This window comes from Gossypium arboreum, chromosome 11, assembly GCF_025698485.1.
Source record: "Gossypium arboreum isolate Shixiya-1 chromosome 11, ASM2569848v2, whole genome shotgun sequence".
NCBI lineage: Eukaryota > Viridiplantae > Streptophyta > Magnoliopsida > Malvales > Malvaceae > Gossypium > Gossypium arboreum.
This window is the reverse complement of record NC_069080.1, coordinates 137761537-137831754: the sequence shown is the minus strand read 5'-3', so window position 1 is coordinate 137831754 and position 70218 is coordinate 137761537. Positions and strand designations below refer to the sequence as shown.

General features: G+C 31.2%; 10 protein-coding genes and 1 long non-coding RNA gene across 12 annotated transcripts; 9 read left to right on the top strand and 2 right to left on the bottom strand.

The window, feature by feature from the left end:
• Positions 1-1670: 1670 nt before the first annotated feature.
• On the top strand, positions 1671-3403 carry LOC108472245 (UDP-glycosyltransferase 73C3-like). The gene has a single exon (XM_017773753.2). The coding sequence runs from the start codon at positions 1744-1746 to the stop codon at positions 3214-3216; it is 1473 nt and encodes a 490-aa protein (XP_017629242.2). The 5' UTR covers positions 1671-1743; the 3' UTR covers positions 3217-3403.
• Positions 3404-7613: 4210 nt separating this feature from the next.
• On the top strand, positions 7614-12321 carry LOC108470606 (carotene epsilon-monooxygenase, chloroplastic). The gene is made up of 9 exons (XM_017771965.2): positions 7614-8295; positions 9643-9939; positions 10024-10221; positions 10320-10421; positions 10785-10925; positions 11036-11143; positions 11550-11632; positions 11739-11901; positions 11990-12321. Exons 1-9 carry the CDS (start codon positions 7801-7803, stop codon positions 12047-12049), a joined length of 1647 nt encoding a protein of 548 aa, XP_017627454.1. The 5' UTR covers positions 7614-7800; the 3' UTR covers positions 12050-12321.
• Positions 12322-12697: 376 nt separating this feature from the next.
• LOC108472444 (vacuolar protein-sorting-associated protein 37 homolog 1) lies at positions 12698-16079 on the bottom strand. Its single transcript, XM_017773968.2, has 7 exons — positions 15823-16079; positions 14534-14758; positions 14341-14428; positions 13605-13644; positions 13474-13520; positions 13254-13374; positions 12698-13101 (listed from the first exon to the last, which is right to left on the bottom strand). The coding sequence occupies exons 1-7, from the start codon at positions 15834-15836 to the stop codon at positions 12938-12940; spliced, it is 699 nt and encodes a 232-aa protein (XP_017629457.1). The 5' UTR covers positions 15837-16079; the 3' UTR covers positions 12698-12937.
• A 10796-nt stretch (positions 16080-26875) lies between these two features.
• LOC108472832 (WUSCHEL-related homeobox 13-like) lies at positions 26876-28969 on the top strand. Its single transcript, XM_017774390.2, has 3 exons — positions 26876-27283; positions 28319-28714; positions 28796-28969. Exons 1-3 carry the CDS (start codon positions 27097-27099, stop codon positions 28882-28884), a joined length of 672 nt encoding a protein of 223 aa, XP_017629879.1. The 5' UTR covers positions 26876-27096; the 3' UTR covers positions 28885-28969.
• A 3609-nt stretch (positions 28970-32578) lies between these two features.
• On the top strand, positions 32579-34676 carry LOC108472604 (transcription factor MYB1R1). Its single transcript, XM_017774149.2, has 4 exons — positions 32579-32691; positions 32796-33120; positions 33219-33427; positions 33933-34676. The coding sequence occupies exons 2-4, from the start codon at positions 32820-32822 to the stop codon at positions 34341-34343; spliced, it is 921 nt and encodes a 306-aa protein (XP_017629638.1). The 5' UTR covers positions 32579-32691; positions 32796-32819; the 3' UTR covers positions 34344-34676.
• Positions 34677-37941: 3265 nt separating this feature from the next.
• LOC108473277 (probable calcium-binding protein CML13) lies at positions 37942-38535 on the bottom strand. The gene has a single exon (XM_017774789.2). The coding sequence runs from the start codon at positions 38412-38414 to the stop codon at positions 37977-37979; it is 438 nt and encodes a 145-aa protein (XP_017630278.1). The 5' UTR covers positions 38415-38535; the 3' UTR covers positions 37942-37976.
• Positions 38536-40581: 2046 nt separating this feature from the next.
• LOC108472838 (polyadenylate-binding protein 7-like) lies at positions 40582-46840 on the top strand. Its single transcript, XM_017774395.2, has 10 exons — positions 40582-41005; positions 41873-41991; positions 42330-42523; positions 42605-42864; positions 42945-43051; positions 43120-43309; positions 43640-43935; positions 44011-44157; positions 44233-44424; positions 45882-46840. Exons 1-10 carry the CDS (start codon positions 40804-40806, stop codon positions 46077-46079), a joined length of 1905 nt encoding a protein of 634 aa, XP_017629884.1. The 5' UTR covers positions 40582-40803; the 3' UTR covers positions 46080-46840.
• Positions 46841-47255: 415 nt separating this feature from the next.
• Positions 47256-49530, top strand: LOC108470801 (60S ribosomal protein L24-like). The gene is made up of 5 exons (XM_017772274.2): positions 47256-47383; positions 48417-48492; positions 48581-48682; positions 48865-49013; positions 49109-49530. Exons 1-5 carry the CDS (start codon positions 47373-47375, stop codon positions 49263-49265), a joined length of 495 nt encoding a protein of 164 aa, XP_017627763.1. The 5' UTR covers positions 47256-47372; the 3' UTR covers positions 49266-49530.
• An 861-nt stretch (positions 49531-50391) lies between these two features.
• On the top strand, positions 50392-54549 carry LOC108470751 (uncharacterized). Of its 2 annotated transcripts, none has more exons than XM_017772198.2 (7): positions 50392-51507; positions 52288-52423; positions 52517-52570; positions 52655-52746; positions 53388-53620; positions 53809-53979; positions 54122-54549. In XM_017772198.2, the coding sequence occupies exons 1-7, from the start codon at positions 50849-50851 to the stop codon at positions 54217-54219; spliced, it is 1443 nt and encodes a 480-aa protein (XP_017627687.1). In that variant the 5' UTR covers positions 50392-50848; the 3' UTR covers positions 54220-54549. The 2 variants fall into 2 exon arrangements, with proteins under 2 accessions (XP_017627687.1, XP_017627686.1); XM_017772197.2 differs by having other exon boundaries at positions 52285-52423.
• Positions 54550-54955: 406 nt separating this feature from the next.
• On the top strand, positions 54956-56490 carry LOC128283693 (uncharacterized). The gene is made up of 4 exons (XR_008274099.1): positions 54956-54986; positions 55084-55136; positions 55376-55428; positions 55556-56490. It is a non-coding gene; the product is annotated as an uncharacterized LOC128283693 (long non-coding RNA).
• A 4821-nt stretch (positions 56491-61311) lies between these two features.
• LOC108473122 (iridoid oxidase-like) lies at positions 61312-63534 on the top strand. The gene is made up of 2 exons (XM_017774679.2): positions 61312-62304; positions 62737-63534. The coding sequence occupies exons 1-2, from the start codon at positions 61390-61392 to the stop codon at positions 63361-63363; spliced, it is 1542 nt and encodes a 513-aa protein (XP_017630168.1). The 5' UTR covers positions 61312-61389; the 3' UTR covers positions 63364-63534.
• Positions 63535-70218: the final 6684 nt, after the last annotated feature.

Genomic DNA, 70218 nt, shown 5'->3' with positions numbered 1-70218 from the left:
TTTGTTAAATCATGACCAAATTAATAGAATGCGAAAATTATGAGGGCTAAATTTGTTATTGTACTAGTCAAATTTATGTAAAATTGAAAAAAAAATATTAACATTGTGATTGATTGTCCTGAGCTGCTCACTTTCGAAATTAACAGTGATTAAATTGCTCCGATTTTTTTGAGAGGGACCAATTTGCTCAATATCAAAATTGAGAGGGATTGGAAAGTTGTTTCTACAATTAATTTAGTTTGTCAAATAAAGTTCAGCACCATATACAGGCATTGCCGGCCACAAAATGTCCTTCCACGCAAGTCAAAAGACAATTTTCATGGGTAATTTTTATAATTTATCCGATCAGGGCATAAATTTATATATATATATATATATATATATTTTGATACAAGTAGGTGATGGGGTTAATATTAAAAAAAAAAGAGCTTAAAATTGACTAAATATTTTGTATTTTTTAAAATTAAAAAGAAGTGATGAATTAATTAATCAAACTGTAGTAATTATAAAGTATTTGCATTTTTTCTCCTCTAATAAAAAATTGAGTAAATTAGCCCCTATACTTTAGATCATTTTTATTAAAAATTTCATCTGTTTCTATAATTAAAAACCAGTCCATGTATGTTAACCATGTGACAATCCACATGTAACTATATGGTTGTTTCGTCAGTCGCACTAGTTTTTATCAATATAAATAGATAAAAAATTTTAACAGAAAAGATAAATTTACTTTTTGATCTAATATACAGAGACTAATTTATTTTTTTTTTAGTAAAGAGAGCAAAACACAATTTAACTCTTACCTTGTTTAGCTCGGCATTTTATGGTATGTCGTGAATGTATTCTTTTCTTTTTTACCATAAATGGTGTTTTAGATTTTGGTCAAATTTACTATCAGTCCATGTACTATGAGTATGTTATAGATTTAATCCATGTGTTTTAATTTAATTATTTTAATCCCTATAATTTAAAATTTTTGAAATTTTAGTGTTGACTTTAAATCACAAAGATGCCAACAAAACCGACCTACCACATTTGCAAAAGATTAAATTCTGATATTAGTACCTATATTTTGCGAAAATTATGGATTTAGTCTATATATTTTAATTTGGTCATTTTTTATTTTTGTAAATTTTATATTTTAAAATTTAGTCCTCACCAAACGATAATTGTTGAATTCATCAAGTTCTACTAATTTCAAATTTTGATTCACCAAAAATATTATCAAGTTCTACTAATTTCAAAATTTGATGCACCAAAGATTATATATAGGTTAGAGTACTTGGGAGGTCCCTCTATTATAGGGACTAGATCAACTTATTTCATATACTATTAAAAAATTAAATAAGTCTAAATTATAATAGTTAATATTTATTTGTATAACAAGTGTCTTGAAAATTATTTTCCAAACAAAATATTTCATTCATAGATCTATAAAAAATTAAAAAAATTAACTTTATTAAACAATAAATGATATTTTTTAAAAGTATATATTAACTAATTTCTAATTTGGCCGTATTTAATTTTTTAAATAATACATGGATTAAATTGATCCACGAGACTAATTTAATCAAGTGTCTATAAAAGAGGGATCTATAAGGAAAATTCACCATTATATATACATGATTTTTATACTCTTCAACCAAAAAAATACAACTAAATATAATTATTCATTTCAATATAAATATTTAAGTTTTTTCAACATATTTTCAAAGCCTTTCATTTACAATCCCAATTTCCACCATGGGAGAAGAGCTTCATTTCCTTTTAATACCATTAATGTCCCCCGGCCACCTTTTACCGATGGTCGATATGGCTCGTCTCTTAGCAACTCACGGCGTCACCGTTTCAATCATCACCACACCTCTCAACGCCCTCCGTTTCACTTCCGTCGTCGATCGCGCCGTTGCGTCCGGGCTCCGCATCCAAGTGCATCACCTCCCTTTCCCAGCGAAAGAGTTCGGCTTACCGGAAAATTGCGAGAACATGGACCAACTCCCTTCTCGAGACTTGATCATGAACTTCTTAATGGCAGCTAACGAGTTACAACAAAGATTCGAAGAGCTTTTTAACAAGTTGAAACCCAAACCAAGTTGTATGGTCTCTGGCAAGAACTTGCCGTGGACGGTGAAAACGGCGAACAAATTCAATGTTCCCCGAATTGTTTTTGACGGCATGGGTTGTTTTTCGTTCGTATGTACACATAAAATAGAGCTTTCAAAGGTTCATGAAATGGTATCCGAGTTTGAATCTTTTAAAATTCCTGGTTTACTCCATGAAATTGAGCTTAAAAAAGCTCAATTGCCGGAAAATTTGAATCCAGTTTCAAATGATTTGATTAATATTCGAGATATTCGAAAAGCAGAGCTTGTTTGTGATGGGATCGTCGTTAATACATTCGAAGAACTGGAAAAAGAGTATGTTAAAGAGTTTAAAACCGTTAAAGGCAGTGATAAAGTATGGTGTATCGGCCCGCTCTCCGCCATCAACAAGCTGAGCTCCGATAAAGCCGAGAGAGGACAAAAACAGTGTCATTTCGAAACCTTGCAGCCATGGCTTGACTCGAAAGAACCTGGCTCAGTGATTTACGCTTGTCTCGGTAGTATATCAGGGTTAACAAAATGGCAACTTATAGAGCTTGGCTTAGGTTTAGAATCATCTGGAAAACCATTTATTTGGGTTATCAGAGAAAACCCAAAATCAAATGAAATAGAAAAATGGATTTTGGATGAAAAATTTGAAGATCGTGTTAAAGATCGAGGGATTATAATCCATGGTTGGTCACCACAGTTATGGGTTTTATCTCATCCTGCCATTGGAGCTTTTTTAACTCATTGTGGATGGAACTCAACGATGGAAGCTGTTTCCGCCGGTGTGCCAGTGATAACGTGTCCTCTGTTTGCCGAACAGTTTATTAATGAGAAACACGTCGTCGACGTGCTTGGGATCGGCGTTAGTGCCGGCGTAGAATCGGCGGTGACGTGGGGATTGGAAGATAAATTCGGGTTGTTGATGAAACGGGAACGGGTTAAAAACGCCATTGATGAAGTCATGGAGAAAAGTGAAGCTGGTGAAGAACGAAGAAGAAAGGCTAAACAAATTGGGGAAACTGCAAATAAGGCCATTGAAAAAGGTGGATCTTCGCATCAGGAGATGGAGATGTTGATTCAGTTTGTTCTTCAACGAACTAAAGAGGTAGCTCAAACTAGTTCTTAATGGGTAAATTTCTGATATTAGTCTCTGTATTATGTGCGAATTTTGGATTTAATCCATGTACTATAATTTGGTCGATTTCAGTAGGTTAAAATGTGCCTCAGGTTCCTATACTCCTTCTAAATTTGAAATTTAGTTCCTGTATTTTTTTTTTCAGGAATTCAATCCCTCTACTTTCTAAATTTTGAAATTCAAGTCCAATTGTTAATATTGTTATTTTTTTTGTTAAATTTGTTGGTGTGGCAATTTGAAATGAAAAAAAGCACACTTGGTAGTAATGTAACTAAAAAATATGTTGTAATAAATCTAAATTTAACAAAAATAAAGGGACTAAATTCCTAAAAATAAAAGTACAGGGACTAAATTTCAAATTTACAATAAATATAGAGACTTTATTTATTTTAAAGTACAAGGGTATACTTTTGAATTTTGAAATTTCAATAATGACCAAATTTGTAATAGTTAAATCAGATAAATCAAATTTTCCTATAAGTTTCGTACTATATTTAAGTTATAGATTTAGTCCCTCTTTTGCGATTTGATAATTTTTAATTCATATAATTTTTGAATTTTTGGAATTTCAATTTGAACTTAAACAATAATTGCTAAATTTATTAACTAAAATGACATGAATCTTCGTGCTGGAAATGTCGATTTAGTTTGTTCTTCAACGAACTTAAGAGGTAGCCAAAAATAGTTAAATTCTACTATTAGTTCTTATATTATGTGTAAAATGTGGATTTAGCCCACATACCATAATTTAGTCAATTTTAGTTTTTATATTTTTTAAAATTTAAAATTTCAATCCTAACTCAAACCATAGCAATTAATTCCGTTAAGTTGAATTTTACTATTAGTTTCACATTGTGTTTAAGTTATAGATTTAGTCCCTATTATCTAACTCAATTGTTTTTTAGTCCTTATACTTTTGGATTTTAAAATTTCAATCCAAACTCAAACAATGGTTTTTAAGTCCATTAACTAAAATCACTTGAATTTTTCTGCAAGTATTATGTGAAAATAGTAAGTTGACACGATATTACACAGGATAATACAATTGTCACATAAGATTTTGGAAGTAGGACTACTGTTTGATTTAAGACTGAAATTTCAAATTTTAAAAATACGACTAAAAATATAAATTAAAGTATAATAATTAAAATAGAATTTTACCTTCTTAATTCAGTAGAAAAATATAAAATAAAAATAAAAATTCAAGTTGAAGTTGAAGTTGTTTATAAATGCTATAGAAAAGTTAAATTTTGCTATTAGTCCATTTATTATCCGTAAGTTGTAAATTTAGTCATTGTATTTTAAAACGATTTTTAATTTCTTTATTTTTAAATTTTAAAATTTTAATCTTATCTAGAAGGTAACTATTAATACTTTTAAATTAAACTCCGTTATTTTAAAATTTTATATGACAAATATATTATCAAATTTTTAATCACATGTCACTTGTAAATTTACAAATTTGCTTACAAAGGAGACGGTTTCATGGATTGAACCGAAATCCATTTTTAAAAAACTTTCAAGTCTAAACCCAAAAAAATATAAACCTAAAATACCTCAACTCGAAATAATTAAAAAAAAACCCAAATTTATCTAATTCTGACTTACCCAATCTAAAATATCCTTAACAATTTACGATTCTAATTAAAACTACTTGGGTCAAGTTAGGGTTTAGGAAAGCTTTATTTCATTTTTTTAGGATTGGGCTTGAACCCACTAGGTTTTTTTTTTTTTTTTAGGTTTTGATTGGTATATTTTCGTAAGCCTATTTCCTTATTTGCTTCCTTACGTGTTTTACCGGGCTTGGACTAAATTTTAATAAAAATCCTGTCAAAAAAAAAAATTAAGAAGGGTAAATTACACCTAAGGCTACTAAATTATTAATAAGTTTACGTTTTGACTACTCAACTTCAAAAAGTTACAAAATAGTTATCAAACTACTCGTAAGTTTTCATTTAAGTCATTGGGTTGTTAAAATCATTGTTTTATGGCCTTCTTTGTTCGCACCGCCTGCAACAATAAAAGGTTACCTTTCATCTTATCTTTTATAGTTCAGTTTTCTTTTCATGAAAAAACTTTAAATATTACGAATTTATTAACTAAGTTTCAAACAACTTTCTTCTTTAATCTCCAACACTGACAATCAAATTAACTTGTATCTAAGATAGGTTATTTTACTCATCAATGGATATTGATCCACCTTACTAATCACTGAATTGTCACTTAAAGCTCACTAGCTGAACTTTAAAAAAAAACTTAACAACCTAGTAACTTAAAATGAAAAGTTTTGAATAATTCAATGAACATTTTGTAATTTTTTGAAGTCAAATAATTAAAATATAAACTTATTGATAAAAACTTTTGTAACACCCCTAATTCGAGCTCTTACTTAAACCCGAGCAAGGAATGCTACAATTAAGGGTAAACACATTACTCTAGAGCCCATTTTGTTTTTCAAATTTTACTCATCTTTTATGCCTTTTAATGGTCATTTAATTGTATCAATTCTAGGCTTTCTCTAAAGTCTTATTGCATTTAGGGTTCGTTTGAGACTCTTTCGGATAAAAAATAACAAGGTAGAGGAAAACAAGACGAATGTTACGACATCATGGGACCAATATCACGACACTAAATTCTCCGATACTCATGTTGTGACATCTTGAGGCCAGTGTCGCAACCCTGAATCCTCTTATGGTAAACAAGTCAAAACTTCTATATATTAGTATTAAGATCAATACCACATAATCCAGTACATGTACCAATCAATTTAAACTCATACAATACTTCAATTTATCAACAAATGCTTCTTAATTTATCAGATAATAATTATTCACTTAATATCCCAACAATTTCATTTAAATTTCTTTTACGTATTAGCAATTCCATCACTTATATCAACTTATTAGCATTACAACTCTTTTATTATTATTTTTCCTCTTTTCCATTTCACATCCTATATGTACATGTATGTATATATACATATATATATATATATATATATATATATATATATAGAATCTTTGGCTTTTAGTATAATAGCCTATATGTAATATTAATTATTCTTTCACTTATTACACATATACTCTTAACAATGTTATCTACTTAAGTAGTTGTCATTAAATTATTTATATCTTGGCCTACATAATTTGAAATTAAAATCAGCTTGTTGTTTGCAAAACTAGACTTAATGAAATTTTTACCATAAAAATTTCTGAATTTTCACATAAGTCGATTAGTATAGTTTGTTTCTTCATTTCTTCCATTGTTCTGCTGCTAGGCAACACCATTTCTTCTATACAAAACTAGATTCAATAGGTTTTAATTTCATATTTGGTTTAACTTATAACTCAGTTTTTACGATTTTTGGTTAATTTGTAAAGTTGAGCTACTGTTGCTGTCTAGAAACTGTTTTAGTGGAAATATTTACTTTTCCAAGATTCTTTGCATTAACTTTCAATTGGATGTATATAATCATTATAATTTTATTATTATTCAATTTAGTCCTATGCATTCATATGTTATTAACATATTCATTTATTTATCTTAACATTTCTCATGATACAAATCATATCTCTTTTTCTCGTAAAAACTTAATGTCTCCATATATCATTCATTCTAAAAATACTTTCCATCTTTACTATTTTGATTAAATTTACACATCATACATTCCAATCACAACATTTCTAACTCAATTATTTGAAATACATCTAAAGTTAACACGAAAACTTATCTCTTTTATCAATAATTTCCTCCCCTTTGCTTCTCTTCCCTTTTCTTAACTTTATGACTTTCTTTCTCTTTTCTTTTAATTTTCTTCACTTCCATCTACTAGTTTCTTGCTTTTAACTTGATGGACATACTCTCTAGAGCCTCTACTTCATTTCTCCTCTTTAGTGCCTATGAAAATTTCCAAGAAATTTAGTAGAAATAGGGAGATTACATGATAAGGGACCAAATTGTAACAAAATAAAAATCTCCTCTTCTTATATAATATAGTAACGTGAGAAGCATGGAAAGATGAGAGAAATTTCTAGATTTTTCCATGAAAATATCTCATTAATTTAATAAATTAAAATATTAAAATATTTTATAATAAAATAACATTAAAATAATAGTAAAATATTTCTTGATTCATCGATCTTATACCTTATTTCACTAAGAATCTATCACATACTATTTACGACTAAGGGGTTTTTGGGATGTTACAACTTTCGAACAATTAAATGACTTAAATGAAAATTTTTGAATAATTCAATAATCATTTTGTAACTTTTTGAAATTGAGTAACCAAAACTTAAACATACTAATAGTTTAGTGACTTTGGGTGCAATTCTCCCTTACAAATAGAAATTTGAGTTTCCTTTTTAAAATTCTTAGCTGTTATATCGGATATGTTTTTTTTTTTTTTAACCACAAACCAGACATCTTCATTATTGAACCAAAAAAAAAAAAAAAACAGACACCTTCATTTCTGTTAGTTAGCAGCCATGGCGAAGGACACTGAAACCAGACACAACTGAACTTCGACAACAATTCATCCTAAGAAAAAAAACACATTTTAAAAAAAACCCTATCATGCAATCTTATCTTGCTCCTAGCTCTTTCACTTTCCCTTCATTTCCTTCACAAAAACCCATTAATAAAACTATCCCGTTTCAATCTTTCACAATCAAATCCTCCATTGATAAGACTCCCACCACTAAACCCAAACCAACAACCCCATCAAAAACAACATCTTGGGTTAGTCCCAATTGGCTCACTTCATTGACTAAGTCCTTAACATTGAGCTCCAAAGATGATTCGGGTATACCCATAGCTAGTGCTCAATTAGAGGATGTCTCTGAACTTCTTGGTGGTGCTTTGTTCTTGCCTTTGTTTAAGTGGATGAATGAGTATGGGCCTATATATCGGTTAGCTGCTGGTCCTAGGAACTTTGTGGTGGTTAGTAACCCCGCCATTGCTAAGCATGTGTTGAGAAACTATGGTAAATATGCTAAAGGACTTGTCTCTGAGGTCTCTGAGTTTCTTTTCGGGTCGGGTTTCGCCATTGCTGAAGGTTCTCTTTGGACGGTAATCATTGGTTTCCTTTTATCGTATTGCATAGAATTGGCTATTTGATAAGTATAATACTCGGATTTGGGTGGAAGCGTCGGATATTGATATGTGCCCACCAGGTGTATGTTAAAATTTTTCTATGTTTGGACTTTGTGTATTATTGATAACGGATAAGAGCATTTACATGGTTCTTTTGCTTGATATATATATAGTGCTCGATAACAATGTTACTCGGGTTTGTGTGTAAGTGTTGATATTTTTTTGTGCCTGTTTTCCCAATTTTTTCTATTTATATTTGGAGAGAACATTTACATGGTTTTTTTTAGCTTGATTTATAATATCTAGTGCTTGATATCGCTATGTTCCTTGGACTTGGATTATTAAGTGTTAGGAAACCCGTGTTTGAATATGCTTCGGAGTTCGGACAATGGTACTTCATGAAAAATAAAGAGTCGGAGCAAGCTATGATATTAATTATTGGCTGAGTAGTGATTTTATAAGGAAAAGGAGAGAAATCCCTTCTAGGTTGATTGCTTGGCCTAGTTGTTATGAATCTAGTGCTTGATATCTCTATGTTTCTTGGACTCGGGTTATAAGTGTTAAGATACTCATGTTTGAATATGCTTCGGACAATAGTGCTTCGTGAAGAAGAATAAAGAGTTGGAGCTAGCTATGACATTAATTATAGGATTTCTAGGTTGATTGCTTGGCCTAGTTGTTTCGAATCTGGTGTTTGATATCTATATTGCTTGTATTTGGGTCTAAGTGTTAGACACTCGTGTTCTAATATGTAAAGGACAAGTGTATTTCATAAAAACCGAAGAATTGGAGCTATCTATGATGTTAACTATAGGGTGAGTTGTGATTACTAAGGAAAAGGAATGAAATCCATTCTAGGTTGATTGCTTGGCCTAGTTGCCATGAATCTTGTGCTTGATATCTATATTGCTCGGATTTGGGTCTAAGTTTTAGATACCTGTGTTTGAATTTGTATAGGACAAATGTATTTCATGAAAATCAAAGAGTCGGAGCAATCTTTGATATTAACAATAGGTTGAGTAGTGATTACTAAGGAAAAGGAGTGAAATCCCTTCTAGGTTGATTGCTTTGCCTAGTTGCTATGAATCTATTGCTTGATATCTATGTTGCTCGGACTTGGGTCTAAGCGTTAGATACCCGTGTTCAAATATGTTTCGGACAAATGTATTTCATTAAAAATGAAGACTCGATGACCTGGTTAACATTTACAAACAATCGATCTATGACTCTGAATGTTAGAAACTGGCTGTGGTATTGTACTTTAGTTGAATCTTATGTCTTCCATTTCAAGTTTCAAGCATGAAAAAATTGATTTTTGGATAGGTGAGACGGAGGGCTGTAGTTCCATCTCTTCACAAGAAGTATTTGTCTGTTATGGTTGATCGGGTATTTTGCAAATGTGCCGAGAGATTGGTAGAGAAGCTGCAACCTTTTGCATTAGATGGCACCGCCGTGAACATGGAAGAAAAGTTTTCTCAACTGACTCTTGATGTTATCGGTCTCTCGGTATTTAATTATAACTTCGATTCGTTGACAACCGATAGCCCTGTCATTGATGCAGTTTATACTGCTTTGAAAGAAGCAGAGTTACGGTCCACGGACATTTTACCCTATTGGAAGGCAAGTTCTTCCTCATGTTCCCTTATTTGGCTTTTCTTGCATTGATCTTTCGATGATGAATCAGTCGTTGATTTTCGTTTGTAGATTAGTGCTTTGTGCAAGATAGTTCCGAGACAAATAAAGGCCGAAAAAGCAGTTACAGTCATTCGGAAAGCCGTTGAAGAACTTATTGTAAAGTGCAAAGAGATTGTTGAAAAAGAAGGTGAAAGGATCAACGAGGAGGAATATGTAAATGATGCTGATCCAAGTATCCTTCGATTCTTGCTTGCAAGCAGGGAAGAGGTGCGCAACTGGTCTTTACTTCTTCGTGTATGATTTCTTTGTTTGAAGTGTGAACACTTTGCTTCTTGTTCTTATTATGATGGCTCAATCTGTTACAGGTTTCAAGCTTGCAGTTACGAGATGACCTTTTATCAATGTTAGTTGCAGGTCATGAGACTACTGGTTCGGTATTGACATGGACGTTGTATCTTCTAAGCAAGGTATTTTCTTTTCTATCTGCATTATATGTTGTTCAATATGCTACCAAATTGTCAGGTTGCATGTCAAAACTCTGCCGGTTGCAGTGTGAAAGTAATTCTGGTTTTTCCCGGATTTAGGTCACACTGGTCAATCTAGGCACTGTCTCATGCATTACATTACTGAGGATTTGTTTTCATTTCGGGTCATTCAATCTAACATTGACGGAAAATTACTTTTAACACAAGGCACTCAAGGTCCATCAATATTCTTTCCTTCCCAATTTTTATTTTTTCGATTTTAACATTCTGGATTTGCTAGATAAACAAGTTTAGAAAACCGACAATGTGAGTGACTTCGCTTTATTCCTCCATTTTCTAATGCAGGATCCCTCGGCATTGCTAAAAGCACAACAAGAAGTCGACAGAGTCTTAGAGGGACGGAACCCTACCTATGAAGACATAAAGGATCTCAAGTTCCTAACTCGATGCATAACTGAGTCATTGCGTCTATATCCACATCCTCCTGTAAGTTGCAACCTTTCTAGTAGACAACGAAGACAAACCTAGTAACTTCTCGCATATTTTCTGGATTAATTGACCTGTGTTTTATACTTTCTGGCTTCCTGTACTCGTAGGTCTTGATAAGGAGAGCTCAAGTTGATGATGTTCTTCCCGGAGACTATAAAGTTAAGGCTGGTCAAGACATAATGATTTCAGTATATAATATACATCATTCCTCACAGGTGCTTGCTTATTTTCATCATACTCGTAATTTTTTTTCTTTGAATTTTTTCCTGGTTATTACTCCTGTGTTGTTCCGTTTCTTCATTTTTCTTAAAATGCCTGTGTTTGATACCTTTGTCCGATGTATATAACCTAAAAGACCCCGCCAAATATATGGGAATACTTGGAAAATTTTTGAAAATATCCAAATCCTCTGTGAAATACCTCATTTTCTGTTGTTCGCAGCCTACGTATCAAATTGTACATGCACTATCTCTATGCTGAATTTGCTGACTGCATAACCGATCAACGTTTGGTTTCCTTCAAATAGAATATTCTAAGTTTGAAAATAGGGAGTTTTACGATTCCTACCATTTGTTTTCTTGGACAGCAATAAGCGATATTCCGTCTTTTTCTTCTTTCCAGGTCTGGGAAAGAGCTGAAGAGTTTGTGCCCGAGAGGTTCGACTTGGAAAGCTCAGTCCCTAACGAATCAAATACAGATTACAGGTACGAAAAACAACCGTGTTTTACTAGTTTTCTCCCCGTCCCTGATATCCTTCCCACATTTGCATTACATACTCTTCATCATATTAATACGGTAGAACATCTTCAGGTTCATTCCGTTCAGCGGGGGTCCTCGTAAATGTGTTGGTGATCAATTTGCTTTACTAGAGGCCATTGTTGCACTTGCAATTTTCCTTCAACGCTTGAATTTTGAGCTGGTTCCGGATCAAAACATTAGTATGACCACTGGAGCTACGATACATACAACAAACGTAATTTCTCTTCGAAACGTTACCTCTTTTCGTTAACCATAAGATCTCTCATCAGGCACAGGTTGTTGACAATGTGCTTTTATTGCAGGGTTTGTACATGAAGCTCAGCCAACGCATGCCCGATATTGGTTCGTCAACTTCCAAGTAAATCGAAAATTATTTACCGTATCAAATCGTTTCATGTTTATAGTCATAACTCATAATGCACCGTATTTGAACGCTGAACCATAACGAGTTTTTGCCATTTACGGTCTCATGAATTACATAGGCAATAGGCGGAAGAGTAGGCCATGTTCTTGTTTTCTTTTCGCAGTTGATACACTTTGATGTATTACTAATTCAAATTTGTGTAACGGGTCTAGACTTTAGTATTTTGGCTGTTAAGGGAATGGACTCTGACATTTGCAGCTGGATATAGAACAGGTTAAATTTTACTATTAGTTCATGTACTTAGCAAAAGTTGTGAATTTAATCATCATACTTTCATTTGATCATTTTAGTTTTTTTTTTACTTTTTAAAATTTAAAATTTCAATCCTAACCAAATAATAATTATTAAATTTTGTTAAGTAAAGTTCTTCTATTTTCAAAATATGATGTAGGAAAAATAAATCCAATTAATGAATTACCAACTATCATTTATGTTAAGATTGAAATTTTAAAATTTGAAAAAATTAAGGACTTAAATGATCTAATTAGAAAAATGAATTAAATTTATAATTGTACGCATAGTACATAACCAGTAATTAAATTTAACCAAATAAATTTAACTGCTAATGTTTAGATCAAGACTAAAATTTCAAAATAGGACTAAAATTGATCTAATAAAAATATAGAAATTAAATTCACAACTTTCGTTAATTACAGAGACTGAAATTGCAGAATTAACCTACTAAACACAATCAAACTACAAAACTTGTATTTATTGGAAAAAGTTTGAAAGGTTCAAAATATATGATTTCATAAGCCAAGCAAGAACAAGCAACAATCTGTCGATATCAAGTTTATACAGATACAATCAAATATCGATCTCCGTTTCATCCGATAGGAGATGTTTTAGCAGCAAGATGAATGAGAGCTCGCCGGTGGTAACTAGTCCGAAGCTTCTTGTACTTTTGTACAAAGGTACCCAGATCTATTTCCCTGTCAAGAAGTTGCCTGTTCACAATTTCTGATTCTTCTTCCGTCACATTCATTGCATCTACAAAGAAGAACCGTCTTTTATTTCTTATGTATTGAAGCCTTACCGAGCTTGTTATAGCAAATATGCTATGTAACCATACCCATGTCAAACATATACCCCAATCAAACACTCATATCTGAGTCCAAGTAGGTGATATTATTAATACGTACCTTGAAGCCTATGCATAAATGATGCAGGGGAGTAGAACTTCAAAGTTTCTTCTTTCTGTCTATCAAGTTCATTTAGTTTTTCCTGAGCGGCAGCCAATTCGGTTGTGCGGATAATCCTGCACTGATCACACGAAAGAGAGAGAGAAAAAGGGTTTTAGTATCTATATTACATGCATTAAATCGGTGATGTAAAACCGAAAATATGTTCAGAGAACCTCACCTGGTTTCTTAGCTCCATTATTTGTGGTTCTTTATCCAAATTGTTCCCTGTTTGTCAAGAACATGTTAATGGGAATTTCTATGTATGAAAATTTATGGCATTATCATAATATTCATGGAATAAGAACTCACTAGCAAGCTGCAAAGTCTCGTTTCGGAGTTCATCTCGTATCTGGAAAAACATTAAATCTCAAATGAGTAAGAAACTGATGAAATACAAAGTAACAACAAACACGGTTGTATCGTCGCATGCATGTGCAGTTCAAATAAAGGGTATCGACAAATAGCTAAAATGCAACTGGGTTATGATGCCGACAAGGAATAGCAACAATCTGTGCGGTTTATGTTGAAATAGAACACCAAGGTGAACTGAATAACAGAATTTGGTATACTAACCACTATAGGTTTACTCCTAATTAAGTTTGAACATAAGACAATCTCCAAGACCAATACAACCATGAGATCATCTTTGCCTCGGTATTTCAAGTTGAGTTACTGAATAATCCCTTATAGAAGGGAACGTAGTCCACTAAATTCTGAAACATTAGAACTTTATGAAACCTTATTTCCTTATGGTAATATACCTACGGGCTACTGACAACTACTTATCTTCATAACCAGCATTTCGACATTCGAAATGGCAACAGCAGCACAAAAAAAACTAGCAATATGAATCGACAATCTGTAATAGAAACAGACTATCAATCTTGCCAAAAAACCACTGGTTAACTGATACCCCTTTTTATGTTATGGTCTAAAAGCCGAGCCAATCTTTGAGACTAGAAAAGTGGACTAAAAACCGAGAACATGACGCATGGTGCAAAAGGACAAAACAACATGCAAATACAAAAGTGATATTGTTACTTACATTGTTTTGAATTTTAACTTGATCAACTGATAGTAAGAACTGATTGTACGCATCCTTATCAGACAAAAGCTTCCGTAACTCATCAACACTGAGAAAAATACGAAAGTAATTAGGATTTCGACAAACATTATTTAAGAGTAACCAAGATTACTCTGCCAATACCGAGACAGAATGCACAACCCAAACCCCTTACCTTTTGTCTTTTAAAAGAGCAATGACTCCAGCAGCTTCAGTAGGTGAAACCGGTGACGGAGAATGCGACCATTCTGCAGGCCTTTGCGAGTTGAAGCTGTTAGAAGCACTGCTACTCGGTGTTGCGGGTCGGGAAGAATTAGTGGAGCCAACTACAGAAGGTGGATACCACGAACAGGAAGAACCCTCTTGTGGATGTGGCTGAGCTTGTTGCTCGTGTGAATTCCTGCAACATGATCGAGCTTTCAGTGAAACCAGTATACATATATATAAGCACACACGAGCAAATACATCACAAAAAGATCATAATTGTGTGAGTTTCAACTGTATCATACGACTACAACCTTGACAGTCAACACAACTTCGTATAACCACACGACTTTTCAGAAAATTCTCGAGATTTTGAAGTGTTGTCCCCAATTGAAAAACCAACATAAGGTAATAGCACAAAAAAGAATACTTTGAAACATGTCCACATTTGTGAATTGTACATTAAAATGTTAAGCAATTAGGAGAAGCTCATCCTTATATCAAACTCCAAGAAGACAAATATGTTATAAGGCTCCGTTTACGAACTATTTTCTATGAAACAAACATATTTTGAAGTTCCATGAAGACCCTGTACCAGAAGTCAGATTGCATTTTGCCCCCTCTACAAAAGATGGGCAAATTAGTCCACCATACTTTAGATTAAAGAGTAAATTGATAATTTTTATTAAAAATTTCATTCATTTGTATTGTTAAAAACTGATATGAGTGAATTTAATAATATGACTGAATAGAATAAACCAACAACGACATGTGTATTGACCTACATGAACCAATTTTTACCAGTGAAATTTTTAACAGTATCTAGTTAGTTCTTTAATTTAATGAAAATAACTAATTTATCTATTCTTTTTTTAGTAGAAGAACAAAATGTAATCTGACTCCTAGTGATTGATCTCTATGCTTCTAATTTACCTTTTTCGTTAAAAAAGCACCAATGCAACAAAAATTCCCCAAATTATTCCAACTAAAAACATTTTTTTATACTATAAATGAAAATAACCCAACTGTTAAAATTTTAATCCCTGATCATGGAAGAGACCAATAAACAAAAGGTAAATGATGATTCTAAATATACAATTTACATTAAAAATGCAAGGAAATGAGATTAACTAACATGATAAACCCTAAAAATAAAACAAACTCAGATATAATTTCACGGAAATTATAATTTAAGTCAAAATCACAGCCAATTGAAAATTAAATAAGAAAAGAAATTAAAGAATTAAATAAGAACAGCACCAGAACTTGAACATAGCTCGAGAAGGGAGGCTCCTTTGCCGTCGGATAATCAAAAAATGAACCCAATCGATAGAATAAAAAAAAGAAGGAAACAAATGCTTTTGATTGAGTTGAATCTTCCACGAAGAAGAAGAAAAGGTACACTACTACACTCTTTTGTTTTTATATAGTTTTAGGATTTTTTTTCTTTTTTTTTGGGTTAAAATGTAAAAGGGCCAAAACTCTTAGGCCTGTTTTCCAAATTTTGGAACCCCGTGTAGTTAGGGACGGATTGTATTTCAACCTCTCTATAAAAAAAAACTAAAAATTAATCCTTCTTTTAAATAATGATGTGGAAAATACTAAAAATTAATTTTTATGGGTAAATTATAAAAATGGTCATTCAATTATGCTTTTCATTCTATTTTAGTCTGTAACACTCCTAACCGGTATCCGTTACCGGAATAAGGTTATGAGGTATTACTTGACTGAACAAAACTTCTATAAGATCAAAGATACTTACCAGACATAAATTATCAACAATACAAACATGTCTCATTGATTTTCCATAAGAGTTCTTATAAATTTTCAAAATGACTCACTATCAAAACATAACCGAATATCTAATAACAATTTAACTACTATCAAGTTATAACTAAAACACTTCACCACATTAGTTCAATTATAAGGCTTCTCTAAACAAAATGAGCAAGCCATCTTCGCATGGCTATAATGTATACAAAGTCGAAATATCATTCTACTAATAGTCTATCCTATACATGCCTTAAACCATGATGATATACAATCTTCTCAACTCACATAATGACTCGATAGTGTGATGATATCTCCGGCACTTCCAACTCGAGCTAAAGTATAAACCTATAAAAAAAAAGGGAAAAGAGAACACGGAGTAAGCTTCAATGCTTAGTAAGTTTTAAGCAATACAAACAATTAATTTACTTATAGATCGATTATTTCAAATTCTCAAGAAATCATTCCTAGATAATTGCCATTTTGGCCAAGTATCCATGAACATAATGCATATTTAGCAAATTCACCTCACTTGAATCTGAACTCAATTAAAACCAAATATTGAAATCACAAATAAGATCATAAGAACTCGAAAAGCATCTCATTACAAGTTTTAACCATGTTTGCAACAAAATCACAAATTCACTACAAGCTGTTTTCCTGAGCAACAATCACTAAATTATTTATAACTAGAGCTAAGAAACTCCAAATCAAGTGCCGTTAATTTTTACTGAAAATAGACTCATATATCTTCCATTCATCAAATTTTCAGAATTTTTGGTTTAACCAATCAATATCAGATTTTTATTGAAGTTTCCCCTGTTTCACTGTTTGACTATTCTGACCACTCTTCACTACGAATCAATTTTCTCATTATACAGAATTCGAAATATGTTATCGTTTATTTCATTTGAAACTAGACTCATTAAGGAGTCTAAGAATATAAATTGTATCTTATAACCATTTTTGTACCATTTATAATGATTTTCTGAAAACAGAACAAGGGACCTCAAAGTCATTTTGACTCTGTTCCACGCCACTTCAAATATCTCATTATTGGCAATTCTTTTGCTTACATGGGTTCTTTTATAAGAAACTAAACTCATTGAGATTTCATGAAATAATTTATTCAGCCTCTAACTCAACTCCCACAATTTATGGTGATTTTCCGAAATCATGTTACTGCTGCTGTCCTAAGCAGATTTTTTACCCATTCTTTGCATACATATTATTTAACATGTATATCACCAAATCAATCTCATATAACCTTCCACCATAACCGAATACACACATACACATATGAGATTTTCACATATACTTCTCATTTCGCATTCACGATTCAATTCCGATCAATCTAACATATAAAAGTATATAATACATACCAAGTATATAATACATACCTGACCAACTTAATGCATTGAACATATTCAATGGTAGTTTACTACGAACATTCGAAACAATAACCTTACTCCAATCATTGGCATTAAGTTTGCTAGGTTTAAAACCCAAATCCAATCACCACCAAAAAGCATGCTGGACTTTAAGCCCGGATATAATACCAAAGATAAAGCTCGGGACTTTAGCTCGGATATAATACCAGCATAAATGCCTTCGGGACTTAGCCCGGATATAACACCAGCACAAATGCCTTCGGAACTTAGCCCGGATATAACACCAGCACAAATGCCTTCGGGACTTAGCTCGGACATAATACCAGCATAAAGCCTGCGGACCTCATGTCTGGATATATTTCTAGTGTCATACATACTTTGTCATATTATAACACATCTCAGCCATCTTATCACTTAATAGTCATATATTACATTCGAATATAAACTCAATATGCACATCATCATTCACATTTTAGCTCAAGAGTTATATCTCATATCACTCATTCTTTTCACCATTTAATCTTAAACTCAAAATGACCATCAGACTATAAGTCATATACATGCATTATCTATTATTCAACTTTATTCAAGTGCAAACCAAAGATCGCAATTCACCTAATATACTCTTATAAATACATTGTCAATTATATACTAGAGGAGACTACTTAAAACTTACCTCGGATATTTTGAACAGTTGTGGATAATCTACTCGACTGCTTTCTCCTTTCCCCTATCTGATTTAGACTTCCCTTGCTATGAGCTTAATTAAAATAAATAGATTTATTTAAATTACTTACTCAACTTTACTTCTTAGTAGTCACATTTGACAATCATATAAAACTCCAATACATATTATATTTTATAAAATATGTCATGAATCGATTTCATACTTATTTAATCAATATCTAATCCGCATACATAAACAAAGATTCATATAACTTATCATGCTCTCATATGCATGAATTTAATTATACATCCGATTGTCATTATAAGTACATGGTACATACATAAGACATATATATATATATATATATATCATACCTATATATGATTATCATCACTTAATCATTTATTCATAATTATGCACAATCGCATATACACATGCACACATATATATATATATATATATATATATATATATAATGCATACTTTAATATTATACACTTTTATTTTCAAATTACAGTATAGTTCCAAAACATATAGCTAACTCCGAATGTCATCTTATCAACATTTACCACAATACCAATTTCCATTTAGCTTTAATGCTGCACACACAAATACCTACACACTCATATGCATACAATCCATTTAAGATCATTATATGACCCATTTAACCCTAACTACTCAAGCTTAAACTTTCATATACAAATTCCATCTCATGATCAAATGTAGCAAATTACACATAGGTTATATCATTGCCAACAATGACCGAATATGCGTATCAAATAATTAGGTTACTTAACACCTAACTCACATAGCCAAAGTATATATAACCTTAATGTCCAAATATGAATACCACCCAAAATTCTTATGACTTAACCCTTAACCCCATTTTGCCGAATATTCATTAAATATTTAGTTCACATACTCATGCATAAACGATTGAAAATTTCCTTTAACCAAACATACATTCGGCAATAGCCACAACGACTTAACAAGTCTTAGAAACATTCTTTATCATTTTAACTTCATCTATTTACTCCCAAAGACCGAATGCACATATATATAAATGAAGAATAATGTCGAATGCCATTAACTAATAAAGCCACACATACACACACAACTTATATACAAATTTTATCCTTACATAGCCTATAGCTCATTCGGCCATTCATCTCTCAACCTATCAAAACTTCAAATCGAATTCGTTTGGCCGAATACACATATACTTATATAATGCACATATAACATTTTTCTTCATGATACATTCGGCTTTGGAAAAATTTCATTATAGAACCCGAATAGCCACTTCACAATCTTATGTATCATCTACTTAATGCTTCACAATTAGCATGCTAATGACATCAAAGCAATCCACCATAATTTTTTTTTTTAAAACACCTTAGCTGAATCTTAACTCATTCAAAACCTACCTTCAAACCATAAAATAGGTAGAATTTAAACTAATCATCCAAATGATGCTTAAGTTTCCGAGAATAACATTGAACTTACCTTAATTTAGCCAACCACCATAGCCGAATTTTCCCAAAGATTTTCTTCTTCTTCTTCTTCTAGTTATGGCAATGGAGGAGCAAACATGGACTAACTTTGGTTTCTCCTCCCACTAATCAATATTTTATTTTTCTTTATTCATTATCTCCTTTGTAATATAAAATATTAACATATAATAAATATAATATGTTTTAATCAATAACATGGCCGGCCACTATCTAAAAGAATTGGCTAATTTGACATGCAAGTCCAACCTTTTTTGACAACATGTACTATTAGATCACTTTTACATTTGCCTAACACATTTCACAATTTTCTCACTTAAGTCCCAACTAATAAATTGCACATACAAATGACAAAAGTAAAGTATGAAACTTTCACACATGCATATTCACATATAATAAACATAGAATATGACGGTTAATTATTTTTATGATTCGGTTTTGTGGTCCCAAAACCACTTTCCGACTAGGGTCAAATTAGGGCTGTCACATAGTCACTCAACTATTATTATTATTTATTTAGTCACTAAACTTTCCGAAATTAAATATTTTAAGGGTGAATTACACCAACAGTCACTCAAATTTGGGTAGCTGACAAAACAGTCACTCAAGTTTCAATTCAGTCACTCAATTTTCGAAAAATAACAAAACAGTCACCACTAACCATTTTTTGTTATAGATGTAATGAAGCCACCGTTTTCCGTTACAGACTTAATGGACCTGCCATTTTCCATCCCCTATCACTGCTCTCCCATCCTTCTCCCTCTTCCTCGCCATCCATTTGACCTCCGTTGCCAAAAAGTTCTCTTCCCAAATAGATGCTTCGATAGCAAGAACAGGAAGAGCAGTCTCACCATAAAAGAACAAGATGAGGAGCAGGAGCTTGAAAGGACGGCGAAGATTGAAGAATCAAACATTGCTGTTGGAATTGGATTAGAGGACATTGGTGGGAGTTCGTCTGAGATTTTGGTTGATGGTAAGTTATTCCCGGATCTTCCGGGCGTTCAACCAGATTTATGGAAAGGTCCCAAGTGGGATGTTCTCGGCTTCCTTGTTTAGTATTTGTTGGCTTTTGGCATCGTTTTCACGATATATCTCAAAGTTCTTTATCTTTGCCTCTTTTTTTTTTCCATTGTTTAGTTTTGTTGTGTTGATACCTAAAATGATTGATGTTTGAATTCATATAAACCTATGAAGGATTAGGATTATGGGTTTAAATCAAAGTTACAAAATTTAACAATATGATAACTTCTGCATACTAGTAAAGGGAAAAAAATCTACCCTGAATCCAAATAGTGGTTAGAACTTGGACTTGGGTTTGGAGATTTTAGTTGCAAAGTTCAAATGAAAATTTATGAGCCGGGGATGTGCCGTAGGAAAAGAATGAAATTCCGCCTGTGTAAGAGTCCAAAGCTCCATTGTGGGGTTACAATGAAAAGGACTAAGAAAGAATGTTCATACTTGAGAGATTTTTTGTAGATTACATTTCCTCCAAAGAGGGATAAGGGAATGAACACTAAATATGCACCCATGAAATTTGGAGAATTATGGGAGACTAATCTAACGTTTTATTCGAATTTGGTGGCTGCAACAAGGTAGCCTCGATTATTTTTTGAGATTTTCTTTTCTTGGGTTTGTGATGGGAATTAGGGAAGTTGAACAATATGCAACACCCAGACTTGCTAGGCTTGATTTTGTGCTTACCAAATGTGAAGATGTGGTTCCCCAATTTGGTGCAACATGGTGAGGAATAGGGGGGAGGGAGAGAGTGTAATACCCCTACCCGTATTCATTGTCGGAATAGGGTACGAGGCATTACCGGAGTTTACGAATTAATTTTTTTTTTTATATTCAATATAGCCCTTTTATAAATATCTAACCTTCCTGTAATATTAAATCGAGACCAATCCACATCAACCAAATCAATTCAACATATTTTTATGATAGATTCATGCATTTATATAAAATAACGTCATCACATATCTATAACTGTGTTTGTTAACCATACTAATGGCTAACTTTACATTCATTTCACGTTAACATTTACTTTGTTAGCTTATACATGCCATTGATTTCCAAAATAAAGTTTCTTTATATACCGAAATCCACGAGGTTGATAAGTGATGTGTCTCCAGACCAAATCCGACCTCCGAGCTCTTAACACTACAAAACAAGGAAAAGGAAGCGGGGTAAGCACTTTGTGCTTAGTAAGCTCATGTAACAAGAATTATACTTACCTAATATTTTCAATACAATATAATAAACATTCATATATCCATTCAATGCATTATTACCCTAACATGCACAAACTCAACATTCAAGTTAGTACAATAATTTCCATGTATCAATAATATATATATACCATGATTGATGTACTCATCAATACCATGATTTTCATTCCTTATTATTTTTCATATTTATCCCGTTGAATTTATCGAATTTCAATGGATTTTCAGAGGTACACTTTTAGTGTACAATTCCGGTCCGTCAATTCATATTCATGTGCGCATTTCCATTTCAGAGAGCACACTCCATGAACCTCAACCTTGCAATGGGATTACCAATCGAGCTAAATCCCACGCAATATAAACTCATAGAGTATTGTCGGGATTACCACCAGAGCTAAATCCCGCAACGACAATTACTCTAATGAGCTTGGATCTGAATTACCACCAGCTAAATTCAGACCCTAATTCGGATTACCCGTCCGGCTAAATCCATTTTACACATATTCTTCGGAGGGCTATATCAGATAGGATCACCCGTCCGGCTAGATCCTTTTACCGTAAATTCCTTTTCGAAATCCATCGAATTTTCCTTTCATTCAAACGGGATTTCTTCCCATTTTATCAAATATATCAATGTTTCATAAATTTTCATACAATGAACGTTCAAATCATATTCATATCAAAAACATACAATCTCAAGTAATTTAAGAATATAATTCAAGTTACACGAACTTACCTTGATACTTGATTGTAAACAGTAAAAATCTATTAATCCCGAACTTTTCCTTTCCTCGATCTAGCTTCGTATTTGAATCTTCTGGATCTAAATAAATAAATTTAATTATCAATTTAATACATTTCATGTTCATATGCAACATTCTCTATAATTCAACTATTATTTATAGTTCATTCAAAGCTGTCTACTTGAGTCATAGTCACTAAATTATTTATAACTTGAGATACGGAACTCGAAATTAAGATCCGTTAATTTTCCCTGAAACTAGACTCATATATATTTTTACCATAAAATTTTCAGAATTTTTGGTTTATCCAATCAGTACAGTTTATTCTTCAAAGTCACCCCTGTTCTGTTGTCTAACAGTTCTGACCCTTCTTCACTAAAAATAAATTATCTCTTTATACAGAATTCAAATGATGTTCTTGTTTGTTTCTATTAAAATAGACTCATTCAGAATTCTAGACATATAAATTTAAGTCCCTAATTATTTTTATTCAATTTTTATAATTTCTCAAAGTCAGAACAGGGAACCTGAATTCATTCTGATCTTGTCTCACAAAATTCATTATATCTCAAAATTTACAAATCCATTGCTTACAATATTTCTTCTATGAGAAACTAGACTCAATAAGCTTTAATTACATATTTTTTCATCTTCTAATTCGATTCCTACAATTTTGGTGATTTTTCAAAGTTAGTCTACTGCTGCTGTCCAAACTGTTTTAGTGCAAGCTGTTTATTACCATTTTTCCCCTAAGCTTTTAATAAATGATAATTTCATCCCTACTCAATTAGCCTCTCAATTGAGCTGATTTTTCTCAATTAACATTTTATTCTATCACCTTAAACTAGTTTACAACCTTTAGGAATCAGAATTTCAGCAATAGACTTTAATTCCAAACATTTTCACAATTAGGTCCCAAAAATCAATTTCCATTGAAATTGCCTAATAAAATCATCTAATAAACAAATTAAAGCTTTAATTTCATTCTATTTCATCATAAACTTACAGAACTCAACCATGGTGACTTTAAATTTCATCCATGAAATCAAAACTAATGAATTTAATAGTAGGATCTAGTTGTAAAAGTCCTAGAAACACAAAATTACAAGAAAAGGCAAGGATTAACTCACTTGGTGCAAAATTATGAAATACCAGCTTAGAGAACCCTCCTATGGCGTTTTTAGCTGCTGGAATTGAAGAGAAATGAAGAGAAATCTAGATATTTCCTATTTAGTCCTAGTTTTATTTAGTTAATTTTGCAATATTCCAATTTTACCCTTAATTTATCAATTTTTCTGCTGATTGCATACCCTTGCCGGCCAGCCCAAATAACTTTTGGGTCTAATTACCTTTTAAATCCTTTCTCATTAGACTAATAAGCTATTTAATCACTCTAGCAACTTTTACACCTATTACAATTCAGTCCTTTTCATTTAATTGACTACCCAAACATTAAAATTTCCTAACGAAATTTTAATACCACATTAATAACATTTCATAAATATTTATAAAATTATTTTTTGACTCGGTTTTACGAGATAGAGGTCCCGATACCTTATTTTACCCAATTTCTTCAATAATTTCTTTTTCGAACTAATCACTAAATCGATAAAATTTTCCTATCAATATTTTCATACGATTTTCCTATCATATAAATTTTCAAGCAAAAATATTAAAATAAATTTTTCTTTAAATCAGATCTATGGTTACGAAACCATTGTTCCGATAACCTTGAATTTAGGCCATTACAGAGAGAATCAGAGTAAGGGGGATGGTGGGAAAGAGGGAGAGGGATGGGAGGGCAGTGATAGGGGGATGAAAAATGGCAGCTCCATTAAGTTTGTAACAGAAAATGGTAGCTCCATTACGTCTGTAATGGAAAAGTGTTAGTGGTGACTGTTTTGTTATTTTTCGAAAGTTGAGTGACTGAATTGAAACCTGAGTGACTATTTTATCAACTATCCCAAAGTTGAGTAACTATTGGTATAGCTTGCGCATATTTTAATCCCTTTGAGCTGACATGGGCTTTTTTTATTAGTATAGTAACAAAATTACCCTTTAATGTTTGTATTCCGTTAATTTGATCATAAATATAATTTTTAACAAATCCAACCTTCAATGTTTACAAAATATATCATTTTAGTTCTAATTCTAAAAAATTAATAACGTTAGCCCTTAAAATTTTAAAAATCTAATCAATTTATTCCTAACTCTAAAAATTTTAAAATATTTTTAAAAGATAATTATCTTTTTTGTTAAAAGATAATCATTTTTAGTCCTTTATTAACTCCAAAGTTTTCTTTTAATTTAATTTTTTATAGAATTTATAACTTTTATGATAAATTTAGTAACTTTTTTGTTCAATTTGATAAACTAATACAAAGTAGCATCTAAATATTAATTTGGTAAAAATAAAATTAAATAATTACAATATCTAAGTATAAATAGTATCTAAATATTAGTTAAGTAAAAAAACTTAAATAATTACAATATCTAATACAAATTAAGCAATTGACTTATTTTCGCTTTTCTTTAAATTTTGGTGATTAAGATTATTCCAAATTTAAAACTGCATCAAATTGAAAAAGTCAAAAGCACTCCTCGCTTTTTCTTGTTGAAAGATGTTTGAGACTTCATAAGGGAAGGAATCAAAAGTTTGAAGGCTTGATTTCCACATAAGACTCAACTTGACCAAATAATCTGCAATTTTATTTTCTTTAGATATGTTTTATTTAAATACTTGACCCATCAACGTTTATTTAAAATCTGAATTTGATTATTCTTCACGTTAAATTTGAATTTTACTATTAGAATTCTACTTAATTAAATTATTCATTGAATATTTCAATATATTTTTTGAATAATAATAGTTGACTGAATTTATTGAGAATAAATCATTGTAAATAGAATAAAAGTAAAATAACATTCAACAATAAAAGAAAAATTATCGAGAAATATTCATATTTAATAAATACAAAATATTTTTTAAAATAAGAAACTAGTTTTAATGCTTGTATTTAATATTCAATATATTTTTAATTTAAAGATAATAATTCATAATATTACATTTTTGAAAAATTTATTTAACTTTATATAGTTATTCAGAATTATTTTTTCATAAAATAATTAGTTTTCAAATTATTTAATAAAATGACGGTAAAGAGTTAATAAATTACAAATGACATAACTAACGTGTAACCTTTTTTTTGTTTTCAAATTTTATTAAGTAAAATTAATATAATAACGTAATTTTTTTGGGAAATTTGCAAAAGCAAAATAGATTTAAATAAAATATCGAGGGTTAGAATTAAACCTGTTTATGGTTCGGGTCACTCATTTAGGTCTAAAGGTTCGTCTAAAATTTAGGAAGGTTTGAAAAAAATATTATGTTCAAAAAATAGGCTTGGGTAAAAATTTATGCCTGTTTAAAATATGAATTGGGCACGAACAATTCTACTTACCCGTTTTAAGTTTATAATACTTTATATTATCTAATTTATAATATATTAAAAATAAACTTATACTAAACATATAATATTACTCTAATGTAAACATTAAAATAATGTTAAGATAACTATATAAAAATTTTAATAAATAAATAATATATAACTATTAAATATTAAATTAAAATAATATAAATTTTTTTTAAATAATATGGATGGACAAAAAATGAGATTGGATAGTCTTTTACAAATATGAGTGAATTTACATAAAATTTTAGACCCATATTTCGAATTAGACTAGATTTATGCTTAAATCTCGCCCGAACCCAGCCCAACCCGACCACCCGACCATGAATACCTCTGGTATCACATTTTCATTCAAAATATTTTAATATTATGCTTAAATCTCGCCCGAACCCAGCTCAACCCGACTACCCGACTATGAATACCTCTGGTATCACATTTTCATTCAAAATATTTCAACTATGATAACTTTGGTAATTTCATTTTACTTTGGAAACTAAATATAAGTGATTTTTTACATTTACCAAAAATAAAAAGAGTCCAAAATTTTCTAACATAATTGATGGAAATACCCTCAAAAGTCAATGATGAAGAATCTTCTACTCTGCTAATTAACGCAGCTTTTTGCTCCCTTAATTCCTCAAAATTTCTATTCAAGATAGCATTTTGCTCTTTGTTATAGCTTTTCCTCCCATAAATTGACAAACAGATAATCCAAAGTTCAAAAGTCTCTAACAGGAATACAGAGATAAAAAAAAAAATGGAGTGGGAGAATCAACATGGAGAAGAAGAGTACTTGCAGTACCAAATTCAGAATGGGGTTTGCGGGAAAGTGATGAGTGATGAACAGGTAGAGGAACTGAAGAAACAGATCGTTGCCTATTCCACTATTTCTGAACAGCTTGCTGAGTTGCACAAATCCATGTCTGCCCACCACGATTTTACTGGTTCTCTTCTCTTTTGCTTCTTTTGTTTCTTTCGACATGTTCCCCAGTTGAGTTCACCATTCGAATTCTTATTTGATCCGAATCGGCAATTTAGGTTTTATAGAAGCAAAAGTGAAAAAAAAAAAAGCTTTCATTGAAGGCTGCAGTCTTCTCTTTGAGAAGATGAAGACTTTAAAGAAAGGCCACGTTTTTTTAGATGTTGGATTTTTAATTTATTCATTTATTTATTTTAATATAATTTGTTTTTTTAAGAAGCAAATGTTGCTGGAAATTTTCATTAATTTCTAAAACCATTGTGTTCAAAAAATAAATATCAAGCAGTTTCTAGAATAAAATTTTCTATAGTATTTTACAAACATTTTAAAAATATTGTTATGTTGGGTTTTTAAATTATTTTATATGTAGAAGGTATATTTATATTCTATTAATTAATTTAAAATATATATTATATTTAGAACTGGTCATGGGATTGTTTATCCAATTTGAAAACTTGTTTGAAAAGTGTAAGAATTTAGTTAAAAATATAAACTTAAAAATTAAGATGTATAAAAAAATGTCCGTTTTTAAATAGATTGGGTCTTAAGTGGTTTTATTTTTGTTTTGGCTTGGCTTAAATAAGTTGTTTTGTTATCATTTTGTTATTATATTGTTGTTATTATTTTGATATTATATAACTTTTGTTTTATTATTAATTTTGTTATTATTTTAGACACTTTTGCTTGATAAAATGCAACTATTTTAGTATTATTTCAATTAATTTAATATGAGTGGGTTGGGATGGATTTGAGTTTAGCATTTTTAATTTAGGCTGAGCTTAGTTAGAATTCTAGATTCATTTTTTGAGTCGAATCTGAAATTAAAATCTTGCATCTCACTGACCCATGATAAGATAATGCTTACCAAATAAATAACAGATTTTGCTTCCGATTTTGTTACTCGTACTGCATCTCGTCTAAGTACCATAGAGTTAAAAGCTTAGAGAAAATCGTTGGCTGGCTGCCTTAGTCCTATCATCAATTGCTGTTTTGGTTTCAGGCATAAGGTTTGGAAATCTATACAGTGATCCAATATCAGCTTCTGTCGGGCACAAGATCACTGCTAGACAGCGATGGACTCCAACGCCATTACAACTTCAAATTCTTGAGAATATATATGAGCAAGGAACCGGGACACCAAGCAAGCAGAAAATCAAAGAGATAGCATCTGAACTAGCTCAACATGGTCGAATTTCTGAAACAAATGTATATAATTGGTTTCAGAATCGTCGTGCTCGTTCAAAAAGAAAATTTCAGGTCTCTACAGGTTCAGTCAATGCTGAATTTGAACCAGATGTGAGCACAAAAGATAAAAAGACCAAACCAGTAGGTCTGGACTTCATTGACAACTTCTCACACGGGGTTGAAAGCTTCTATTTCCAAGGTTCTGAATCAGGTACTAAAATGTAGCATTAGGTCTTGCGTCAAAATCACAACTTTCCTTTTTTTTTTTTTTTAAAAAAAGTTCTTTTTGCAGGGATTGATCAGTTGATTGGTAAAGAGGAATCTTCACGAGGCTATGATCCTTACAATAATTTAGTTGAACAATTTGGGTTATTAGGATGATGTCTTGCGTTTTTGTTTTAGGGCCGAACACGTTGGATTTATTTCTGTATTTTTTATTTAATGAAAAATAACTTAGTTAAGGAAATTTTTTTTATAAAATAGTTTACTATTTTAAAAGCATAAATCATTTCCTAAAAAAATATGTTTATAAATAATTTTATTTTTATATAAAATTAACAAATCAAATTTAATATTAATATATTTATAATATATATTTATTTTAAAAATATTTAAAATTTATAAAATATTATATTTTTGAATATTATTCAACATATTATATGTAATTATCTATATCTAATTATATAATAAAGAATTAATATAATTTTTATTTTAATAATCTATTTAATATTTTAATTTTATTTTAATAATAATTTTAAATAATATTCTTTATTGAAAATTATTCAATATTAATTTTTAATAATAAATATTTATTACAATTATAACTATATTAATAATAAATGTTTTTAATATAAAGATTAAAATATGCCATAAGTCTATATATTCTTTACCAATTTAGAATTTAATATCTATATTTTTCTTTTCAAGTATTTAGTCCCTCTACTTTTTAGATTTAAAATTAAGTTCAATTATTAACATTGTTGTTTTTTTCTAATTTTATTGATGTCACATTTTAAATAAAAATACTCGATATTCATGTAACTAAAAAATGTCGTTATAAAGAACATGAATTTAACAAAATATTTTTAATAATGCTAACAATTGAACCTAATTTTGATATCTAAAAAGTAGCACTAACCCAAAATTATAGGACATGGACTAAATTTCAAATTTATGAAGAGTACAATGACTTATGACATATTTTAACCTAGTATAAAAATATGATATTTTAATTAGATAAATATGAGTATTTTTTAAATAATGCTTTACAACTCTAATGTGTCAATATGTAGTCTGGTATATGTAATATATGTAATTTAAATTAAGTTTTAATTAAGAAATATTTATTATTATGTTTATATATGACATTAATTATTATAAAATATTTTTTGTTATAATAAAATTTTCGATTGTTTAAAGGAAATTGCACTCTAATATTTAATAACAAATATATTTATGCAATGTTTGTTTTATGAAGAACAATGTAAAATATAAATTTATAGATATAAAATAAACTCAATTAAACAATAAAAGATAAGAAAATCTCATATGTATATTTGTTTCATTAAAAACAACTTTTATAAAATATTTTGAGGAAATCTACCAAATAATAGAAAATATTTTACATGATTTATCCAAACACTAGAAAATATTAACTTTTCGAAATCATTTTGTCAGAAGTCATTTTCAATGAAACAAACAGATTAGGATTTTGAAATTGTAGTCTTAATGTAAACGATAGTCATTAAATATACTAACTGTTTTTTTTTTTGTGTGTGTGTGTGTGTGAGTAATACGTAAAAATGATAAGGTGACAAGTATTACACATGCAATAATATATTTGATGTATCAAAATTTGAAAATAATAGAACAACTTAATGAATTTAATAATTGCCATTTGGTCAGGACTGAAAATAATTAAATTAAAATACAAATATTAAACCCACAATATATTCAAAGTACAGGGTCTAATAGCATAATTTGACCTTTTTTTTCATCTATGATTGTTTTTTTTTTTATTTATTTTACAAAATCCATTATTTATTTATATGGCCATAATAGAAAGTGGGTGATTAATGGGGTCCATGTTTATCATCTACACCCACCACTAAGGGTGATAATAAATAAGAAAAGAAGGGTGACAAAGAGGAGCAGCGAATATGCTAAGTTGATGGTAGAGAAATGCTCAGTCCCTCCACCATCGCTTTTCTTTAATCATTTACATTCTCGCCTCATTTTTATGGGTAAATTATATTATTAGTCACTAAATTATAAGTAAATATTTTATTTTAGTCACTTAATTAAAAACATTACAATTTAGTTATTAAACTATTCAAAAAATTTTATTAAAGTCACTGAACTATTCAAAAGCTTTTACTTAAGTCACTAAACTGTTAAGTTTTTTTTTTATTTAAGTTCCACCAATACTCTCCAAGCGATGATTCGACTATCGGTATGATAGATTAATACCCATCGACAAGTAGATTTTAGATCCAAGTTTAAATTTTTGTTCGTAAATTCATAACGTCCAAAGCAATTTCATAAAAAAATTGAATTGTGGAAGAGAAGTGGAAAGAAAGCTTTCGATTGGTGTAGGCAATGCAAACAGAGAAAGTCATATATCGTTTTTAATTTCCCATTGACTTAAATTAAAACTTTTGAATTGTTCAATGATCAATTTGTAACATTTTTAAGTTAAGTGATCAAAATGAAAATTTTCTTATAATTTAGTGACTAATGGTATAATTTAGCCACTTTTTATTTATTCATTTGTCGTTTCCTAAAATGTTATTATATTATATCTCTTCTCCACATCATTTAAATTATTGTTTGGAATTGTACCTAAACCCTAATGGCCCCATGATTTATATCTCGTCCAGGTTGAAACTTAGAATATACCCATGTTTAAATTATTGTTTTTATTCTCAAATAGTTTTACCTAATTAAAATAATAATAATTTATTCAATTCTCACATCAACACAAAATTAATTTAATTTTTCAAGGAAGACGGCGACAATATTTTCTTTGTCTCTTTTATAGTCTTTTAACACGAATCCTTGTGGGGCTCATAATTGTTCTTCCCAATATTATGATTGTTAGGACTACAATTTGAGTTTGTATTGAGAGTCCAAAAAAAAATATAAACTATGCATATAGTCACTCAACTATAAAATATTTTCATTTTAGGCACCTACGTTACATAACAATGTCAATTGGGCGGGGTGAGTGCGGGGGTTTCATCCCTATCCCCACCTTGCAATCCACTGCAGGTACGAAATTCAAAACCATCCTTGTCCCACTACCCACGTTGGTCCTCAAACCCACCTAATCTCCGCTATACTCGCCCAGCAACCCACTTCATACGATATATCTATAAGAATCAGTTAAATAAATATAAATTAATTTTTTTTAAGAAATAGACTATCACCACATATGTGACATTATTCCAACTGTCAGCATTTAAAAAAAAAAGTCATCGCGACCCTTTAATTGGTTAAAAAAAAAATATAACTTCAACGCTAGTTTAAAAATCTCAGAAAATAAAGTCCTTACATAATATGCAAATACAAATAATGTCTCAAATACATCATAAATGTCTTCAAATGCAACGCAAGTGCAAAAATAGCAGTGAATGTGAGTTGAATACTATTATCAAAATTAATTTTTTATTTTTTAAATATGCTTATTATATTGCGGGTCTAATTTTGTCTTCATCCCTACCCTACTACTTGTGAAACCTATACCTATCCTCGTCTAATTGAGTGCGAAGTGAGGCGAGACCCCATGAAACCCACACTACTGACACCCTTAACGTTACATAGTTTGTTCATTTTTTAAAATATCATGTTAGATTTCTATTTGAGATTTTAATGTAATGACTAAAATAAACTAATCATGTAATCTGAATATTTAAATTGCAAACTTTTATCAATAGAATGATTATATGTGCACTTTACCCAAAGGAAAGCCCTTAAATATTTTACTCTTTTCTAAACTAGTTGTTTAAGTGAAAACAAAATAAAACATCCACCATGTGATGGATGTACCAACTCAAGTATTATTAAAACACATGGCCTTATTTAAATCATTAAAGGGGTTGGGCACATTGGAGGGTCCTGATTAATGATCTAGAAAATCAAGATTTTATGGTAGATATTGAACTTCAGTAAGACATGATGTAGCTTTCAGTGAGTCCTTGTAAAGCACTGGTTAATTTGTACTATATATGAACCATAGCATTCCTTTAGTTATCTTTTCTTATATTCCAATATTTTTCCTCTTCTTCATTTAGGATTCAACGATTCTCTTCCCTTTCATGACCACGAGTATGTCTCGTAGCTGCTCTCACTGTGGAAACAACGGCCACAACTCTCGCACGTGCGGTGAAGTTGTTGCCGGTGATGCAAGCAATGGCAGCGGTGGAAGTGGAGAAGGAGGAGAGAAGGGTATCATGTTATTCGGTGTTCGAGTCATGGAAGGGTCGTTCAGGAAAAGTGTTAGCATGAATAATCTTTCTCAGTTCGATCAACCTCATGTTTCTAATGCCGATGCTGGCTATGCTTCTGATGACGTTCTTCATGGATCTGGAATAGGAAGAAGCCGTGAACGCAAGAGAGGTATAATAATTCAAATATTCATGATCGAATTATATATTAATGAATAGATTAATGTTGATTTTTTAGTTTTTATTTTGAAAATTTGATTTTGTTTATAGGTGTACCATGGACGGAAGAGGAACATAAATTATTTTTATTGGGGTTGAAAAAAGTAGGGAAAGGGGATTGGAGAGGAATTTCAAGAAATTTTGTGAAGACACGTACACCTACTCAAGTGGCTAGTCATGCTCAAAAGTATTTTCTTAGGAGAAATAACTTGAATAGGAGGCGTCGTAGATCTAGTCTTTTTGATATAACAACTGATTCGGTAAGCATCTATAAATATTATTTAAATTTGGTTTTCATTATTAATCCTAAACTTCTCCACGAGTCGGGTCAGACCCTAACAAAATTCTAGACTCATTTGATAGGTCCAGGCTTGAACAAAAAATAGGCCTAAACTTTTGCCAAAATTCAATTCGGATTATAAATGTTAAACTCGAGCACTGCTTAACCCGTATTTGAGCCCAAAAACCTTATGACTTAGCTCGTATTCAGACCCTAACAAAAATAGTGGAAAAACAACAGTAAAATAGCAAGTTTTTTTTTTTACCAATTCGGGCCGAACTCGAATAAAAAAACCCTACTCAAGGCTCGACTCATTTTTTAAACTGGTCTTATTTTTTGCTCAAGCTTATTTTTCGAGTTTATATTTTTATCTAAACCCTCCTATTTTTTGGGCGGATTTTCAACCCGACCCATGGATAGGTATCATATTCAATCCTACGGTTCATAAATTTTAATATATTTGATTTTCGTGATGAATCCTGCAGTTCATAAATTCGACCATATTGGAAGAAGATGAAGTCGTCCATCAAGAAAACGTTTCGTCACCACAGATGAATGGGTTTTCTATGCCGACAACGTTTCCAGCAACTCTAAGTTTGACTGATTTATCAGTAACAGAAAATAACTACTCGACGGAGAATCGCATATCAAGGCCGCCGAGCCCCAAAGCAAACACCTCTTCTTATCTTATCCGTCCAATACCGGTTCTTCCCGTTCCTCCATCATCGAAAATGGCTGATCTTAATTTAAACCAGAAAGCCGAAGAAGACCGTTTACCTCTATCGCTAAAACTCTCGACACCATCCGCCGATGAGCAATCAACAGCAGCGGCACACTCGTCTACTCTCGTCGTCATGTCAAATGGGGATAACAATAGCATCATCAGCGTTGCTTGAAAATTAGATGAAGTAAATAATTAGGTGAAAAAATTATTGGACTATTTGGTAATTAGGTGAAATTCCTTGTTTTGTACAGCATAATTATTACTGAGATTGCATTAGATTGAAAAAAATTATTAGACTGTTGGGTAATTAGGTGAAATTCCTTGTTTAGTACATCATAATTAGTGCAGCAGGAGTCTAAATTAAAGAAAAGTGGGTTGTCGTCTCTTTAATTTTGTGTGTTGTATGTAAATTTCATCATGGGTTCGGGTTGGGTTGGTTTAAAATTTTAGGTCTATTTTTTAGGTTCATGTTCAGTTCGAAAAATAGGCTTAAAATTTTACTTAAGCTTGACTTGGCCCACCCTTATTAATTATTTTATATTATTATTTTATCTAAAATTAAATGCACTACAAACATCAAAATAAATATTTCCCAACAATTTGAGAATACATTACAAAGAATATTTATATTTAAAAATATTAAAATAATTGTAATTTAACAAACAAATATCTCTAAAATAGTAACAAAATTAATAATAAAATAATAACATGTGGTATTTTTAAAAACATTTATAACATTTATTATTTTAGTTTTACTTTTAAAAACTCAATTTTTTTTTTTTGTATTTAAGGATTGTTTTGAAGGTATTAATTTCGATTATCAAGAGTTGAAATTCTAAACAATTGTTCTTTTGCTAACGTTTGACAATTTTTTTAAATATTGACTTTAGAGTAATTCATAAGTTGATTTAGAATTAAATATGTTTATAAGTAAAATCGAATCGAATCAAAATAGATTCAAGGATAATATTAAACAATTTTATTTATCTAATTTGAAATATGAGTATTATTTTTGTTCAAGTTAGACTCGTATGAATTTATATCATCCAATGTCGGATTTAGTCTTCTCAAATTATTTTTCCTTATTTTCTAGTCTTCTTTTAATATATATTTGTTTTATGGTTGTTGTTTGAAATAAATGAAAATTTTAAAAGATATAAAACTAAAAACAACATTTAAGAAAAACTTTTAAAAAATAAAAGTATTATTATTAATAAATAGTATAAATTTAGGGTGGGTTTTGTAAACTAGAAATTTAAGTGTTGGAAAATTAAATGCTGAATTTTTATTGATAAATTTTATAAGTGTTGAACTTATTTTAAAAATTGTTTGATTTTTGGAAAATATTTGTTTTAATTTTAATCTTATTAATATAATATTTTATATTGTTTTGGATAGTTTTGAAAAAAATTGCATATGCTAATATTTCATTTAAAAAAGATATTTTATTTTTTAATAAAATAAAACCAATTTAGGTCATGTTTGGCAATTGGCTAATTCTTGATTGTTGATTGCAGTGATTGGTTTGACCAATTGATTTGCCCAACTGATTCTATTAACTATTTATTTAAAAGTGCTTGATAAAACTTAGTTGATAGTTAAAACTGTTATGTGTAAACTTACAAATAAGGGCATGGCATATTTTATTGTTAAGTATTTATTTGTTTATAATACTTTAATTGGGTGAAATTATTGAAATAAATCACTATTACCAAGGAATTAAAAATCTATTACAAAAATTTATTAGTGAATTTTTTAAAATTTAAATAAACAGATTTCTTAAATTCCTTATTTGCAAATTTCTTAAGTTGCATAAGTAATCATTTTACACGAGTAAATTGAAAATAAATTAAGAGTACATATATTAATTAGTGAATATTTTTAGAATGGAGACTAATGATATCTTGGTACCCCTATTAGATTTGGGAGCATATAGCAAAGTGAGTAATTTTTTAACAACGATGATCAGATATGTCATTCCAATATCTCATTCTCAATCAGCTTTGAAAAAAGTTATTCATTCTTACGAATTTTGTTTTGGAGGTTTTAGCGCAATAAGTTATTGCAAACCTTCATTCACCAAATACTACAATTAGAAAATTTAACTACTTAATCCTCTATTTGTGCCCAAATCAATTAAAAAATGCCTAAAACTCATTTACCAAGGATCATCTTAATATTTTGTATATTAAATAATAAGTAGCTACCATTTACTTATCTTATTAACAGTTTTTATTTAAAATTTTACATTAAATTAATTTATCTTATCTACTTAATATTTTCATTTATTAATAGTTAAATTTTTTGTTTATAATGTGAACTTTGTGTTTATAATTTAAAAATTACTTTTTTTCTTTTAACTCTTATAACTCATTTATGTTATTATAATAATTATTTTAGAATTTTATTTTATTTTTAATAAATTTATTTTTCAAACTTTTATTATTTTTCATTTATTAAGATTTTAAAATTAATTAAAATATAAAATATATTATATTATTATATATTTAAAAATTATTTAAGAAATTATATACTTAATACTCGTTAAAATGCTTAATTAACAAGAGATATCTTTAAAATTATTATTTTAGTTTTATTTTTTAATTTCAATTTTTTATATTTAAGGATTGTTTTAAAAGGAATAATTTTGCTAGGTTTTGATTTATTATATTTAAGGATTTTTTTAAGTATTGCTTTAAGAAACACATTTAAAAATATTATCTAAACTATTGTTTACACGACGTTTGTTTAGTTTTTTGTTGACACATATAATTTTTTTGGACATTTATTTTATGGTAATCCATATATTTTAAAATTGTTTACACGACACATGTTTAGTTATTTTGTTGAGATGTGTCGTTTTTCGAAATATTAATTTTATAATAATTTATAAGTTAAATATTGTTCATAAGTGGCTTTTGGATCAAACTAAATTCAAGTAAAACAATTTTTACTCATAAATTTAAAAAGAACATAATACGAGTCTAAAGAGAAGCGTTAAAATGACAAAATTTGTGAATAATAAAGGGATTAAATTGTCATTACACCAATAAAAAAATCACATCAGAACTTTTGTTAAGTCAAATTTTGAACAATTGTTAATATTCAGTGATCAAAAAATTTGATTTTGAATAGTTTAGTGACTAAAATAAATAAAAAAAATTAAAAGTTCAGTGACCAAAATAGAACACAAACAATACTTTAGTTACAATTTTTGTACTTTACCCTAAAAAGAATATGAAATTCATGAATTGGTTCAAATAAGAAAAATAAACAAACATAAAATTACTCATAGTTATTTACAATATGTTCCCTATGGTAATTGGGTTCATGAATTATAGCCAGCAAACAGTTCGAACAACAAGGTACGTTGCCAAGGTTTTATGATTATCTTATCGCACACAAATTGTTTACTATTCAATGTCCTTATGAAAGATTAATTATATCATAGTGTTTCCATTTTGAATTTGATAAATGCATTGATTGTAAAGTATGTGTTCATGTATGCCCTATAAATCTACCTAATGTTCATTGAAAAATTGATATTGATATTAAAAAAATAAACAACTGTTTAATTACAATGTTGATTTCAAATTACAAAAACTAAAATCACTACAAAGCGAATTTCTTTTCCCTTTTCAGAATCGAATCATAATATTTTGATCTAAATTTTCTATTTGAAAAGGATTTTGTTAAAATTGCCGAAACATTTAAACACTAATGTTGAAATTATAAAAGAAGAAGAAAAAAGCATTTGTTGACAAAGGAAGAACAAAACATAAGAAATATTGAATGATCTTTTGTGTCACTTAGCAACCATCTTGGCAATGAAATCATCGTATTTGAGCTTCCCATCGGAGCCAACATCGACTCCCTTGATCCAATCATCGAACTCTGTGGGCTCCAGCTTCTCCCCGACGCTGGTCAAAATGTGTTTAAGATCCGACACCAAGACAAAGCCGGTCGCCTCCTTATCCAACACCTTGAACGCATCGCGCAACTGCTGTTCGAACGGCTCCGTTTTTAAGTGCTTCTCCATTAGCCCCAAAAAGCGTGAGAAATCGAAGGGTGCAGTTAACTTCTCTTGAGCCACGATTTCTTTGAGTTTAGCTTGAGTGGGGTTACCGCCCAGAGATCTCATTAAGACCCCGAGCTCCGTTGGAGCTATCTTGCCATCGCTGTCAGTGTCAAAGAGAGTGAAAGCCTCTTTCATAGCGTTTTTCTGATCTTCGGTGAGACCCATTTAGTCCAATAAGAAAGACAACGAAATTTTGTTTCAGAATTTTGGTTAGAATGTTAGAGAATTGAATTGTTGGGCATAGCACATTAACTGCCTTTTAACTTGTAAAATGGTGAAAATGATAAAGTGGATGAAGAAGAAAGGATAGTGAAAGAGGCCGAGGGAAACTCTTTACATTTTGACTATTTCCTTCCTATTTTTCTGATCGCCATCACCCTCCTTCACTCCTTAATTTTACATTTTAACTACTCACCCTATTTTTTCTTTATATATATTTTTCAGTATTTTGTAATGTATTTCCTATGAAAATTAAAAATATAATATTATAATTTTAAATATTAAAATAATTTTAATTATTTATGTATGTTTATATCTTTTATAGAAAAACTACGTAAAATTATTAAACATCAAATAAAAACAATTTAAGAAACACATCTTAATATTATTTACTTTAATATATATTTTGAAGAAAATACGTATTATCTAATTAAAATAAATAAATTTGTGAAATTTTAAAAGTAAAACTCTAAAAAAAACATGTAATGTAACTGAATTTACATCGCTTATAGTTCAACATCCCATGCAAAAAAGAAAAAGAAAATAAAATACTCTACCCTTTATTATCATCTTTGAATTTAAAATTCTAATTTTTTTCTCTTCATTAATCACTCACCAAATAAAAGGTAAAAAAATCAAATTCAGAATTGGAACCCCATTTATCTTTTTATTTTATTTTAATTTCAAACTTTTTATATTTAAGGATTGTTTTAAAAGGAATAATTTCTATTTGCTTTAAGAAACACATTTAAATATATTTTGTAAACTATTGTTTACATGACATGTGTTTAGTTTTTTGTTGACACATGAAATTTTTGACCATTGATTTTATGTTAATTCATATATTTTAAAAATTATTTACATGACACATGTTTAATTTTTTTTTACATTTGATATTTTTAGATATTAATTTTATAATAATTCATAAGTAAAATTTGACTAATTCAAAGTTTTTGATTCGACTTGACTCAATTTAACTTGATTTAATCGAATGCTCACCCCTAATGACGTACATTGTGTATAATTTTATTTTCAAATATTATAATAAAATTTTCAAATATTAATTAAAGCATTTTTAACCTATATACATTACTATGTTTCATGATTAAAGCTCTATTCAAGTGATAACTTCATTTTAAAATGGGTACAATTTTTAATTAATAATTATAATTTAAATTTAAATTTAAATTATCTTTAAATACGTAATTATCATAAATTTATGTTAACTTATATTTATTTTAAATATATAATTATCACAAAATTTTATTTCATTTTAACTCTTTTAATTAATAATTTTAAATTAAATATTATAATTATTTTTAAATATTAATTTAATGATATTATAAAAAATAAAAATATTTCCGTTGAATTTTTATATATATTATAAATTATAGAGATTATATTTCAAATAGTTGATCCAAAAATTGATTTAAAATATGTGTCTAACATTTAAAGAAGCAAAGTAAAAAATATTTTATTATATATTTTAATTTTAATTTTAAATATATTGATTAAAATAAAATAATTATTATAATATAAAAATTAAATAAAAATTATTAAATTATTACAAAATTTTAAATCCGATGAGAAATAATTTTAGTGAGTGGATATAAATAAGCTATAGATGACATGTGTATGCAAATGAAAGCCTAATGAGCAATTGTTTCCCTAAAATAACAGTGAGATTTTACCTTTTATAGGTTTAAACTTTAATTTTTTTCATTTTGAAGCATTCTTTTAGGGTAACTCACTTTTTCATTTTTACATTTATTTATACCTTTGAACTTTTATTTTCACAAATGTAAATCCTTTTCCAAAATAAAATATAGTATTTACTCACCTGTTACTATTAATTTTTTAAAAATAAAATAAAATACAATATTTTATCATTTCTGATAAATTTCTATAATAATAATTATTTAATATTTCAAAATTTTCAATTTTGATAGATAATTTCTAAATGCACTCATAATTATCAAGTATATTATTTATTTTAAATATATTTAAAGGAAAATCTATATTATCTAATTAAAAAATAAATTTGTGAAATTGTAAAAATAAAAAAATTACAGAAAAAGCGCATAATGTAACGGATCTTACCTTCCTTACAGTTGAAACTCCCATGCAAAAAAAGGAAAAAAAAAAATGTAGTCTTTATTATCTCTTTGAATACAAAATCCAAAATTTTTTTCTTCATTAATCATTCACTAAATAAAAAAGGAAAGAAGAATTAAATCCAAAACTGAAACCCCATTTCTCAAAAGTTTCCATTGAAAAATTGATTTGATTTTTGAGTGAAATCGTTTTTGCGATATTGGTATATAGTGGAAGATCAATGGCGGTTCCATCGGCGGTGACGTTACCGGCGTCGACGGTTTCATTATATGTCGGAGATTTGCATCCCGATATCACCGATGGCACTCTCTTCGACGCTTTTAATGAGTTTAAGGGAATATCGTCTGTTCGTGTTTGTAGAGATTCGTCGACGGGAAGGTCTCTTTGTTATGGCTACGTTAATTTCAGTTCTCTTCAGGATGGTATGATTTGTTGTTAATTTTAAACTATCTAATGTTTTCATTTGGATTTTGATTTATATATGACATTTTTCACTAATTTTATCTTCTAAGAATTTTCTGTTCTGATTGATTTTAAATTTCTGTTTAGATATATATTTTAATTCAATTAGTATTAAAAATTATGTTATTTGATATGTATATTGTTGAATGAAGTTTTCAAAGAAAATTTTGAAGTAATATTTATCAAGAGTCAATTAATTCTTCAATGAATTTTTATTATTTGGGAATGAGCCTGAGTTTTGCTTAATAATTTTATAAAAAGTTAAGTGCTTGAAAAGATTATCTAAAATATAAGTTTATAGAGCCAATATATTATTGGAGTCAAGATCATGTACCTACCAAAATGAAATGGTGATCATTTGCCATTGGTAAGCTTTGACTTTGGACCTAGGTCAATTTTTAGGGAACTGGATCAAGTGGGACTACGCTTCCCCATAATGACCTATATGCTATACAGGTTGGGGGCGTATACAGTCTATTTCAATAAATGTTTTTGTTTTAGGAATCCGCAGTTGAAACAATATCTACTCTACAAGCAGTATTAGACAAAATCCTGAATTAACTTGGGGACAAATTTTTGTTATTATAATGTTTTAAAACCATCTATCCTTGAGTATTATTTTGCTATAATAAACTACTTTAGAGCAAATGCATTAGTGAAAATTTCCACTATCATCCAAAAAATAAAAATTATTTAATAATTAAATTTAAAATTAATGTTAATTAAATCATAGCTCAATTGACATGATTAATACATTTCTCCAAATAAAAAAAAAATTGTCAATGAGTTAACCTGTTTCATATTTTTCCTGTTTTGATATGGCTTAGCACATTTTGCAATGGAGAAAATGAATCACAGCATGCTTAATGGGAAAATGATAAGGGTGACATGGTCACTTAGAGATCCTGATGCAAGAAAAAGTGGAGTTGGAAATGTGTTTGTTAAGGTACAAAATCTTTTTATGTTCTTCATTTAACTATATATGTATTTAGATGATTGATTTCTTTTGAAGAAGTCTTCGAAGTGCCATTCGTCATATAGCTGTATCAGAATAGTCATGTACAGTACTCCCTAGTCTTGCAGGTATCTATCTCCACCAACCGAGGAACCATGGAGATAAAATCCCTACATGGAGATAACACCATTGGATGTTGAAAACCGAATTAACTGCCGGACGGACGACACTTCGAAAACTTTTTCCGAATGAGCTGATCCCCTCAACTATACTTACTTTTACTTTCATTAGTGGAAAATTTGAATGTGGATTTGTTGGTATTTATTCAGAATCTAAGTGAATCAATCGATAGTGTGGGGTTACAAGAGTTATTTCAAAAGTTTGGGAATGTAATATCTTGCAAAGTTGCCACATTTGAAGATGGTAAAAGCATGGGATATGGATTTGTTCAATTTGAATCAGAGGAATCTGCAAATGCTGCAATTGAAAAGCTTGATAATACCATGATTGGTGATAAGGAAATGTAATGTGAATTTCCCGTTCTCTTTAATTGTTATTTATCTCTTCTTGAAATGAATGTTTAATTCTTGTTTTTTGGGAACAGATATGTCGGGAAATTTATGAAAAAGTGTGATAGGGTTCTACCAAGTCCTGATGTTAAATATACAAATTTGTATGTGAAGAACTTGGATCCAGATATCAATGAAGAGGTTTTACAAGAGAAATTTTCCGAGTTTGGGAAAATTGCTTGCTTGGTTGTAGCAAGGGATGAAAATGGAACCTCGAGAGGTTTTGGTTTTCTGAATTTCGAATGTCCTGATGACGCTAAGAAGGCAATGGAATCGATGAACGGATCACAACTCGGTACATTCTTATATCCGACACTTAAAGCGAGCGACGCTTAATACGGTTTACTTTATGTTGATGCATGGTTGTATTATTAGGTTCAAAAGTTCTATATGTAGCAAGGGCACAAAAGAAAGTGGAACGGGAGCAAATATTGCGGAATCAGTTTGAGGAACGACGAAAGGAGCAGATTATGAAATATAAAGTAAGCTAAGTTTTTCTCTACATGATGCAATTCATGATCACCATTGTTTACCATTTTCGAAATTTCAGGCTTCGAATGTTTATGTGAAGAACATTGATGATGATGTCACCGATGATGAGCTGAGAGACCTTTTCAGTCTATGTGGTACGATTACGTCTGCAAAACTTATGCGAGATGACAAAGGAATAAACAAAGGTTTCGGATTTGTCTGTTTCTCTGCTCCGGAGGAGGCCGCTAAAGCTGTCGGCACGTTCCATGGTAAAGATAAACGAGTCTTCATATCTTTAATGAGCTACCTTTAGTGATTGAAATCGAAATGGAGAGCATCTAGGAAGTTATTCATATGTTACTTGCTTCTTAAGTTTCATCCCTGCATTTCCATATGTTAAAGGATATATGATAAGTTAAACCGAGCTGTCAGCACTTTTCATGGTAAAGCTAAATGAGTCTTTATAACTTTTACGAGCTACCTTTAGTGATTAAAATCGAAATGGAGAGCATTTAGGAAGTTATACACACGTTACTTGCTTCTTAAGTTTCATTGCCTTATTGTTTTTGTCAATTATATCTCATCCCTACATTCCATAGGATATATGTTTCACCGCAAGCCATTGTACGTCGCGATAGCTCAAAGGAAAGAGGATAGACAAGCACAATTGCAACTTCAGTATGCTCAACGTATGCCTGGATTAGCAGGGCCTTCAACGGTTGTTCTCCCGGGAGGATACCCTCCGTTTTACTACGCATCTCCAACTGGCTTTGTTTCACAAGTACCCCTAAGGCCCGGGATGATGCACCAACCTTTAGGTTTAAGGCCAGGATGGAGAGCTAATGGCTTTGCACCACCAACCAGACCAGTCTTTCAATACTCATCACTTCCCCTGGTATGTGTATTTATATACAAGTACGTTAGCGGTTCGAACTATACGAATATGAGTACTTACTATACCATGTGATAGTTCCCTACTGCTCCAAGACAAACCAGGCCAAACCGTGGTCAGATGAACGGCAACACTTTTGGAGGTTCTCATTCCGTTACATATGTGCCGCAATTGCAACAACAGAATCAAACAGTGACTTCCTCAAAAGATCAAAGTAACCAACAGGTTGTTTTTTCATTCTTTTTCCTCTCCTTTTTATATGTTTTCGAGTCTACATTGCTCCGACATTTCATTTTGCAGCAGACTGGACAAGCTAAATCTGTACCGAATGGTCAAGCTCGAGAAATGAACAAAGGGTCCGGTGGTGGTGCTGCAGCAGCAGCTTTGACACAAGAGACTGAGATACTGAGTAGTATGCTTGCTGCTGCTTCACCTGAACAGCAAAAAACAATACTTGGTGAAAGACTTTATCCACTTGTTCAAAAGCACCAGGTAATTAATTTCTACACCCTATAATACTAGACCGTGTTACTTGATTCTTCAATGAGCTTCTAATACGGGTATATGTCGAACACGATTGTCTGAATATATTTAATATTATATTTGTTTTTTTCAATACTTGAGTGATCATATCCTCGCATAATATATCAAATAAAGCTATTGCAGATGGTTTGTTGTAGAACAAGAAAAAGTAGTACTTATTGGAAAATTTTAATGTTTTTAGGACCGGACCGGTGGATGAATTGGTTAAGCCACCAATTCTCCGATTCGATCACTACCATTAAAAAATTATAAAAAGTTTCGGTTCAATCAATTCAATTAATTCGTACCGATTAATAGTTCAATCGATTTAATACTATTTTTTGAGAGAATATATCAGATTGGTTCATGATCTAACTGGTCCAGTCTTGATCAAACATCACTGCAAAAATATAGGTAGCTCTGAACTCATCCCCCAACTTTTACGTCCCTCCCAATTTATAAAATTGGATTAATTGAGCCTTGGCCGTCCAAATTTTTTGGGTTAAATGCCTTTTAGGCCCCTCTTGATTTTGAAATTGGATAAATGGAGCCTTGGCCCCCTCAAAATCTTTTTTGGTTTTAATGCCTCTTAGGTTCCTGCCAGTATCAAAATTAGACAAATTAAGCCCTATTTTCCAATTTTTCTAGTTTAACCTATCTCTTCAGTTCTTAACTATTTCAAAATTGAGCATGTGGAGGGAGTCGGCTCTCTTTCGAGAGAAGTCTTTGAAGTGTCGTCCGTTAAGTAGTTGATCAGACCCTTAAACAGTAGAGTTATTGTGTTTGTGGGATATCTATGATTAGTTTTAATCCCGAGTTTTGTCTCTCAATTTTGAAGAGAGCCCAAACAAATCCATAGAGTTTAGGGAGTGCCTTACCACCAAGAAAATGTTTAGTGTTTGGCCTTAGTGAGGTTCAAACCATGCCCTGATATGGTATTAGTGGTTTATTGGTTCGAACCCCACCAAGGCTAAATATTAAACATTTCCTTGGTGGCAAAGTGCTCCCTGAACTTTATAAACCTATTTGGAGGACTTTCCTCGAACTTGAGAAACAAAATGAGGGGCTAAAACTGAGCATAGACAAAATGCGGGGCTAAAACCTTTATTCGTGAATATAGACAACTTATATGTCATAAGTTATTTTACTCCTTAAAAATTTAGAATTTAATTTCTGTGTTTTTATTTCCAAGAATTTAGCTCCTCTAATTTTTAGATTTTGAAATTCATGTCCAATTGTTAATAGTATAGAAATTTATGACATTTTTTTACCAAGCAAAACATATTTGTGTTTAACGCATACTCATATTCAGCGCTCACTCTTGTGTCCGTATAATGTACACCCAAATCATTATCCCTTGTTTTGTATTAAACACGAATACTTCCTATACTAACACATTTTTCTCTTATTTTGCTTTGTTTTTACAGCCTGATTTGGTTCCAAAGATCACAGGGATGCTATTAGAAATGGACAATTCAGAACTGTTGCTTTTATTAGAATCACCAGAATCATTAGCAGCTAAAGTGGAAGAAGCTGTTGGGGTTCTTAAGCTTTCAAATGCTAAAGTGACAGGCCAAGATGCCCTTCATCCCAATTTCCTTTCAGCTGGTGTTGCTGTCAATTGAATCACAACAAATATATGCCTGTCACAAGCATTTCAATGATAGACTCCATGGATGTTCAGCTCTTGTTTTTTTTTTTTTTCGTTTTTAATATCCAAGTGTAGTTGACTTTCAAAAGTATGTCAACAGTACTCTTTTTTTTTTTTTAGTTTTTTCTTCTTAGGATTATTTATATTATTTGTTAAAAGTATATTTTTTTTATTGGTATATATAATTTTTGGACTTTGAAAAAAAATATGGATGGTGCAAGACAACTCCAACTGGGGCTTGCTACAGCAGGGGCATTATATGCGATCATAATGGAGATTGGAAACCTGGTTTTACCCACAATTTCGGTATTTGCACTATTGTTGAGACCAAATTATGGGAAATTTATGATGGGTTGATGCAAGTTTAGAATACGGGTACGCGGAGGATCACTTTGGGATCAGACAACCTAGTGGCTGCCCAGCTAATTAATGAACAGATCAGGAGTGATGGTAGCAATGCGATATTGCAGGATATTTGGAAGCTGCTGCACCGGGACTGGTTGTTAAGGGTATATCTCATGTTCACTGTGAAGGCAACAGGGCAGTAGGCAGAATGGCTTCGTTGGCTTTTCTACAAGGGATTGGCATCTATGTCCATAATCAACCACCGAGTGAGGTGGAAGACTTAGAAGACCGTACATTGATTAGGATGGTGTAAACTCGAGTTTTAGTATTCAAAATTCTAGTTGGACTCATTTTCAAGTTTATTTTTTAACTTAAATTTATTATTTTTTTCTCCTATTCTTTTATTTATTTGTATTTTATATTATATAAAATTAAATATATTATATTACACTATAAATATTAAAAATGTTAAATTATTTATAATTAAAAATTTAATAGAAAGAAATATAATAGTAGTAAAAATATATAATTATTAAATATTTAATAGAAATGACATATTTTTAAATATATTTCATTTTATTTAACAACTAAATTAGAATGACGGAAAGATCTGGCAGACACTTGAAAGACTCAATTAAAGCTCTATGAAGTTTAGGGACTAATTTAAAATTCAAGCAATAGTTTAGAGGCGTTAAGTGAAATTAACCCAAATAACAAATAAAATTACGGGCTATCTATGCTACTCAGCCATGATTTTTACGGGCCGAAGTACTCTATAAGGCCCATTCATTGATTGGGTAATTTCGTAATTTAATAAACAAGTTTTTGTTCGCAACTCTTTATCTATATATAAATAACAACGTTGCTAGGGTTTCTAGGGTTTGCATAGTAAAAAGAAAACAGGTAACAGAGAGTAGCAGCGATGGTTCTCAAGTACGCTTCTCCATTCTTCTATTCCTTCGATTTCAATTAAATTTCTTTATATATACCATGAATTTAATGATCTGTTCTTGAAATATTGTTTCTTTAGTTTCGTTTTTTTTGGGGAAAAATGGATCTGCCTTTTATTTCATTACATTTCGGCCTGCAATCTGAAAACCTGATTAATTTTTTGGTTTTTTAGGTTATATTTACTTGTTAATTTCAATGTTAACCGGTTTTGTATTTAAATTTCGTCCTTGAAATTTTACATTTTTCAATCGATCATGTACATAGGATTTGATCAATGAAGCTAATAGTTGTGAATTAACGAAAGGAAAATGTTTTAATGCCTGTTGTAATTTGATTGATTGGAACACTATATGGTGTTTAAGGCAATCGATTAGTTTCATTGTGAAAATATATATCTGTTTGTCTGTTTTAGCTTATTGGATAGTAGCTCTATAAATAATATTTTTTGTCGGCTATGTTGCTGCTGATGAATGGTGGATATGGGTTCGAGTTTTCTCATTTAAGTTTTACATATATTTGGTGGTAATGTTAATTGGACTCGGGTTTTTGTGTAAGATATGTATATGTATGCTTCATAAGTATGTTTTTTCATGTATTTGGGAATCTTTGGAGTATATTAATGTCATATCCATGCCCAAGAATCTGTTGAACATTGCTTGAAATACAAGTTTCTAATACGGGTATTTTTGGAAAAATGAAGAGTACTAGAGCAGCTTACAAGTTGGAAATGGGAAATTAACTTGCTCCCGCTTCATACCATGGTCTATAAGATGGATATTATGTTTTTGCAATCAAGAGCTAGTGTAAGGGGTAATTGTATGTAGAATTCTGTTTATGTTAATGGTGATTGTTTTTCGAAATAAGCTTGAAACTCAGAAGTAGGGATGCATAAGATTTGGTTTAAAATTGCATTGCCGAAATTTGCATTATGTTTAAACTTTCTTGTATTATGCCAAATTTTGGATTTTGAATTTCTCAAACCCTACACTTATTTTTTTATATGTTGGCATGTTAGGACGGAGCTTTGTCGGTTTAGTGGTGCCAAGATATACCCAGGAAAAGGCATCAGATTTATTCGTTCTGATTCTCAGGTAAATTTCCATCCAATTCTATTTTGAAGTGGTTGATATTCCGATATCCTTGCTGATTATTAACTGCCTTTTGCATGGACTTGTTAAGGTTTTCCTTTTTTCAAACTCAAAATGCAAGAGGTACTTCCACAACCGTTTGAAGCCATCAAAACTTACATGGACAGCCATGTATAGGAAGCAGCATAAGAAGGTGAGTGTCAGCTTTGTGAACCCACTTTCATTTTGGTTTCAGAATTGCATCTTGGTTGCAAGTAAATTTATTTTTTACTTAATAGTTGGCTTTTATTACTATCATGAACCTCATTTTATTCCAATCATTTATCGGATAAAAGTTTTATTGGTTTTAATAATAGTGACCATACGTACATGTAGGACATTGCTCAAGAGGCTGTTAAGAAGAGGAGACGTGCCACAAAGAAGCCATACTCCAGATCCATTGTCGGTGCCACCTTAGAGGTTATCCAAAAGAAGAGGAGCGAGAAACCTGAAGTTCGTGACGCTGCTCGGGAAGCTGCACTCCGGTGTGTGGTTTCTTCCTTTGATGTATCACTTTCATTTGTTCTTTCATCTTTCTCGTTGCTGAATTTGGACGTTTATAACACCACCTATTGTGCAGAGAAATCAAGGAAAGGATCAAGAAAACCAAGGATGAAAAGAAAGCAAAGAAAGCCGAAGTAGCGGCGAAGCAACAAAAGACGCAGGGCAAAGGTAACATTCCTAAGGGTGGTGCACCGAAAGGTGCCAAGCTCGGCGGTGGCGGTGGAAAGCGCTGAGTGGCTAGTTTATCTTCCCCTTTTTCCCTTCCCTGAGAAAATAGGTAGTATTTTCAAATTTAATGAAAGCATTGTATGGTATGAATTGGCTTTTTGGTTATGTTGTTTTTTATTTTATGCTTATTATATACCATGACCTCATGTTGAATTCAAGTTATCAAGTAATTTTATGGATTTTTTTTTGTTTTATGCTTATTATGTACCGTGACCTCATGTTGAATTCAAGTTATCAAGTAATTTTATGGATTTTTTTTAATTTAAAGAAGTTATGTTGTTGATTTATGAATTCGAATTAATTAAATTGATATTTAATTTAAACTATTTATAAGCTTGAGTACGAGTATGAAGGATATTTTAAATCTAAAAATAAAACATAAAGCCCTGCTCTATTTTATTATATGTAAATTATGTTTTGTATGAGGTGTAAATGAACAGAACGTCTGACGAAGTTAGTGAATTTTTTGCTTATGTTCGTTTATTAAGTTAAATAAATAAGTATGAATAAATTTTTTATGTTTGTTTAATAAGCGAATGAACATGAATAGAGGTTTTTTTTTTGTTCGTTTATATTTACAAACAAGCTCGTTATGGCTCGTTTATTTGTTGATGATTTTTTTATAAAAATATTAAAATAATATCTGTTTGTATGTATTTATTTGTTGTTTATTTGTTTATTATTCATTAACATTATTCATGAAAATGTTCAATTATATTTCATGAACATATTTGTTTAATGTTCGATTAAGTTAAATGAATATGTTAAACAAACATAAATTTGTATAATTATAAATAAGCGAACATGAACAAAAATTTGAAATTCTTACCAAATACAAACTGAATATGAATAAGTTCTTAATGAGCATGAACAGAAGTTTGTTCGCTCAAGCTTGGTTCATTTAAAGTCGTATGTTTTGGTCATTGAATTTTAAAAAGTTGTAAAATAATTATTTAACTATTTAAAAGTTTTCACTTGAGTTATTAAATTATTCAAAAGAATTTATCTAAGTTAATAGGTTGTTAATTTTTTTTTAAATTTAGTAAGTGAACTACAAGTGATGATTTAATGATCAACATTGTTGGATTAGAATATATTTTAGATCCAAGTCAATCTGTTAATTAGTGTCAAAGATGAGTGAACAGAAAGGAGAGAAGAATCTTCGATTGGTGCAAGCCATACAATAACAATCTTAACAGCTTGGTGATTTAAATAAAAACCTTTGAATGATGTAGTGACCATTTTATAACTTTGCTAAGTAAAGTAATTAAAATATAATTTATTAATAATTTAATAACCTTAGATGGAATTTGCCCTTATAAATTTTTTGCCTGGGTAAAAACTTCTATGAGAGGCCCATAATGAACCCAATTTTGTCTGCTGTCTCCAAAAAGGCCCAAATTTGTCAAATCGAATCTAACCCGACCCATACCTACACGGGTCCCACACACTTGCCCGATCCATTTTCCTTCTTTCCCTCAGTACTTAACGGAACCGTCACGGCCCATCATGTTCCGTCAAAACCATCAACCCCCCTACTCTCACCTCTCCTTCCTCCTCTAACGTCTTCCGTCCGTAACGTCCGCCTATGGCTTCTTCCGTTGACGACGAGTTTTCTCTCATCGACGACCACGAAACTAACCCTAGCCACCACCACGTTCTCCACCACCACCATTCTTACGCGCAGGTCCAGGCGCCGCCACCCGATAACCACAACGGCGATGATGACTCTGATTCTGCTTTCCGCGGAGCCAACTTCGTTAACAACAACAGTAGTAACGCAACGTCCTCCGATGTACGGATCGAGAAGAGGAGGGACCAAGAAGAGATAAACGATGGAGTTTTGAAGAGATCGAAGCAATCGGCGACGACTGAGTACCGGAAAGACAGGGAAGAATGGAGCGATGCCGCGATCGGGTGTTTGTTGGAGGCGTATATGGAGAAGTTAACGCAGCTGAACAGGGGGAATCTTAGAGGAAGGGATTGGGAAGAGGTGGCGGCGGCAGTTAGCGAGCGGTGCGAGAAGCAGAGCAAGAGTGTGGAGCAGTGCAAGAACAAGGTTGATAATCTGAAGAAACGGTATAAGCTTGAGAGGCATAGGATGAGTGATGGTGGCATCACGGCGAGTCATTGGCCTTGGTTTAAGAAAATGGAAGAGATTGTTGGTAATTCTCTGCCTGCAAAGGCGGTGGTTGAAGAAGAAAAGGGTAGCGCTTCTCCGGGAACCGTTGTTAGACAATCCAAAAGGTATAATTTTGATTCCATTTCCTTTTATGGTTATTATTTTGCTAGTGTTTCTCAAGGTTAGGGAGTAAATTTAGACAAATGGTTGTTCAGGATATTCAAATCGCAAAAAAAGTAAAGCAAATTCGAATAATGAAATTTGGGTTTCTTAATCCGTTGTCCATATAAGTAATGTAGATTTCGAGACATTCATAGATTCATATCTGCTTCCACTTAGAATCTGTTGCTAATATTTGCCAGCAACTGCTAGACTGTTAATAATAGTTATCAACAATCAAACTTGTTGTGGGGTTGGACTCTCAACAAGTCTGGTATTGTCTCCAATCGGGGTTTTATCTTGCAACACCACGAAGAGCTTTGGCAGGCTCACAAATGAGTGTTTTGGAGTGCCTAAACAGGTGAACCGTGAAAACTGAGGAGTATGTGTTTTAGGTCATGGGGTTGAGTTCAATCGTGCGCAAAATTTTCAGTTTCCACAGTTTGCTTGTTCAGACGCTTTGAGGCACTCTGATGTTGGTTTTAATAGTCTCAGTTTCACTCTTTTATGGAGTTCATTTGAAAATGATGCTATTTTCGAGTTGTTTCAATGAAATTCGAGTCTCTATTGATTTTATTGCTTCATTGTAGTAAATTTGTATTTGAAGGGTTCTATCTTTTGATATTGTTCTTGACTATGGCTTGTAATGAAAATGTTGATGCCCTAGTTTGTGATTAAAGATCTTGTCTTGTATATTTGTTCTTTTCATAACGATAGAGACGCATTCATGGTTGTTTGATCAGCAGATATACTTCAGCTGCACCAAACCCTGTAGGTCAGATGATTACCATGAAATCAAAAAGTCCTAAATGGCGCAGAGTGGTATTCAAAATTAGTGGCGCCGCTCTTGCTTGCACCGGTCCTCCCAATATCGACCCCAAGGTTCACCATGAGTTTCTTATATAAAGTTTGGAATTGTGATAATATGGTTGTGAATTTGCATTCTCTAATATGCTGTTTTTTTCTCATTATCAGGTGGCAATGCTGATTGCTAGGGAAGTTGCAATTGCTTGCCGCCTCGGTGTAGAGGTAATTGTTACTGCCTTTTTATCTCTTATGATTGCGGATATTTGCAATTCTTTTAAAATGCAATTCTTTTGGGTGATATTCAAGGTAGCAATTGTTGTTGGAGGTCGCAATTTCTTTTGCGGAGACACGTGGGTTGCGGCTACCGGTTTAGATAGAAGTACTGCATATCAAATTGGGTAATGTCTGCAAACCAACTTTTGTTTAATGTTGAATATAAATTGAGTCTAATGCTTAAACCTATAATGAGGCTGTAAAACTAGGCTTGCTTGATATATAGGTGTCTTTGATAGTTTTATAGTTCTTTGGGGTATGATTATAAGCCAATACTTCTCAGTTGTTTCCAGAAATGATTTTAGTTGGGTGTTATACATAATATGTATGCTTGTAAGCTTGTTGTATGTTATACTATATTACTTGGGTTCGGGTTTAAGTGTTGGATATGGATACGTGTTTACAGGAGTATGCTTACTGTTTTCATGTTTTTTTATGTATTTGGAGGGAGGATCATATCCCCATACTCATGCTTGAATATGTTTCGGGTATGGATACCTTAGGAAAAATGAAGAGTTGGAGAAACGTAGGCATGTTATATTGAATAAACATTGAAAATGATGGGGTGGGTCAAAAGAAAAAACCAGAGCTAATGAATCCGTTTGTTATCTGGACTTTCAATCTTAATGGGCTAATGATATCAGAAGTAGTTCCTTGAAGTGTACTATGGTGGTCATGTTGCTTCCAAATAAATTTGTTTATGCACTTGCGTGTTCATATTGTGTTATGAAACTAATCAAAGCCACGATTCTGCAATATACTGCAGCATGATGGCATCCGTGATGAATTCTATACTACTGCAATCGTTGTTGGAGAAGATGGGTGTTCAGGCCTGCGTGCAAACGGCATTTTCTGTGCAAGAGGCAGAACCGTACAGCCGGGTAAGGGCCATACGTCATCTTGAAAAAGGTAGAGTTGTAATATTTGGTGGCATTGGTGCTGGCACTGGAAACCCACTCTTTTCTACTGATACAGCTGCAGCACTTCGAGCTTCAGAAAGTATGCCCGTCTCTTTCTGTTTTCTTTCAATTCAATTTCTTGAACTATAATGGCACTCTCTTTTTGATCCCTTTACATCTCTAACACGGAACACTTGTGCACATGCGAACACATTTTTCCTTCATTTTTCTTGGGGCTCTCAACATTTGACATGTCTACTTCTACTACTACTACTACTTTCACTTCAGTTCATGCCGAGGCAGTTGTTAAAGGTACGAATGTCGATGGTGTTTATGACTGTCATTCCCAGGACAACAATGCTACATTTGAACACATCTCCTTTCGAGATCTAGTCTCAAGAGGTGCCACAACCATGGACATGATGTCATTGACCTTCTGTGAAGAAAATGGCATTCCAGGTTGGTATTCTTGTCAAACCATGCTTCATGTTTGTATTCCATGTTCCTGAATTTTTATGAATAGCTACCGATGTAAGTTTCTAAATCCAAGGTTACATCTAAGACCATCTCATCCGAACTAAATCAATTTACTTTGGTACAGTTGTGGTCTTTAATCTTCTTCAGCCTGGAAACATCTCGAAAGCATTATGCGGAGACCAAGTTGGTACGTTGATCGATCAAACTGGAAGGATAAGCTGATCCAATGCATTCCCAGTTGTTGTGACCATCGATATAAGTCCAGCTTGCCAACTTTATCGTAAATCCATAATTCTTATGGCGTCAATATCTAGTGTATTTAAATGCATTAGAAATAGTATCAACTTATTGAATCATCACCTATGGAAGATGGTTGCTGCAATGTACCATTACTGATTTACAAAAAAGACATCTGTGAGATTTCTAGTTCACTGATAATACTCATAGATTAGAATTAGAAGTAAGTAGGAAGTTGTCTTAAATGAAACTTATTATTGTCAACAATGTATCATAAATTTTATTATTTGCAAATTTATAGATCCATTTCTTGAATTGCTGACAATTTCGATTATTGTTTATCTCGAGATTCTGATAATTAGAAGGGTGAGAACCTAGGTTATTCGCACATGGGTGTTAGTGTTTATATGGGAATGTTCTGTTGTTCATGTATTTAGAGAGATATCCTAGTACTCGTGTTCGGATATATGTCAAACATGGATTGTTAAAGAAAAATGAAGACTCAGAGCAACATAGGTGAGAACTCCAACCCAATGCTATGAAACATATCTTACAATACTTCCATTTCTATTTAGTATGAAGCGTGTGTATGACAAATCTAATAAAAGCTCATTGGATCCTCATTTACATTAGTTCTTATGTATTGATCTGATGGTTTCGAGAACTCAGAACTATTGATGGAGCCTCTGTTCATGTTAAGAGGTTCGGAAATGGTGGAATTCAATGCGGATTGTGAAGGATGGTGTAGAAGGGTGAGAACCTGTTTTACTTGCGGTCAGGTGTTAGTATATATGGGTATGTTTTGGTGTTCATGTATTTAGAGATTCATATCCTCATATTTGTGTTCAGATATATGTCAGACATGGATAGTTAAAGAAAAATGAAGACTCGGAGCAATATAGGTGAGAATTCCGACCCGGTGCTATGAAAACATCTCTTACAGTACTTACATTTCTATTTAGTATGAAGTGTCGCATGACAAATCTAATAAAAACTCATTGGATCCCCATTTGCTTTGGTTCTTATGTATTGATAGGATGGTTTCAAGAACTCAAACCATTGATGGAGCTTGTGTTCTTGTTAGGAAGTTCGAGTGTTAGTATATATGATTATGTTTTCATATCCTTGTATTGGTGTTCAGATATATGTCAAACATGGATAGTTGAAGAAAAATGAAGACTCAGAGCAACATAGGTGAGAACTCTAAACCGATGCCATTTGTTCCAATACTTCGATTTCTATTTAGTATGAAGTGTGTGCATGACAAATCTAATAAAAGCTCATTGGATCCTCATTTACATTGGTTCTTATGTATTGATAGGATGGTTTCAAAACTCAAAACCATTGATGGAGCTTTTGTTCTTGTTAAGAGGTTGGGAAATGGTGGAATTCAATACGGATAGAAGGATGATGTAGAATACTTTTGCCTTTCAGATTACATCGGGGAATCAGCTCGGAGCAAGAAGATGGAAAACATTCGGTAAGAATCTGATGCCTTGGAAAACCCAATGGTTCCTCTACACTTTTAATGATGGAATACACATATATATTTAATAACTAGTCTTCTAGGGTAGGCTAAATGTTCAAAATAGGACCGAATTTTTTATGAATCGCTTGGATAAGGATTAAACCTTTCAAAACAATCAAATAAGGGCTTCTCAAATATCGCTTATCAAGTCTCAATTTATGTTTTTATTTATCTTTCTTTTCTTTTCAAATAACTGCCATTTGTTTTATTCTAAACAAATCATCATTTGCCTAATTTTATACTACAAACTGGTTGAAGCGTGTGAAAAGCTCTTATTTGAGTATTCTCGAAAAGTTTAGCTTTTATCCTCTCTTTTTGAACATTTAGCCTCTAATAGTATCTAAATAGGGGGAATCTAGAAATTTTTCAGAAGGGGTCGAAATTTACTGATAATCTTTTTAGAGATTAAATTATAATTTTATCATGTATTAGTTTATGATTTTCTCATTTTTGAAAGGACTAAATAAAAAAAAATTGGGGGAGGGATTTTAATTTATCATATATAAATTTATAATTTAATTATTTAAGGGCTGAACTATAATTTTGTGTTTTTGAATAGTCAGGACCCTTGCCTGTCCCATTGTATTTGCCCTTACATGTAAATGAAAAATTTAATTATTTTTAATAAGGGGAGGGGGAGGGTGTTCATGGATGGAATTTAGGATTTGATATCAACTACTTTCTTATTGCTATTAATAAGTTTGGTTTAAAATTTTAATGTGATAAAATATTTATTTTAGTCATAATGTTGTAAAGTAAATAATATATGTTTAAATGATATTAAAATTAATTAATATTATGATATATGAAATATATCAATTTAAATTATAATACAATATAAAATTAATTTATTATAACTCATTATTAATATTTTGATACTTGAGGTTGAAATATACCATAAGTCTTTGTACTTTTAAAAATTTAAAATTTAGTCCCTATATTTTTATTAATCTTGTTATTATTTATTTTCACATAGCACACAAATATTTTATATTTCAATAATTTATTATTATTTATTTTTATTAAAAATTATAGGAATATGAAAGTTTTCTTTTACTGCAATTCCACAAATCCAAGACAAATTTGTTTAAAGAAAAAAAAATCTTTACCCCTTGAAGGAAGAAAGGAAAGTGTTCAGTTCAGGATTCATAGATGAAAATTAAAAAACTGTTGATGGGGATTAGGATGGTGAAGAGATGATCATGGGTCGCGTTCGGGTTATGGTTCAATAGAATTTTAGGTTTAGGTTCAGCTTAGCCCAAATAATGGGCTTAAAATTTTACTTAAATTCAGTCTAGATAAAAATATTAAAATTTGAGTTTGGTTTGACTTGCCTAGATTTAAAAAAAAAAAATTAGGTAGAGTTTTAGTTGAAGAAATCTTATTTGAGGTTTGGCCTGTTTAAAAACAGGTTCGTTTTTTTGTTTATGCCCATTTCTAAGTTTATATTTTTGTCCAAATCTTTTCACTTTTCGAGTAAGCTTTCAAGTTGAGTCAAATGACCTGACTCATGATTAGGGTTAGGTTGGTGGATTAAATGAGAGTAAAAGAGTAATTTATTATATTAAAATTTTAAAATTTAGATAAGAGTTTTATAAATTTAAGTCTATTCGAACCAATTTATTTAATGAAGAAATGTTTTATTTAAATTTAGTTATAAAATGATTTTTATCAAATTTTAATATTTCATCATCAAAACGATAAGTATTTGTCTACATTTGATGATGTTAATTTTTTTCGAGTAAACATTTGATGATGTTAATAATTCATTTACGATAAAAATATATATTTAAATTGTAAATTATTTAGTTTTGAAATTCCATTATATATGCATGCAACTTTCAATGATTGATATCAAAATTCAAGGACCACGAACTAAGAAAAAAAGTCAAGGACCACGAACTAAAAATTAAATATTAGTAATTTTAGTAAAATTAAAGACCACGAATAAAATCTATGGTTTCTTTCAAAAATAAAACTTTATTAATTACATTACAATTCAAAAATATGTTAGATTTTACGTGGATTATGTTTAAAACATATGAAGTAAATTTTAAATATGGATGAACAATTTGCATTTGACATGTTTGAAAACAGGGCGAATTTAGGGAGCTAGCAAGGGTCCTAGCAAGGGCCCTGGCCCTACTTAAAATAGAAAATTTTTCATTTAGTTTTTTTAAAATTTTTAAAATATTAATTAGTAAAGGTAAAATTATACTTTGACTCTCTAAAAATAATAAAATTTTGATTTAATCTTTTAAAATTATATTTTTACTATTGTAAAAATTACAATTTAATTTTGGTCCCCTTAAAAAATGTTTCGACTTTGCCCCTATATAAAAACAATGTCATCGAAAGTTAGAAGGAGTGTTTCTTTTTATTTTAATACATTATATCCAAGCTATACATGCCATGGGTAAAAGATGTGTATTATAATTTGATCCGCATGTTCTAAATTGTTTTTCTTTTAATACATTATATCCAAGCTATACATGCCATGGGTAAAAGATGTGTATTATAATTTGATCCGCATGTTCTAAATTGTTTCACATTAGATCCAAACTATTCAACACCCAAACTGAAAAATTAAGCTGACAGAAGGACTTGATTGATACGATATTAATATTTTACATCTCAATTATAACATTTTAAGATTTAAAGATGTCTAGTGTAATTAATCATGTATATGTAACATGATTTCTTTCAACTCTATTTTAAGATAAGAAAAAAGTTGATATTTAATTATATGATCAAAATCTTAAAATCTCGTTTTTTTTTTTTTTTTGCAAATAATGTTTTAAGTATGGGGACCGAAAGAAAACATACGACCAAAAGCTTATGTAAGCTCACTCAATGCATAAAATAGAACTTAATTTTATCTATTATGGAAGTATAAAATTTCATTTTTCAGGGTTGTTGAGAGTCAATTCAAATGAATATATCACCTAATATATATTTCAATAAATTATATTTGTAGTGATTTAAATATTAATAAATGTTTTTTGTTCAATTATGAAAAGTAATTAGATAGTCATAATTTATTAACATTTTCTTGTCACCCGATTATGAAAAGTTACAAAATAGTCACTTAATTATTTAATTTTTGTCTTTTTTGCTCACCAATTATCTTTAGATTTTTGGGTGTTTCCATTATTACATTAGTCTGTTGGTGACCAAAAAAGACAAATTGGGTAGTTCGGATGATTATTTTGTAACTTTTCATAACTGGGATACTAAAAAAAAAATTTACTAATAGTTAGATGATCATTTTATAACTTTTCATAATTGGGTGACAAAAAAAATACTAATAGTTGGGTGACTACTAGTGTAGTTTACCTTATATATTTTTGGGTCAAAAGTTTTTAAGTTATATTCAATTTCAATTAAATTTGAAGTTGAGTTGGGTTGGACAACGAGAGAAGTGCTCTAAATGTTGTTTTCTTCTTCCACATGATTCGAACTCGAAACCTTATTTAAAGGATATTGAATTGTGTTATAATAATTAAGTTACACGAGATGTTGAATATAATAATGGTGGCAGTTCAAACAATATAGGGTAGGGGTGAAACCAGAAAATTTTTCTAAGGGTAGAATTAAATTGTATATTTTATGATAGTTAACATGCAATTTTACTATTTTGATAACTTATATCTTTTTAATTTTTTAAAGGACTAAATCAAAATTTTATCATTCTTGAGGTTAAAATATAATTTTACTATATAATAACTTAGAAGTTCATAAATTTTAAAAGACCAAAAAAGAAAATTCTCTTTTAGGGGGTCGGAGCCTCCGCAAGCCGCTCCTTTAATGTAGCCTTTATTATGAGGTGCAAAAGCTGTTAATAAAGTGATTCACACCATAAATGATCCGAAAAACCACTAAATTGATTGTTTGAGACAACTTGGTATTGAATTTCTATAAATTTCACTTTACCCATTCACTTGCCAAAAAATTAAACTAAAAATTAAAATTAAAATTTTCAAAATTAAAACTACCATAATTTTCACAAAAATAGAACCTAAATTTTATCAAAGAAAGAAGTCAATGTTAAATTCATAGAAAAAAATCGTATTTTCATGTAAATTTATTAAAATTAAAGCTTTTATTTTTGTTTAAATAAAATTGAAAAGAAAATTTAACAATGTGTCTCATCCAATTGAAATTTTTAATTTTTGAAACACATAAATTATTTTTAAACTTTAACAAAGTACAATTATTGAGGACATATTTTAATGTTAATCAAAATCAGCTTTTCTTTTATAAAATTAAAATTAATTTTTATACACACCTGTCGGCCCTTCCATTGATTTTATCAGTATGTCACTCTCGATCAATTTCATTTCTCTATTATTTTTCTATTATGTAATTTATTTAAAATTAATTAATTAGTTAATCTTCCTCAATTTGTAGCACAAGTCATTGTACTTTCATTTTACAATTATTTATATTAATATTGCATAATTGAATGTAAATAAAATAGATTTATTACTAAATATGGATTAAAAAGTATTTATTGGTAAATTTAAGGACCACAAATAAATTTATATGATTTTAAAAATAAAATTAAGGACCACAATCAAATTTATATGGTTTTTTAAATTTAAAATTAAGGACCACAAATAAATTTATATGCTTCTTTTTTAAAAAATTTATAAAAACTTAAATTAATTACCTTACGGCTCTGGTCCTGAAAATAAAGTAATTTTTTACAAAATATGATGGTTAATTTAATTGACACCAATAGTTTATTAGGTTTAGTTTTGATTGTATCTGCTCTTTTTGACATAATGTCTAAAATTATTTATAACCCTTTTGTAACTCATAAATAGAAAAATAATGTATTACAGTAAGACTCGAATCTATACATTGATAATAATACGTATACCAGTCGAGTTAATATTAAATTAATATTATTACATTTAATATTATTATTAAATTTTATCATAAAGTTGTTAAGATTTGTACCATCAGATTCGCATGTAATTTCTTTGTCAAAATATTTTAATATATTAAGGTAATGTATTTAATATTTTTAAAATTTTAACTTTATCTGAATTGATTGAATTGGAGGCACCAATAAAACAAAGTTTTTCTTTATTCCATTTTTTATTCATCGATAATGAACATGATTTTTGGGTGAGAATTTAATATTTTAATTTTAGTTTTAGCTCCTTTTATTATGTTAAAATTTAGAATTTAGATCATCTATTTTTATAATTTAATAAAATTTTAACGTTACAACTAAAAATACTATCAAATTACGTCAAATTACAATAGTGAAATTAAATTTAAAATAGTGGAGGACTAAAATCAAAATTAGACCAAAATTAAATATTAGAATTTTAGAAGATATCCGTATCAAATCAAGATTATGTGTTCTTGTTTTCTTTCAACTTGGAATGTAATAAATTAATTAATTAACTCCAAAATATTATTATTTAAATAATTTTGCAATGAAGATTCCTCTCAAAAAGTTTCCCATCATAGGCCCCTGCATGATTTTGTCATCTAATTATATCTACAAGCTTTTATAAAGAGTGCTTACCCTAATATGAGAAACCATTGTTATATGATCTAAACAAATAAATATATATACATACATATATATACACATTTGTATATGTATAATGGAGTTTGAAATTTTAGGGTTAAGTATAGCACTTTTGCTATGGGTTGCATGGGCCATAACGACAGAGCGATGCCACCGGCGATTGGAAGAGCTAGGTCAACTTCCACCTGGACCTACATGGTGGCCCGTAGTTGGCAATATATTTCAATTAGGGCTGGCGCCACCTCATGTGTCTTTTGCCAAGTTGGCTCGTCGACATGGACCCATCATGACTTTATGGTTAGGTTCAATGAGCACGGTGGTCATCTCGTCCAACGAGGTGGCTCGTGAGATGTTCAAGAATCATGACATAGTGTTAGCTGGCAGGAAGATTTACGAAGCCATGAAAGGAGATTTCGGCCATGAGGGATCCCTTATAACATCCCAGTACGGCCCCCACTGGCGGATGCTGCGACGATTGTGCACCACAGAATTTTTCGTGACAAGCCGTCTCGATGCCATGCGAGGAGTTCGAAGACGGTGCATCGATCAAATGTTGCAATCCGTACAAGATGCAGGTGCAAATGGCACGAACCCAATTGACGTGGGGCGGTTCGTTTTCTATATGGCGTTCAACTTGATAGGAAACCTCATGTTCTCGAAAGATTTATTGGATCATAAATCGGAAAAAGGTGCGAAATTTTTTTACCATGCAGGGAAAGTGATGGAGTTAGCCGGTAAACCGAATGTCGCAGATTTTTTACCTGTTCTAAAACGGGTCGACCCGCTAGGTATAAGGAGGAAAACCCAATTTCATGTTAAAAAAGCATTTGAAATTGCCGGAGGATTCATTAAAGACAGGATGAAAAGCATTGGATATGGAGAAAATGAAGGGAAAAGAAAGGACTTCTTGGATGTTCTTTTGGAGTTTCGTGGTGATGGCTTAGAAGAACCTTCTAAATTTTCCTCTCGAACCATCAATGTTATTGTTTTTGTAAGTTAACACTAATTGACCCTTTTAATACTATTTTTCTTTCATAATATATATGTAGAGGGGGAAGCTAGGAAATTGTTTTAGGGGCTAAAAATGAATAAACTTTTTTTGGGAGGCAAATATAATTTTATCTTAAGACTAACATGTGATTTCCTAAAAATTAAAGGATTATATAAGCAATTTTTTTGGAGGGGCTAACGACGACTCCCTACCTCTCCCTTCACATGGGACAAAACTGATGGTAGGTTAAGTTCTATATATATATATATATGGATGTGATGAACTATGGAACAGGCAGACAGCCCACAGCGTACTAGTGGATTGGAATAATAACACTTTTAGTCCTTATCAATGTCAAATAAATCTTTTTCTTGAACAAAATTTTTCCTTTTGTCCCCTAAACTTTTTAATTTTTTTTATGGTATATGCCAGGAGATGTTCACTGCAGGAACTGATACAACAACAAGCACTATAGAATGGGCAATGGCCGAGCTTCTACACAATCCAAATACATTAAAAACAGTCCAAGCTGAATTGAGGAACCATTTAGGCTACCATGGGAGGAGCCTTGAAGAAAAAGACATTGAAAACCTACCATATCTCAAAGCAATAATCAAGGAAACCCTAAGACTTCACCCACCACTCCCTTTCTTAGTCCCTCACATGGCTATGGACTCTTGTAAGATGTTGGGTTACCATATCCCTAAAGAAACCCAAGTTTTGGTGAACGTTTGGGCCATCGGACGAGACCCGAAAACGTGGGAAAACCCGTCGAAGTTTAGACCAGAACGGTTCTTGAAGCCGAATACAATGGATTATAAGGGTCACCATTTCGAGTTTATTCCTTTCGGGTCCGGTCGTCGGATGTGCCCGGCGTTGCCACTCGCGTCTCGACTGCTCCCGATGGCACTCGGGTCGTTGTTGCATTGCTTTGATTGGAGTTTGGCTGAGGGGGTTAAACCTGAAGATTTGGATATGAGTGAGAGAATGGGGATAACGTTGAGGAAATCTGTTCCCTTAAAGGCCTTAGCAATACCTTGCACTGATTTCAGACACTAAAATTCGAATCGTTAAACTTGTTATGAATAACTGCATCAACTGATCGGATTTTTAGAAAAAATCCTATCTTCATTTTAATTTGTGCTCTTATGTGTACGTGTATTTAGTTTGGGAATAATAATGTTTTATAATTGTTGTGAATAATAGAAAGACTGTGGTAAAGTACTTAAATTGCATTTTGTTGAGCATTTTTTTGTGTGTACTTTAGATGGTGTGGTCTGTCTATTTATAGAATAAGGTACTGTTTATCGACAAAATAGATCTCCAAGCTCATGCAAATGCAATCTCGTAGTACAAAGACCTTGCAATACAAAAACGAAGTCTGATTCGTTAACTTGCGCACTTACCCCGCAAGCTTTGTACTTGGGTCAAGCCTGTGAGTTCATTAGGATCTGGCCTAAGCTTAAACTTGAGACGGGTTTGGGCCAATGATGATAATCATCCTAACACATTTTATCGTCTTTATTTAAAAAATAAATAAATTAGTTTTTATACATTAAATTAAAAACTAAATTGATCTTTTCTGTTATAAACTGAAGTGACTGACGAAATAACCAAATTGTAACTTATGCTAATGCATAATGATCAATTTTTAGTTGTAGAAATGGATAAAATTTGCAACAGAAGAACTAATTTACTCTTTAATCTAACATATAAAGATTAATTTACCATTTTTTTAGTAGAGAAAACTAAATACAAACAAAATCCTCTATGACATATATACAATTTTATAGCATAATTTAACTTTTAAATGATTGAGGACTTTTTTTAGTTATGGGTGTACATTATTAGGTTAAATTATATATTATCTGAAAGATGGATATTTGATTTAGTGGTTGGACAATATCTCAAAAATATGGTTCCAAGTTCTTCTTAGTAATCTCTTAATACTTCTTGGAATTATTTGAAAAACTATTGTACACTAATTTAGACGAATTTTTGTACCTAACTGCTCAAAACTCTTTGCATAAATTGAGGATTTATACAATTTGATATTTTTATTCCGTATTTTTAAAATTTAAAATTTTAGTCTTGACCAAATAATAATTATTAAATTTATTAAGTTAAATTTTGTTATTTTTAAAATTTGATCGTCAAATATATTATTATTTCTACATATTAATATAAAAATTAGTTAATAAATTCAACAATTATCGTTTGCATTAAGCCTGAAATTTTAAAATTAAAAAAATATAGTGACTAAGAATGATCCACTTAAAAACATGGACTAAATATATAATTTTAGGCATAATAAAAACATATATATTTTGATGTTACCATTTGGTTAGAACTAAAATTTTAAAATTAAAACATAAGTACCAAATTCGTAACTTACAAAACTACATGATCTAATGGTAGAATTTGATGATTAATATATATATACACAATATGATTGGATAAAGAATCGCAATTCTCAAATCTCGGCATCATTATTGCCGTCGGTTCTTGGAAGCTTTCGATTTTGTAGGTACAAAATTAGCATATAATATCTGCATCTAAATTGTGATTAACAAAAACCCTACGATGTGCATGTGTGTATATATATATATATATATATATATATATATATGAACGTGAGAGAGAGATTATGTTCAATATTGGTTCAGATTACATAATTCACTTACTGAGTGGTAAAATTTATGTGAAATTTAAATTAATTGGCATGATGGTCACTGTAAGGAAAAAATAATAATTTTCAGAAAATATTAAAATTTAAAATTTTTGCCCTTTTTCTTTACTTAACTGGGTTTATATCGGTTGATTGAGTTCTCGAACTTTTAAAATAGACCTCTTAATTGAGTGAATTTAGTTAAATTTAAATCGATTTAATTTAAAGATTAATTTTTTTGAGTTATCGGGGGTTTGAATTATTTCAATTTCAAGTTATTCCATATTAAGATTGTTGAGCCCAATTTTTGCCCGGCCTAGACCCAAAAAATGTTAAAACCCAAATAGTCAGACCCAATTAAAAAAAAACCAATACCCAAAACAGCCCAATAGGGCCCAAACCAAGACCTAGTAAACCCTAGGAAACCCTAACCCCCTTTGCGCCGTAACCCCAAAACTGAAACCCCAAATCAGTCCCCGAGTGCCGTACGTTGCGCACCTTCCTTCCATGCCGTGTGCTACCCCAAGGCCACGTCAGTGCCCACATCCATCACGTCTCCGAGATCTCCGCAATTGCATCTACAACAGAAAAACAAACAAATAGCAACAGTAGCAATAGGAGATTCTCATCTTTACTTCTACGGCTATATAAAGCCATTTAAAACGATGTAAAGGTTACGTTTTTTGGATATAAAAACAGAATATTGGAGAAAATATAAGGAATTTTCACAAGAAATAGTCTCAAAGCACACCAAATAATCGAAAAACCGAGGCCAAGCTACCAGAATCGGAACACTAAAGGTTTTTTCTTTCTTTAAATTTTAAATTTTTTTTTTCTTTTTTTATATTATATAGATCTATATTTTTTTAAAAATATTTTTTTAAAAAAATAAAAAAATAACCTTTTTGAAAATCCGGCCACCATGCACGGTGGCCGGCGGTAGCCTGTGACGGCAACTACGGCGGCCGGAGCCCGGTCCGATGGCCGGAGGGCGGGGAGGCTGAGAGAGCTCTGAAAGCTCTCTGTTTTTTTTTTTCTGAAAATAAAAGGAGAGTGTGTTTTTTTTTGCAAAAAAATGGCGTTTATATAGGGGTAGTAAAACGACGTCGTTTTGGTGTCAATGCACATGACCCAAAACGACGTCGTTTTGAGAAAATCGTCCTACCCGACCTGCTCCGCAACAGATCCGCTTTTTTTAATAGTGGGGTAATTTCTCATTTGGTCCCGCCGAAATTTTACTTATTTTAATTCAGTTCTTTTAAATTTTAAAAATTTGGCCCATAATTTTCTTTTTGTTCTGAATTAGTCCCTGGCGATGCTGTGTGTTTTTAGGGTGGGAATATTTACTTTCCCAGTCCCTCCACTTCACATGCGCATCCAAATTTGGTCCTTTTGTCCTTATTTATTCCTAATTTCGTCCCATAGTTCCTGTTTTCAAATCAATTTAGTCCCATTTCGCATTTGTGCTATGAGATTGAAGGCATGAACCAAAGGTTCATGAATTGTTCAAATTTGAAATGTGAAATGATTATTTATATGTGATTGAGAGATGAACCAAAAGTTCTTGAATGGTTGGAAATCTTATTGATGAAATATTGAATCAAATTATTGGAAATGCAAGTATGGAAGACATAATGGCAAAAATGCAAAGAAGAGATATTTTATAACCACAAGACTCTATTTAATTTTTAATTATATTAGGATAATTGTTAGATATTATTATTTAGAGTTTATTTTAGCTTTTTATCTTTAGTTATTTTTAATTATCTGTATTTATCTTTTAAAATTTAAGTAGGACTAGACTAGGTTTTCTAGTACTATAAATATGGGATGGAGTGACTCAAATTGGATATCATCTTTTCTGTAATTTCATCTAGCCAAAGGTTGTCAAAAATTCTTAAAAAAATTCATGAGGCTTACAATCCATGCTTAGCCTTCTCAACGAGTATTCATCACTTCTCCGCATTACCGGGCTGACGCTTCCGTCTATGTCCCTTCAAAAATGATCTTTCCAACTTGTGCAAGGAACAGCCGCTTTGTATATTTTGGGAAGGTTGTACGGTCGGTTCATTAGCTTACTGCGTCAGTGGTTGTCGAGCCTAAGAGACAAATTGGTGTGAGATTCACTATTGGGAAGTGATGATCTAGTGTAAAGCGGTCCCACAAAAGCGACATTTGGCTAGAGTCAAGTTCCTCTAAATTATAAGTCTAAACCTTAAGTGGAGTTGGTGGTCGTAGGCGTCCTCTTCCACTATAACTGGCTTATTCAGTTCGAGAAGGATCCCTAAAAGCCGAGGATTGAACCCGAGGAGGATCGAGACTGTAACACCCCGTACCCGAGTCCGTTACCGGAATCGAACACAAGGTGCACACAGACTTAACTATTTTCACAGTCCATTTAGAAATTTCCAGACAAGCTGGTTACTGCATCACTGTCGCCTTAAAAATCATATCTTGAGTTTCAAAGCTCGAAAATCAGTTTCGTAATTTTTCCCTGAAACTAGACTCATATGTCCATTTACAGATTTTTTTCTAGAATTTTTGGTCAAGCCAATTAGTACAGTTTATTAGTTAAAGTCTCCCCTATTCCAGGGTTCGACTACACTGACCTTTATGCATTACGAATTGGATATATTCCGGTACAAGTCTTCAATACTGATTCCGTTTATTTATATAGAAACTAGACTCAAATAGGAATCTATACATATATGGCATGACTCCTAATTATCTCTGGTTAATTTACAATGAATTTCCAAAGTCGGAACAGGGGATCCAGAAATCGTTCTGGCCCTGTTTCACGAGAACTTTAATATCTCTTAACATATAACTCGTATGACCGTTTCGTTTCTCCCATATGAAAGTAGATTCATCAAGGTTCATTTTCATAATTTATTCACTATTTAATTCCATTCCTATTATTTTTAGTGATTTTTCACATCCACATCACTGCTGCTGTCAGCATCTGTTTTCAAGGTAACCTTTACCTACTTCATAATTTCTTTGATTCAACTAGCCCTTTTAGCATACATGGCACAAGGAATGATCATGATTAACCATCCCAATGGCTAATCGTTTCCAAACATTTCCATACCTCTTAATGAACAACATACGAAATGATTATGATACCATGCCAAAGTGTATATAAGCCATTTTCGCATGGCTATCCAAATTTATACAAAATTAAAGGGGTCTATGACCAACAAACGAAAGAGTAGTCCTATACATGCCATTTCAAAGTTCAACCAAAATTTGTACCAAAAGGGGCTTTGATAGTGTGGATGACTTGACTTGATGATCCCGAATCCGATAGCTAACGAGCAAAATCTATAAAACAGAGAGCCAAAGCAGCGGGTAAGCATTTTAATGCTTAGTAAGTCTCAAGTAATGAAATCAGCTTTGACTAAAGTATTACATTCACATAGCTAAATGAATCACTTTATTAATACACATTCTCATAATCATACTTACTTCACACTTCATCAACATATACACACAAGGTATCAACCTATCTAAGAGCCGAAAGTTCGTTAGTCGATTGAACAAATACTATTTCAAGCGAATCGACTTTTCCGATGCACATGTAAACATACCTTATCGTATGGGTTTTTCGGCGTATTAATTGAATTTATTACAGCACCAAAACGCTCACCTTCAACCCGAGCTTCTTGAATTTAGCGGATATAACCACAAGCACAATTGCCTTGGTCTTAACCCGGATTTGGTAACTTGCACAAATGCCTTGGTCTTAGCCGGATATAACAACTTCGCACGAATGCCTTGGTCTTAGCCCGGATATAACAACTTCATACGAATGCCTTGGTCTTAGCCGGATATAATCGCTAGCATAAATGCCTTGGGACTTAGCCGGATATAATCACTAGCATAAATGCCTTCGGGACTTAGCCGGGTATCATTCAAATGCTCATGTACACATATATCAATAATCACGACACATCCATATTTCATTCTCATTACTAAGGCTCAAACACAAAACATTTATCAAACCTTTCCAATTTCGCTCAATAGCCACACACAAAAGCATGATTTCAATTGACTTTATAACTTAGTCCCTACGCACATTCGGTGTCCGCCATAATAAGACAAATCATTTCAATATAATTCAAGTAGGGTCATTACTCAAGACTTACCTCGGATGTTGTCGAATGATTTCGACGGCTATTCGATCACTTTTCCTTTCCTTATCCAACTGTGGTCCTCTAAGCTCTTGAGCTAATTCACACAAATTTAACTTATTAAAATCTCATTATGATAGCTTATGGCGAATATGACAAGGAGTTTAAATGGTCATATGGCCATCCTTTAGCTCAAATACACAATGGTCATGCACAATTTTTAATCACAACAAGCAATTCAATACAATTCATTCAAACATCAAAGTGAAGCTCAAGGTACTTAGCCCTTATATACATTAGACATTAGAGTCACATGTATGCGAAATCACGAATCGAATTCAACACATTAGTTAGTACTCTCCTTAGCGAATTTTCCAAGCCAAGAATAGGCATCAATATGCTTGCCTCTAACCGAATGCATGCACACCAACCCCCTTCATGTGGCGAATATGCATGTCCATGTTGAGGCCAATTATACACTTAATACCATACAAAAACAGCATACATTTTACTAACTAACGCATTACATATTGTAGCTCAATACAAATCTCTCATTTACTTCATAACCGAAACATCATCACAAGCAAATATATACCTTGAAATAGTATATATGTCATACCAATACATCATGTGCAAACATATATACATATAGGTGCAAGGGCCGAATCTCAAGTTGCTTATATCCAAATATAAACACATATCCAAAGCTCAAATCTTACCTACCATGCAACATGCATGAATCATACTTATGGATATACCACGGCCGAATACACCACAACACCATACCGTTTCAATTTGGTCATGGCTAAACAAAGAACTTAGTGTCTCACTCAAAAATGCTAAAAGAAAATCCAAGAGTCCTCAATCCCCCATCACATGTATCATTATCAAGCTTCATATTTAGCATGCAATGGCATTAACACAACATCCACCTTGGCCGAATATCATTCCCATGACATAGCAAAGATTTGAACCATGGGCTAATAAGAACATCAAGCTAGCAACTAAAAACATACATGAATCTCATGGCACAACCTCAAACATACCTTAATCTTGATGCAAGTATAGCCAAACCTCTTCCTAATCCTCTTCCAAACCAAACATGAAGCAAAA

Excerpts from the sequence above, each read along its gene's own strand:
- LOC108472245 (XM_017773753.2), top strand. The coding sequence starts at position 1,744 with ATGGGAGAAGAGCTTCATTTCCTTTTAATACCATTAATGTCCCCCGGC.
- LOC108470606 (XM_017771965.2), top strand. The coding sequence starts at position 7,801 with ATGCAATCTTATCTTGCTCCTAGCTCTTTCACTTTCCCTTCATTTCCT. Across the intron at positions 10,222-10,319 it reads TGCTTGCAAGCAGGGAAGAG|GTTTCAAGCTTGCAGTTACG; the intron begins GTGCGCAACTGG and ends AATCTGTTACAG. Across the intron at positions 11,633-11,738 it reads GAATCAAATACAGATTACAG|GTTCATTCCGTTCAGCGGGG; the intron begins GTACGAAAAACA and ends GAACATCTTCAG.
- LOC108472444 (XM_017773968.2), bottom strand. Across the intron at positions 14,429-14,533 it reads GCTCTTTTAAAAGACAAAAG|TGTTGATGAGTTACGGAAGC; the intron begins GTAAGGGGTTTG and ends TATTTTTCTCAG. Across the intron at positions 13,521-13,604 it reads CGAGACTTTGCAGCTTGCTA|GGAACAATTTGGATAAAGAA; the intron begins GTGAGTTCTTAT and ends CTTGACAAACAG.
- LOC108472832 (XM_017774390.2), top strand. The coding sequence starts at position 27,097 with ATGGAGTGGGAGAATCAACATGGAGAAGAAGAGTACTTGCAGTACCAA. Across the intron at positions 27,284-28,318 it reads TGCCCACCACGATTTTACTG|GCATAAGGTTTGGAAATCTA; the intron begins GTTCTCTTCTCT and ends TTTTGGTTTCAG. Across the intron at positions 28,715-28,795 it reads TTTCCAAGGTTCTGAATCAG|GGATTGATCAGTTGATTGGT; the intron begins GTACTAAAATGT and ends TTCTTTTTGCAG.
- LOC108472604 (XM_017774149.2), top strand. The coding sequence starts at position 32,820 with ATGACCACGAGTATGTCTCGTAGCTGCTCTCACTGTGGAAACAACGGC. Across the intron at positions 33,121-33,218 it reads AAGCCGTGAACGCAAGAGAG|GTGTACCATGGACGGAAGAG; the intron begins GTATAATAATTC and ends TTTTGTTTATAG. Across the intron at positions 33,428-33,932 it reads TTGATATAACAACTGATTCG|TTCATAAATTCGACCATATT; the intron begins GTAAGCATCTAT and ends TGAATCCTGCAG.
- LOC108473277 (XM_017774789.2), bottom strand. The coding sequence starts at position 38,414 with ATGGGTCTCACCGAAGATCAGAAAAACGCTATGAAAGAGGCTTTCACT.
- LOC108472838 (XM_017774395.2), top strand. The coding sequence starts at position 40,804 with ATGGCGGTTCCATCGGCGGTGACGTTACCGGCGTCGACGGTTTCATTA. Across the intron at positions 41,992-42,329 it reads TTGGAAATGTGTTTGTTAAG|AATCTAAGTGAATCAATCGA; the intron begins GTACAAAATCTT and ends GTATTTATTCAG. Across the intron at positions 44,425-45,881 it reads CACTTGTTCAAAAGCACCAG|CCTGATTTGGTTCCAAAGAT; the intron begins GTAATTAATTTC and ends TTGTTTTTACAG.
- LOC108470801 (XM_017772274.2), top strand. Across the intron at positions 48,493-48,580 it reads TTATTCGTTCTGATTCTCAG|GTTTTCCTTTTTTCAAACTC; the intron begins GTAAATTTCCAT and ends GGACTTGTTAAG. Across the intron at positions 48,683-48,864 it reads ATAGGAAGCAGCATAAGAAG|GACATTGCTCAAGAGGCTGT; the intron begins GTGAGTGTCAGC and ends ACGTACATGTAG.
- LOC108470751 (XM_017772197.2), top strand. The coding sequence starts at position 50,849 with ATGGCTTCTTCCGTTGACGACGAGTTTTCTCTCATCGACGACCACGAA. Across the intron at positions 52,747-53,387 it reads AGTACTGCATATCAAATTGG|CATGATGGCATCCGTGATGA; the intron begins GTAATGTCTGCA and ends AATATACTGCAG. Across the intron at positions 53,980-54,121 it reads TGAAGAAAATGGCATTCCAG|TTGTGGTCTTTAATCTTCTT; the intron begins GTTGGTATTCTT and ends ACTTTGGTACAG.
- LOC108473122 (XM_017774679.2), top strand. The coding sequence starts at position 61,390 with ATGGAGTTTGAAATTTTAGGGTTAAGTATAGCACTTTTGCTATGGGTT. Across the intron at positions 62,305-62,736 it reads CCATCAATGTTATTGTTTTT|GAGATGTTCACTGCAGGAAC; the intron begins GTAAGTTAACAC and ends GGTATATGCCAG.